The sequence below is a fragment of the Eubalaena glacialis genome, chromosome 8, assembly GCF_028564815.1.
Source record: "Eubalaena glacialis isolate mEubGla1 chromosome 8, mEubGla1.1.hap2.+ XY, whole genome shotgun sequence".
In the NCBI taxonomy this organism is placed as follows: Eukaryota; Metazoa; Chordata; class Mammalia; order Artiodactyla; family Balaenidae; genus Eubalaena; species Eubalaena glacialis.
This window is the reverse complement of record NC_083723.1, coordinates 4,914,325-4,986,413: the sequence shown is the minus strand read 5'-3', so window position 1 is coordinate 4,986,413 and position 72,089 is coordinate 4,914,325. Positions and strand designations below refer to the sequence as shown.

The following is a 72,089-nucleotide window of genomic DNA, read 5'->3' as shown; positions in this document are numbered from 1 at the left end:
CACCATTACTTTGCCACTTTGTCGCAAATCAGGTGACCATATAAAGGCTCAACCTTTTCTGAACACGCTATGTCTGTCTCTGAAGTTAGTTCGCTATTCTTCTGCCAATACCACACTCTTAATTGCTATACTTTTCCAAAAAGTCTTAATATTGAATGGTGTAAATCAAGCTATTTTCTTCCTTTTCAATATTGCTTTGGACATTATTAGACCTTTGTATTTCTATATGAATTTTAGAATGATTTTATGAAATTCTGCTAATATTTTTGGGGGATTTTTGAATAAAATTTTACTGAGTATCTATCTATCTATCTATCTATATGTATTTATATACCAATATAAAGTTCATCATTGTGTACCAGTCCATCAACATGGTGTATCATTTTATTTGTTTAGGCATTTAATTTATTTCAATATTATCTTGTTGATTTTAGTGTAGACATTTATCCTAAGTATATGATTTTTTGGTGCTATTGTAAAAAATATATTTCAGTTTTTTAATTTTCTTTGTCACAGGAAAATGTAAATACATTTGATTTTTAATTGATACTATGTCAAGCTAACTTGCTAAATTCAATTGGTAATTATAATAGCTTTCTGTGTTCCATGTACACAATCATAAAATCTGCCAATAATGAGAAGTTTTATTTCTCCATTTACAACACACATTTTTCTCTATTGTACTGGCTAAATTTCCAGCAGAATATATATCTTTAAATACACTTTTTTTTTTTAATGGGAATTATTTATTTGTTTATTTATGGCTGTGTTGGGTCTTTGTTTCTGTGCGAGGGCTTTCTCTAGTTGTGGCAAGCGGGGGCCACTCTTCATCGCGGTGCGCGGGCCTCTCACTATCGCGGCCTCTCTTGTTGCGGAGCACAGGCTCCAGACGCGCAGGCTCAGTAATTGTGGCTCACGGGCCTAGTTGCTCCGCAGCATGTGGGATCTTCCCAGACCAGGGCTCGAACCCGTGTTCCCTGCATTGGCAGGCAGATTCTCAACCACTGCGCCACCAGGGAAGCCCTAAATACACTTTTTTTTAAAAGTGCAGTTTTAGGTTCACAGAAAAATTGAGTGAAAAGTACAGAGATTTCCCGTGTACCTCCTGTCCACACATGCAAAGCATCCCCCATTATCAACATCCAGCACCAGTTTCATTTTAAAAATCAATGATCTGTCCTGCCCCTAGGTTCAGGAATAAAGATGCAGACGTAGAGAATGGACTTGAGGACATGGGGAGGGGGAAGGGTAAACTGGGACAAAGTGAGAGAGTAGCATTGACATATATACACTACCAAATGTAAAATAGATAGCTAGTGGGAACCAACTGCATCACACGGGGAGATCAGCTCGGTGCTCAGTGACCACCTAGAGGGGTGGGATAGGGAGGGTGGGAGGGAGATGCAAGAGGGAGGAGATATGGGGATATATGTATGCGTATAGCTAATTCACTTTGTTATACAGCAGAAACTAACACAGCATTGTAAAGCAATTATACTCCAATAAAGATGTTAAACAAAATTGAATAGAACAAAACATTAAAAAAAAAGAGATTACTGGGATACTAAGGGTGCCATGAGCAAAGAAAAAACAAAATCAATGAATCTACATCATTATCACACAAAGTCAATAGTTTACATTAAGGTTCACTCATGGTATTACATAGTCTATCGGTTTTAACAATGTATAATAACATAATATCCATCCAGAATAGTTTCATTGCCCTAAACATTCTCTGTCGTCTACCTATTCATCCCCCCCTCATCCTTAACACCTGCCAACCACTGATCTTTTCACCGTCTCCATAGTGTTGCCTTTTTGAAAAGGCCCATACAGTTAGAATCATACAGTATATAACCTTTTTTAGATTGGCTTATTTCACTTACTAATATGCACTTAAGTTTCCTCCTGTCTTTTCATGGCTTGATAGCTAATTTCTTTTTAGTGCTCAATGATTTCATTCTCTGGATATATTATAGTTCATTTATTCATTTACCTACTGAAGGACGTCTTGGTTGCTTCCAAGTTTTAGCAATTACAAATAAAGTTGTAATTGTAATTGTAAACCTCCATGTGCAGGTTTTTGTGTGGACATAAGTTTTCGACTCCTCTGGGTAAATACCAAGGAGTGTGAATGATGGACTCTATGGTGATAGTCTGATTAGTTTTGTCTTTCAAAGTGGCTGTAGCATTTTGCATTTCCACCAGCAATGTGTAAGGGTACCTCTCAAACCATATCCTTGCCAGCATTTAGTGTTGTAAGCTTTTTGGATTCTGGTCATTCTAATAGGTATGCAGTGATATATCATAGTTATTTCAATTTGAAATTCCCTAATGACACATGATGTTGGGCATCTCTTCATATGCTTACTATCTGTATATGTTCTTTAGTGAGTTATCGTTCAGATATTTTTTCTTTTGTTTAATTAGTTTCATTTTTCTTATAGTTGTGGTCTAAGAGATCTTTCTATACTTCTGCGAGTAGTCCTTTACCAGATACGTCTTTTCCAAGTATTTCTCCAGTCTATTCCTTGCCTTCTCATTCTCTTGAAAGTATTTTTGCAAAAGAGAAGTTCTTCATTTTAATGAAGTCAAGCTTAATAATTATTTCTTTCATGAATTGTGCCTTTGGTCTTGAATTTAAAAAGTCATTGCCAAGCTTAAGGTCATTTAGATTTTCTTCTTTGTTACTTTCTAGGAGTTTTATAGTTTTGCACTTTTCATTTAGGTCTGTGATCCTTTTTGAGATAATTTTTGTGAAGGCTGTAAGGTCTGTGCCTAGACTGATTGACATTTTGCATGTGGATGTACAGTTGTTCTAGCACAATTTGTTGAAAAGGCTATATTTTTTTTATTGCATTACCTTTGCTCCTTTCTTAAATTTCATTTCACTATATTTATGGGGATCTATTTCTGGGCTCTCTATTTTGTTCCACTGTTCTATTTGTATATTCTTTCACCAATACCAGTCTGTTTTGATTACTATAGCTTTATAATGGCTTGTAGTTGAGTAATGTCAGTCCTCTGACTTTTTTTTTTCAATATGTTGTTGGCTATTCTGGGTCTTTTGCTTCTCCTATAAACATTAGAATCAGTTTTGTTTTGTTTTGTTTTAATATCCATTAAAGAACTTGCTGGGATTTTGACTGGGTTTGCATTGAATCTACAGATCAAGTTGAGAAGAACTGACATCTTGACAATATTGAGTCTTTCTATCCATGAATGAGGAATATCTCTCTACTTACTTAGTTCTTTATATTCATTCACGAGAGTTTTTATAATTTTCCTCATACAGATCTCATATATTTGATATATTTTTAACAAATTATTTTATATTGAGGGTGCTAATGTAAATGGTATTGTGATTTTTATTTTAAATTCCTCTTGTTCATTGCTGAATTGCTGGTATATATGAAAGTTATTGACTTTTGTATATTAACCTTGTATCCTGCAGTCTTGCTGAAATCACTTATTAGGGTTGTTTTTGTTTGTTTTTTTTTTTCTGATTCTTTGGGATTTTCTACATAGACAATCAATCATGTCATCTATGAACAAAGACTGCTATTTCATCATTCCCAATCAGTATACTTTTAATTTCCTTTTCTTGTCTTATTGTATCAGCTTGGGCTTCCCATAAGATTATTATTAAAAGGAGGGATGAGAGGGGACACTCTTGCCTTTTACTGATTTTAGGAGAAAAACTTCTAGTTTCTCACAATTATATATGATATTAGCTGTAGGGTTTTGGTAAAAAAAATTTTTTTTGTATCATCTCCAGAAGTTCTCATCTATTCCTGGTTTGCTGAGAGAGCAGAATAATTTTTGAAATGGGTGCAGTGTTAGCCTTGTCTCCTTCTTATTTTCAAGGGAAAATTTGAATTTGATGTGAGTAGTAGGTTTGTAATAGATGCCTTTTATCGGATTTGGGTAATTCCTTTCTATGGCTGGCCTACTAGGAGATTTTTGTTTGTTTTTTTGTTCATTTATCACTCAAAGATGTTGAATTTTAAATACAATACATTTCTTCATCTATTGGGATTCTCCTAAGGAGTTTTTCCTCTTTTTTGTTAGCAAGGTAAATTATGTTTATTGATTTTAGAATATTAAACAAACTTTGAATTTCTGAAATAGCCTCCCTTGGTTCTGATGCATTATCCTTTTTATATATTGCTGGATTTATTTTGAGACTATTTTATTGAGGCATTTTTGTATCTATGTTCATCGATTTTGCATGCTTGTTCATTTATTGTAATATCTTCATCAGATTTTGGTATCTGATATATGTTGGCTTCATTCAAAGAGTTAAAAATGTTCCTCTTTCTCCATTCTCTAGAAATGTTTGTGTAAAATTGATGTAAATTGTCTCCATAAATTTTTTGAAGAATTCATTAATCAATCACTTTTCTCTTTAAGAAGACATCAAAGTCCAAATGTTTAACTTTTTTTTTCTCATCTGTGGTAAGTCACATTTTTGAACAAATTGCTTAATTTCATCCAAGTGGTCAAATAATTTGTGTAAATTCATTCATAATATACTTTTAATATATTTCGATGTATTGAATTTTCAATGATGTAGTCTTTTTCTTTCCTGGTACTAGTTTCACTAGCTACCCACTCCTTTTTTTTTTTTTTTTTTCTTATTTCTCTCTTGGAGGTTATAAAAAAAAAAGTGTAAGTGTATTTCATGGTATATCTGCTGATATCTTAGGCATTTGATTTTGGATCCATTTTTAAAAATTGTGGTGAACTTACTTCTTAGAATTTTACTGACCATTCACTAGTTTGTAAATCATTAAGCATCAGTTGTGTTTAATCTACTACCAGTCTGACTTTTCCCCTTATAAGAGAATGTAGTTTCTTTTTTTTATGTTTGAATAAAAATTTATCTTCAAATTCTAGTTCCTAACCAGGATATGCATCACCTTTTGATAAGTAAATTATATCTTTTTTTCATGGAAAATGTCCTGTATTTTTAAATCTAAATACTTTTTCACTTTTATTTTTAATATTCCCTTTTCAGTGTCACCAGTTTACCATTCACTATGTCATCCCTGTCTTTCCTAAACTCCATCATTTTTTCCTCATATGTTTTAACCTCTTGTTTTTTCCCTGTGCCACAAAAGAACCAAATGACAGCCAGTAATTCAACGGAAATGTACGTTCATCTTGAAGCGATTGAAACTTTTCAGAAAATATTTGGTCAGAATCTTCTAAAAGGACTAGAAACTTCACTCACAGAGGGATCTGGCATTCTTTCTATCCAGAAAGTCAGCAAGATCCTTCAAAAATGTGTTTGTAAGGTGACCTAACAGAGGCATTTGGCAGAGGAAACATTCTCAGCATAAGGAAAAAGCTAATAGAGCCTTAGTTTTCATATCTTTCCAGGATCTAGAAGCCAGCAATTTCATGAAGAAGAAATTGACTAAAATGTGATCTAGCATTAGTTTACATGAGAAAGATAAATGAATTTCACATTTGTATTAGGAATTTTCCCTAAGGAATATTGTTACATTTTCTCTGAATTGGGGAAAAGATAATGTGCAGGAGCTATTAATGATAGTTGTGCAAAAAATAAACAAAATGTACTTTAAAGGTGTGTAATATTTCAGAGATAAGATTATACTCTCTAATTTTTCCAAAGAAATAACATAATGTGGTTGAATCAACTGAATATGAACTCTCTATTCTATCTACCTGCTATGACTTTGTACCATATCATCTGTGCAACCCAAAGTCATTGTGAATATCCATGGGGTAGAAATGCTCATCAGAGGTTAGCTTTGCTCTCATGATCACCATCTGGGGGTGGGTGGAAAGTAGGTAAAGGATATGTTTACCTTTTAGGATTATCATATTTGATACTCAGCTCACTTCTTCTCACTGTCTCCTTGAGAATAAGCCAGGCAATAAATCTTAGGACTCAGAAACAGCCAATTTATACTCCAAGATGGGCATTAACAGCGCATGATTTCACAACTCATATTCATCTTCAAAAGGAATGCCCAGATTATAATATGCCTCTACCTTCTACCTGGTAAATGAGGTGAGAAAACATCAATGCTGTTTACAATTTTTATGTTTTTCCCCGCAACGATAACAACAAAGAGATGTCTTCCCCTTTAAGTGCCTGGTACTGGGAAGAATTGAAGGGGATTATTTAAATTTCTAGCCAAGGATATCATTCAAAACATTCCATCACTCATCCCATATCTGCCACTCTCCATCAATGCCTCAAATGCAATCTCTTTTATTTCCTTCCATAAAGACTCTCTAATCCTCAACAACTTTTAGTCAATGAATTTCAGTTAATATTTATAGACTGCCATTATGCCAGTATCCAGAAATCTCCAACCATATTCCTGACTTAACTAATATGGTTCTCTCTTATAACACTCTTCCATGAATTATATACCATTAGACATCTGCCTTTTACTTCTTTTTTTTTTTTAACATCTTTATGGGAGTATAATTGCTTTGCAATGTTGTGTTAGTTTCTGCTTTATAACAAAGTGAATCAGCTATACATATACATATACCCCTATATCCCCTCCCCCTTGCATCTCCCTCCCACCTTCCTTATCCCACCCCTCTAGGTGGTCACAAAGCACCAAACTGATCTCCCTGTGCTATGCGGCTGCTTCCCACTAGCTATCTATTTTACATTTGGTAGTATATATAAGTCCATGCCACTCTCTCACTTCGTCTCAACTTACCCTTCCCCCTCCCCATGTCCTCAAGTCCATTCTCTACATCTGCGTCTTTATTCCTGTCCAGCCCCTAGGTCCTTCATAACTTTTTTTTTTTTTATTTTAGATTCCATATATATGTGTTAGCATACGGTATTTGTATTTTTCTTTCTGATTTACTTCACTCTGTATGACAGACTCTAGGTCCATCCACCTCACTACAAATAACTCAACTTTGTTTCTTTTTATGGCTGAGTAATATTCCATTGTATATATGTGCCACATCTTCTTTATCCATTCATCTGTCGATGGACACTTAGGTTGCTTCCATGTCCTGGCTATTGTAAATAGAGCTGCAGTGAACATTGTGGTACATGACTCTTTTTGAATTATGGTTTTCTCAGGATATATGCCCAGGAGTGGGATTGCTGGGTCGTATGGTAGTTCTACTTTTAGTTTTTTAAGGAACCTCCATACTGTTCTCCATAGTGGGTGTATCAATTTACATTCCTACCAACAGTGCAAGAGTGTTCCCTTTTCTCCACACCCTCTCCAGCATTTATTGTTTGTAGATTTTTTGATAATGCCCATTCTGACAGGTGTGAGGTGATACCTCATTGTAGTTTTGATTTGCATTTTCTCTAATGATTAGTGATGTTGAGTATCCTTTCATGTGTTTGTTGGCAATCTGTATATCTTCATTGGAGAAATGTCTATTTAGGTCTTCTGCCCGTTTTTGGATTGGGATGTTTGTTTTTTGATATTGAGCTGCATGTGATGCTTGTATATTTTGGAGATTAATCCTTTGTCAGTTGCTGCATTTGCAAATATTTTCTCCCATTCTGAGGGTTGTCTTTTCATCTTGTTTATGGTTTCCTTTGCTGTGCAAAAGATTTGAAGTTTCATTAGGTCCCATTTGTTTATTTGTGTTTTTATTTCCATTTCTCTAGGAGGTGGTTTCAAAAGGATCTTGCTGTGACTTATGTCATAGAGTGTTCTGCCTATGTTTTCCTCCAACAGTTTTATAATGTCGGACCTTACATTTAGGTCTTTAATCCATTTTGAGTTTATTTTTGTGTATGGTGTTAGGGAGCGTTCTAATTTCATTCTTTTACATGTAGCTGTCCAGTTTTCCCAGCACCACTTATTGAAGAGGCTGTCTTTTCTCCATTGTATATTCTTGCCTCCTTTATCAAAAATAAGGTGACCATATGTGTGTGGGTTTATCTCTGGGCTTTCTATCCTGTTCCATTGATCTATATTTCTGTTTTTGGGCCAGTACAATACTATCTTGATTACTGTAGCTTTGTAGTATGGTCTGAAGTCAGGGAGCCTGATTCCTCCAGCTCCGTTTCTCTTTCTCAAGATTGCTTTGGCTGTTTGGGGTCTTTTGTGTTTCCATACAAATTGTGAAATATTTTGTTCTAATTCTGTGAAAAATGCCATTGGTATTTTGATAGGGATTGCATTGAATCTGTAGATTGCTTTGGGTAGTATAGTCTTTTCCCCAATGTTGATTCTTCCAATCTAAGAACATGGTATATCTCTCCATCTGTTTGTATCATCTTTAATTTCTTTCATCAGTGTCTTATAAAGGCATCAAAACTATAAGACACTGATGCCTTTTAGTTCTAATTGCTACTTTTATATTATTATTTTTCTTTCACTCAAATAGCCTCATCCATTTGTAGACACCTATGTAATCTTTTAATTTTGCTGCCAATATCTCTGGACATGAATTTGGAAATTTTACTTTTGCTTTCTTAATAATTTATTCCCTCTTTAACATGTGTAAAAGATTAGTTGAGTTCGCTAACAGATATATATACAGAGAGTAGCAGCACTGATAAAGAAATAGTTGGGTTTTTTTAAAATATGGCTATAAAACTGTGCCAGGAGCTTCCCTGGTGGCGCAGTGGTTGAGAATCTGCCTGCCGATGCAGGGGACACGGGTTCGAGCCCTGGTCTGGGAAGATCCCACATGCCGCGGAGCAACTGGGCCCGTGAGCCACAACTACTGAGCCTGCGCGTCTGGAGCCTGTGCTCCGCAACAAGAGAGGCCGCGATAGTGAGAGGCCCGCGCACCGCGATGAAGAGTGGCCCCCGCTTGCCGCAAAGACAGAAAGCCCTCGCACAGAAACGAAGACCCAACACAGCCAAAAAAAAAAAAAAAATATATATATATATATATAAATAAAACTGTGCCAGAAATATATCTAATCCAAAAATGTACTATACAAGGCCCAAATACTTGATGCAAAATAACTAGCATTTTAGTTATAAGCTTTCTAGAACAAATATTAGCATCTTTATCTTAAAGAATATTTTTAGTTTACAGTTTAGTGAATTCTACACATTAAGGGCAAGGTTAAATGGAACAAATACAGTTACTTAGATATCAGTTGAAGAATTACAAAATCAACTGTCAACACTCCCCAAAATTTGAATTATTTGATATGGTTTAAAAATATGTAAAAAGTGATATTTTCCACTATAAATTATTTAAAAGAATTATTTAAAAGCTATATATATATATATATATAGCTGATTCACTTTGTTGTAAAGCAGAAACTAACACACCATTGTAAAGCAATTATACTCCAATAGAGATGTTAAAAATAAATAAATAAAAACAAAAGAATGCATAACTTTCTAAAGAAATAGGTAATGATTTTAACATTATAAAACTGGGATGTTTATATTTGCACACTATTCTTGTAGGTACAAGAGAAGAGAAGTATATTATGTTAGAAGAATGCTGCAGAAATACAAAATAACACAATTTTGTTATGAACCAAAAGCCAAGATCATTAATCATGTGAAATGAAATAATCATACCGACTAGTACAGTATTTTTTGTCACCAAAGATATTTTGTTATTCTAAGCTATAGCAATTATAATTATTAATGAATCTAATGTTAATGGGAACTATCCATCTACATATGAAAAACATCACATTATACTAAAAGTAAAATGTACAATTAGTACCTTAAAACCTGATTATAGCAAGTGAATTACTCTGGTTTCTTATTTAATGAATAAAATGACATTTCTCTTTATATTCCATTACTAAGACAGTTAAAAATAACATGCTAAGCAGAATACTATATGATGGTCAATATTGCAATACCTTTTTTAACTTTCATAAAACAAGCAAGTCTCATTATTTTCATTTGAAGTACTCAACTTTTCAAATGACTTATTGAAAAAGTGATACACAACTTAGAAATACAATAGCTTTCTTGTATTTCTTAGAAATATTAGGAAAATTTTTTTGAAATTAAAATTGAACAGAAGTAGTGAACACAGAAACAGTACAAACTGCCCCAATGGTTAACATTTTCTTTTTTAATGCAGCCAATTAGAGCTCTCACTGGAGCACTGTCTATGCTGGCATTTCATGCTGCCCTGCTTATTCCTTCCCCGAGAGCCGCAAAGAATAATGAACTCAGCCAGCAAGAAATAAACTTTGACTTTTGCTGTTGGCCCCGCTAGACCACATTTATATTTCCACAATGTGAGACAAGAGGTCACATGGGGTAAGAGCACACAGAACACAACTTTGGGAGAAAAAATAAAGCATTGTTCAGCCAGTGTTATGGTCTCATTACAACTCTGATCAATACCTGAAAGACCATAAAAACTTGGGGAAAAATAATGCATTCTAGGCAACCAGGCTGCTTTTATCTGGGGAGAATTAACACCTTCACAGATAATGCTTGGCACCTTGTAATGCTCTGTAGGATCTTTCCCCAGCTCTGGGATGCATCTGAGATACATGAACCCTTACTGCAGACTGCTTGTCACATAGATGCAAAAGTGCTATACATTTAAAACATTACAATATTTTTAAATTAATCAAATGCTTTTTCTCAACAGATAATGCAAACCTTGCTTTGACTTCTCCAAGTATTTCCCATTATCTGTGTCTTGATTTCAAAACCAAAAATAGTGACTATATTAAGCTTTGGAAAAATATGTTATTTTGCACAGGAACCCTGTCCTGGCTCAAACATAGCTTGCTTATCAAATGAGGGAAGAAAGCACCAAATACTGAGGATTATAGAGCAAAGCCAGAGAGAATTCACACTGTCCACAGACTTCAGTTATCTGACCTTGCTTACTTCTCTCCCTGCCTCCCTTATACTCCAGGCCCCCAAATTGCTGAATCTATTGTAGTCCTCTGCTGCACCCCATAAAACTGGGTTTTAATAATGGTATCGTTTTGCTAATTTCAATGCAGCTTTTAACCTGGCTGAGGCTTTCAGTACTGCTGGAATCAGCCTAGGTAGGCACCGGCTTCACTGTGCCTCCCCACCCCCGGCTCAACTCCAGCCAGTTTAGAGTTCTCGCTGTGGGTTCAAATTCAGGCAACCCAGGCATATGAACCTATCCCTGGACCCCAGATGTGTCAGGCATGGAGCCCTCCAGACCTGTGCTAGGAGAGAGGGCTTTTCTGAGCATAGCTAGGTCTAGGTTGGTACCCACGGCTAAATGAGCAGGATGTCAGGATGCAGTCACCAAAATGTAGGCCAGGATATGCTGGGGTAGCCCAGGATCTGGCGGGGATTCCCAATCAAAATAATAGGGATGACTTAATAATCACCATGATATCCACCATTTAGAGGGAATGCATTCACAGTATTCCAGTTTTGGTAAAGAAGCAACACGGGTTGTCCTTACCTGATAGAGGTTTTTATTGAGCATGAAGGACGTAAAGAGCATATATGGCGACAGAGAGCAAAGTCCTCTCACTTCAAAGCCTAAGCATTGCACTTGCTTCCTCCTATTCCACATGGTTCTTCTCAAAGATCGCCACCGTCAGAAACGCGGGAGTATATCTGATTAAATCCATTTAGTGAGACATGTCCATCATCTCTTTTCCCTAAGGAAGGACAGACTCTAAAGAACCCTTCTTTTTGTTTGGTTGATTGGTTGTTACTTCTCATTACCTTATGGAGCTGACTTTTTGTTTGTTTGTTGGCTTCACTTGCTCATCTGAAGTTCACACTAGGATTAGAGAACAGGTAGAAGGTTGGGTTTATTTTTCCCATAATCTTGCTTCTATTAATAATAGTAGAAGAGGGCTTCCCTGGCGGTGCAGTGGTTAGAAGTCTGCCTGCCAATACAGGGGACACGGTTCGAGCCCTGGTCCGGGAAGATCCCACATGCCGTGGAGCAGCTAAGCCCGTGTGCCACACTGCTGAGCCTGCACTCTGGAGCCTGGGAGCCACAACTCCTGAAGCCCGCGCGCCTAGAGCCCGTGCTCCACAACAAGAGAGGCCACCGCGGTGAGAGGCCCGCGCATCGCAAAGGAGAGTGGCCCCCGCTCGCCGCAACTGGGGAGGGCCCGCGTGCAGCAACGAGAACCCAACGCAGCCAAAATTAAAATAAATAAATAAATAAATTTTAAAAATAAAAAATAAAAAAATAATAGTAGAAGAATATTAGAAGTGAATAGTTTTAGCCTATTTTGCCTTCTTATTCTCTATTCCCCGTAAAATTGGACAGTGTAGTCATTAAGGCAGGTTATAGTTAGATAACTTATTTTCAATAATCTGTCAACATGCCCAGTGTCTGATGGAAACCTAAGCTTGTGTTTTGTTCAGAACTGTGTTTCTTCCCTTGAGGTTAAGAGAAAGTGTAAAGTCTGCTTGTACTTTCACCTGAAGACTGTATTCCCTCTCCTCCTCTCTCTTTTCCTTGGTTTCTTAATCAAATTTAAGTTGGATGACACAGACTAACACCCAGGAGTGGCTTTAATCAAAAGAAGGAAATATTTTAAAGTACTGGGTACATTTGAAGCCGCCCAGAGAAAGCTTAGATCTGGGATCTGGAGAGTGGGAAGTAATACAGCTGCTCCTTCAGCTGGGTTCTCTCTGTTTATGTGAACCATTCTCAATTACACTCATCAACATATATGGTCCCAAAAGCCTCCAAATCACAAGAGCCTCAGCCCACGAATTCAAACTTACTTACTCAGCCAGTGTTTACAGCTGCGTACCTATCTTCTGTTTCTCAGTGGAAATTTTTGACAGAAAAATTTTGGCTTATAAAGGAATTGACCCTCTCCAAGTCATGTGTCCAATTCTGAATTCATCATCTTTATCTGGTCAGGAGCTTGGGTTGCTGAACAACTATGGTTCAGGGAATCATTCTTTGACTATGTTGTGTCTGACACCAAATTCATAGGTTGAACCCCCAACCCCCTATGGGGTTAAATTTGGAGGTATTAAGCTTAAATGGAATCATACGAGTGGACCCTAATACAATAGGACTGGTGTCCTTATAAGAAGAGGAAGAGACATCAGGGATGCACTTACAGAGGAAAGGCCACATGAGGACATGGTGAGAGGGTGATCATCCATAAGCCAAGGAGAGAGGCTTCAGGAGAAACCAACCCCATGGACACATTGATCTTGGACTTCCAGCCTCCAAGACTGTGAGACTCTGAGAGAATATTTCTGTTGTTTAAGCCACCAAATCTGTAACATTTTGTTATGGTGGCCCAGCAGACTAATTATACAGATACTATTATTATTATTACTTATTTATTTACTTTTGTAGAAGGCGTCCTCAGAGAAGGTAGTATGGCAAGCAGCAGAATCATTTTATAAGTGGCTAGTTAAAAGAGCATCTAAATTTGTTTTTCAACAAGACGTTATCATTTCTTCATTTGTTACTTCTTTCTGCACTCTGTCTTCCCCCTTTGTCTATTCCTCTCTTTTATGGAAAACGATGTCTACAGGTGTCTTTAATCCTAAAATCTACACATTTGCAGCAAGACTTTTAACATTCATGCCAGGTATATCCCCCAAACTCAAATACATTTTATCTAAAACTAAAGCATTTCACATTCTAAACCAAGCTTTCCCCTCCTTCAACCCTGCTCCTACCACTGCAGAACATGGGAATACGGGTAGAGACATTTTTGAGCCTTTGTTCTCTCCTTTCTTGCTACTTTCTCTGCCCCATCTCCTTGGCCTGAACAATCAAACACTAAGCAGTCTTGCTTATTCTTTCTTCTAAATTAGCCTTCCCTTTCAAATTCTTACATGATAGCTATCCTTACTGAATAATGAAGAACCAAGTATTATTGTTAAGTAACACCACTTAATAATAGGTGAGTGGACTTTTTATACACATTTGCAGGGACTGACAAAAATAGCTTTGCAGTTACCGCTTCGTATATTTATTACAGAAATATTAAAGAGTTCCTAGGTAACATTGACAAGCACCTCCCAGCTCAATTCTACTGAGTAGCTAGGAGTTCTAAGGAAGGCTTTATTTATGGTCACTAAGAAGAATCAAATAAAAATAAACAAAAAAATGTTTAAAAATCAACAAGAATATAGCAACTACATATACATTGCTTCTGTTTGTCTCCATTTTGTTTCTTGGGTTCTCCTGTAAGATGGAAATTAAAATATCATTAAACATTTGACATAAACTCATAGGGTGGAAAGTGGCTGTAAAAGCATATGGCTGTAAGTTGAGGACTTGGGGAAATATATGATGCGAGCCATGGATTCCCTCTGTATTAAATCCACCCTCTGTACTGTTTCCAAAGTGTCTTTATAAACCTGATTAGGTAATTCTCCACTTTTAAATGCTTCACTGGTTTCCTGTAGCTTCCAGGGTAAAATTCCAAATCCATAGTTTGGCTCATAAACCTTTTCATGAACTGGCACCTACCCTCTTGGATGGCTTCAATCCCACACTACTCTTACCACAATGCTTTCTTCTACTGTCCTGAGCTGTTTATAAATTGGTGACCATGTTATGATATTTAGACATCTGTGCCTTTGCACATGGGTCCCCAGCCAAGATGTCTATGGCCATCCTTTTGCCCTAAGTTGCTTTTGTGTTTATGTAACTCCCACACAGGCTTTACAGCTCAGCTCAACCACTCCCCACTACTGAAGTCTTCTGATTTAGAGATTCCTTAAGTGCTTTTATGGGCTTTCTTTTGCAAATGTCTCTCACAGGATTTTGAATTCTATCAGTGCATTTTTGATCAACCTTCTTGACATTTTTGGAGGAGAAAGGACATAAACTCTCTGGCTTTGGATTCCCAATGGTTTGCACAATAGCTGTCACATTGTAGGTACAGAAATGCCTGTGGATGGATACACAAATACTGCATTTAGAGGTGGATTTTCATATCTTCAAATTTTAAAAAATCTCTACTTCTGAAAGCAGCTCTTTTGCCCCTTTCCTGTTTGCCCATTTCTGTTCCCCTCTAACCTTAAAAGAAACTAATTATAAGAATGAGATCACTAGGCAACTTTTAACCTAACTCCTGACTTATGCTCTGCTGAAAGCACACCGTGCCTTGCCTAACCTGTTGATTCTTTTCCTAGATAAAAAGAAGTAAGAATGAAGAATTAAGTAGTTAAAGAATGACTAGCTCTCCATCCCCAGCAGCCCCCTTAGCAACCCTGCAGGCAGACTTGTCAGATGAGATAACATCTGAAGAGCGATTGAGGAGTCAGCCAGCCTGCATGGAATGGAAAGTGACGCAGAGCTTAACCTCCTGCCTTGATGATTCACTGAGGTTCTTTCCCCTTTTCCCTTTAAAAATTCCCATGGCTGAGCAGAATCTTTGGAGTTGGTTTTTGGGGACATGAGTCCACTATCTCCCTACATTGCCTGTTTCCTGATTAAAGCAACTTTCCTTTCTACTAACATTTGCCTCTCAAGTATTGGCTTTTGAGCAGCAAGCAGCCAAACCTGAGTTCAGTAACACTTCTTCCATTCTCCATACCTCAGATACTTGAAAATATTGAATTTGCTTCTAAGGCTGTTGTGTTATGATGTTGAAAATAATAATGCCAGTGAAAGCATTTCATGAACAATTAATTTGTAAAGCTTCTTATGAAGAACATTTTATGACTATTTTGTAACATTTCCTAGTCACATATTAAATGGAAATTGACAATTATACTCTAACTTGTGTTATCCTGTTGTTGCAGTGTTCATTCTTAAACTTGAATCAAGTTTCCACTTAAAGTACTTTTTATACAGGTCAGATCTTCACCAGTTTGTTGGAGGAAGGAAAGATAAATGGAGCAAAGGATTTGTCAAGACCCTAACAATCTTGTGATTGTATTTACTATTAGCATTAAAATAAGGCAGAACACAAATAAACACTTCCTTTTACATTTTCTCTGATCATTTAGATGTGAAAGTCTTTCTGGCCTAATCTCTCTACACTCACTGAACATCATCCATGCTCTGCCTGGAAATTACATATTCAGAACACTTGTAGGTCTTATCACTGATCAGTACAATGAAATGAAGCTTTAGTCCCCATAAAAAATACAATAAAACAATGTTCCTGCAGTGCAGGATGAGAGCTGATTTAAATTACAATAAGGCACAAATAAAAGGAAGAAAACGAAAACATTTCATTTTATGAGTTTTGTTGACTCCAGAAGCTTAAATCAAAGACGACTTCATCATCAATCATAACATCAACCCAGCAGCATCAAAGGGCAGCTTTCAGTCACAGTAAATACCGGAGCTGAGTGTATTTCACACTCAATTAAAGAGAATTGAATCACACAATGTTAGAACTGAAAGGAATATTTCAAGTTCCTGAAACAATCACCTTACTTTGTGTATAAGAAACTGGACTCACAAACTACCTGTCTCTTGAATCCTTCAGCCGTGCCCCGTGGGTCCATAATAAACACGTTCCCCTGCCCTTTGTACTTGTCTCTAGTGCTACATAGCACATCATCGCATCTTAGTGACTTGAGAAAATGACTCATTTGTTATCTCATAGAGGTTCTGTGAGCACAGCTTACCTGGATGTACTCACCAGATTGCAGTTGGGATGTTGGCTGGGGCTGCAGTCACTGGGCTTGACAAGGGTGGCTTGTTCATGGGGTCGGTGTTGTCTTTGGAAGGAGGCATCAGTCTTCCCTACATGGACCTCTCCCAGGGCTCATGATATAGCAGCTGCCTTCTTTGAGAGTAAGTGATCCTCTGAGGGAACAAGGCAGAAGCCACAATTTTTAGGCCATGCCTCAGATCCCACACATATTAGTTTTCCTAATATTTTATTGGCGACACTGGTCAGCCCTGTTCATTCTGGGGAGGGATGACCCAAAGGCATGAATATCCACAAGCAAGAATCATGGGGGCTATTTTGAATCTGGTAACTGCAATTCTAATCCTCTTTTCCAAGGGTCTCTTTTACCTCTCTATCGTATCTCATTTCTCCACTGTCATCACTTCCATTGGGACCTTCTCAAGTGATGGCAGGTCATCCGCCCCCATTTTTAATTCCTATTCCAAAACTTCTACCAATTACAGAGCTGATTAATGGGTTGAAGTCCTTTGTGTTCTCCATTTCCGCTTTCAAACAATTCCTCCTCCATGCCCTAGTAAAAAGAATAAAGCTATTCTAGTTCTTGTCATCAACTAACACATCATCAACCAACATGTCAGTCACTCTCCACCTTTCCTAAGATTTCTGTCATCTGCAATGCAACGTTTCACTCCACCAGATGAATCTTTTGGCTTCTCAGTTCTTTAACCCTCTTGTCACCAAATAAACTAGATCATTTCCCTGAAACAATACATTCACATGACCTCAACATAGAACTCCAAAATCAGGCCCTATCACCCAGACAATTGTCTTCTACCCTATATACTCAATTTAAAAATTTATTTTTTTTCATTTTTGGGATAATTTTAGATTTATGAAAATATGGTAAGATGTTACAGGAAGTTCCCATATATACTTCACTCCATTTCAGTTTTACCTAATGTCATCATCTTAGGTTCTTGTGGTAACTTGTCAAAACTGAGAGAGACATCATGGCATATTATTTTTAATAAGACTGCAGAGTTTATGCATATCTCACCCACTTTTTCATTAATGTTGTAGGATCCAATCCAGTTACCACACTGCATTTAGTCATCATGTCTACTTAGTTTCCCTGGGTCTGTGACAGCTTCTCAGTCTTTCCCTGTTATTCATGACTTTAGCAGTTTTAAAAATACTGGGCAGGTATTTTGTAGAATGTCCCAGAATTTGGAATTGATTAACAGTTTTCTCATAATTAGACATTGTTTATGGAATTACAGAAAGACTATTACACACATGAAGTGTTCTCATCACATCATACCAGGTGGTATATAACACCCACATGCCAACAGTGGTGAAGTTAACTGTCATCTTGGATACGGTAGCAGTTGCCAGGTTTCTGTACTGTAAGTTATTTTTATTCCTTTTCCATATTGTATTCTATGGAAGCAAGTAATTCAACTCCCCTAAGGGTCTAAGGATTAAGCTCCATCTCTGGTAAGGTGAAGTGTCTCTGCATATTATCTAAATTTTTCTGTAAGGAAGAGTTGTCTATTCTCTACCACGTATGTATGTATGCATTCATTTATATATTTATTTCATTATGGACTCGTGATTTTTTTATACTTAGGGTTATAATATTGTTAGCTCATTTTTTCAACTATTCCAACTATCACCATTCTTAATATGAAGGCCCTTTCCAATGCACTGAATTTTTTACTTTTCCGTCCACTCTCCCTTTTCTGGCTTAGATACTGTGGTCCATTATTTCACTACGTTATTACAAACATCTCAAAATTCTTCTTCCTGTATTTCCTTTCTGGGGCATTCATCTGTTAAATCCACAGGCCTGAATGATTTCTACCTGCTTTCATTGTGCTGAACATCAGAACAAACCTTGTGTATTAAAAAATACACAAGGGACTGGCTGAAAATATGACAAACTAATTCTTACCAAACAAAAATGGACTTCAAAATTTCTGAAAAATCCTGCTAAGTTTCTCTAATTCATTTTTCCATTTATCTTAGCAATGGCTTCTAAAAAAACTTCATTTTTAAGGCAATCTTACCAAAAAATTTTATAGAAAGTATAGGGACTTTCTCCATATTCCATCTCCACGTCCTCCCACAGTTTTTCCTAATATTAACATCTTCCACTGGTGTTGCACATTTGTTACAATTGATGAACCAACAGTAATTCATTATTATTAATTAAAGTCTATAGTTTGCATTGTGTTGTACAGTTCTATGGGCTTTGGCAAATGCACAATATTATGTATTCACCATGATAGTATAATATGAAACAGTTTCACTGTCTTAAAACTTTCCTGTGCTTTACCTATTAATCCCTTTCCTCCTCACAACAACAAACAGCAAACCTGAAACTAAGAAAGCAATTACAGCAAGGTCACAGAATGCAATGTTAATTTACAAAATTAGGGTTTTTTTTTTTTTTTTTTTTTTAATAGCAGTTAGCCAACACTAACTCACACAGTCTTGTTTTGTTTTTGTTTTGTTTTTAATTCCTGTTCACATATTCTGGATGCTAGACTTTTTCCGCTTACGTGTGAGAAATATTCTCTCTCCATGTTAAACAGTCTTTACCATTCCTTTCAAAATTTTGTTCTAGTTCTATGAAAAATGCCATTGGTAATTTCATAAGGATTGCATTGAATGTGTAGATTGAGATTATCATACTGAGTAAAGTACACCAGAGAGAGAAAGACTAACATCATATGATATTGCTTATACGTGGAATCTAAAAAAAAAAAAAAAAAATGATACAAATGAACTTATATACAAAACAGAAACAGACCCACACACTTAGAAAAAAAACTTATGGTTACCAAAGACAAAAGTTGGGGGAGGGAAAAATTAGGAGTTTGGGATTAACATATACACACTACTATTCATAAAAATACATAACCAACAAGGACCTACTGTATAGCACAGGGAACTATACTCAATATTTTGTAATAACCTATAAGGGAAAAGAATCTGAAAAATAATATATATATACATATATATATATATAAAAAATTAAATCACTTTGCTGTACACCTGAAACTAACACAACATTGTAAATCAACTATACTTCAATAAAAATAAATTTAAAAGAAATAAAGGGGTTCATGTTTGACAGTCTTCTTCTTCTTGGTTTGACCTATTTGCATCTTGTTTAGAAATCTATAGCCACCCTCAGATCAGGAAATATATTCTTATTTTCTTCTAAATATTGTAAAGTTTTGCCTTTCATGTTTAAATCTTTAATCCCCCTGGAATTGAATTTTGTGTTTTAAGTGAAAAAGGATCTAAATTTATTTATTTTTCCAAATGGTTAATAAAAAGTCTGAGTACCATTAATTCAGCAGTACATTTTCCAGCATCGATCTCAATGATTCATCTATAAAATATCAAATTTCATATATATAAGACTTTTTCTGAAGTGTCTTTTCTGTTACATTAATTTCCTACATACTTATAAAACATTTGTTTACTATAACTATATATCAATTGAATATTTGTTATAGAAAATATCTTTTTAGAATTTTTCTTTAAGAGTGTAACTTAACTACACTTCATGTCTTGTCTTTCCATATAAGTTCCTAATTGGGATATTAATTGCAATTACATTTTAGAGTTTATAATGATTTGAAGAAAACTAATAACACTAAGATCTTGAAATTTTATCATTGAACTCATGAAAACATTTTATTGTTAGAATTTTTTTTAAGATGTGCAACAAAGTTTTAAAATTTTCTCCACAGCTTGTGTTTAGTTATCCTTAAGTATCTTATAGTTTGATATTATCAATGCTATTTTCCTCTCAGTACTTAAAAAAAAAAAAAAAGACAATTACATTGTCTTTGTTGTTAGTATATAGAAATGCAATGCTTTAAATTTTTTTACTATTTATCTCATTTCCAGAAAACTTATAAAACTCTATTTGTGGATTGTTTTGGGTTTCCTTGTGGAAAACAATAAAATCAGCTTGAAATGAAAATTTGTAGCTGATTTTAGTAGATCCTCCAGGACAACATCGAAGAAGAGAAAAATTGGTAGGTTTACTACCTTGCTCTTGTTTAATACAGAATGCTTGCTTTGGATTTGGGTAGATGCTCTTTATCTGTAAAGGAAGTTTCTTTCGGTATCATGCACTGGTACTGAACTGTATCAATATTTTCTCCACCGATAGATATGAAGATATTATATATGTGTGTGTGTATATATATATGTTACATATATTTATATATATGAATGTATTATACAGTATATAAACTTTTAACCTATTAATAAGGTGAATTATATTAGTAGAGTTTCTAACGATATACCAACATTAATCATAAAAAAATACTTCTTATATATTGTAATGTTTGGTTTATCAAAATTCGTTAATATTTATACCCATATTTATGGGAGAGACAGACCTATAACTAATCTGTTTCATTCATAATACTTTCAATAGATGCCTTTTCTCTCTTCTGTTATTATTAGCAGAGGTTTACTTACTTTTAGTCTTTTAAAACTACCAATTTTAAAAATTTTCCTATTATTTTTTTCTATTTCTTTACAGTTTTAGTTCTTTATCATATCCTACTGTATGTCAATTTATTCTTTTGTTAGTTTTCTAACTTTTATGTCTGAGGCTTAGCTCATTGATTTTTACTATTTTTATTTTTCAATACAATTTTAAGGTATAATTCTCCATCTAACACTAGCTGAATGTAGTTTTGAAATTCTTTATTTTCATATTTGAGTTCTAGGGGGTTTTTTAGATTTTTATTACGATTTATGTTTTCATCTTAAAAGTACTTAGAAATGTGTATTTCTCTTTTTAATACATAAAGATTTGTTTTTATTGTTGCCATCAATCCTAATTTCATTGTGATTAGTGAATGTGGTTTCTTTTACACCAATTTTTGACATATGCTGAAATTTACTTTTTGGGAAAAACATAATCAATTTTTTTAATGTTTCATAGTCGCTTGAGAAGAATGTATAGTAAGTATTGGGTATAAGAATAATGCCAATTATATTAAGCTTGTAAATTTTGTTATTCACATATTCTTTATCTTTTACACTATCTATCACTTATAGAAAAGCTTGACAATCAAACTAACTCAATGTCCTCACTAAAGTATATGTTTTTTTAATAAATTTATTTATTTATTTATTTATTTATTTTTGGCTGCACTGGGTCTTCATTGCTGCGCCTGGGCTTTCTCTAGTTGCGGTGAGCAGGGACTACTCTTCGTTGCGGTGCACGGGGTTTTCCCTGCAGTGGCCTCTCCTGTTGCAGAGCACGGGCTCCAGGCACGCGGACTTAAGCAGTTGTGGCTCACGGGCTCTAGAGCGCAGGCTCAGCAGTTGTGGTGCACAGGCTTAGTTGCTCCGCGGCATGTGGGATCCTCCCGGACCAGGGCTCGAACCCGAGTCCCCTGCATTGGTAGGCGGATTCTTAACCACTGTGCCACCAGGGAAGTCCGGTATATGTTTAAAGTATGACCAAAATATTTTTTCTCCAAAAATACCACTGATTTAATTTAGTCATGCCTTCAAATTTACAGTCAAGTGAAATGTAACATCATATGAAGGTGTTACCGAGAGATGACCCTGGTTGAAGAAGTGATTGAGAAACATGGCTCTCTAGAAACACTCCAGGCACACCCTACTCTCCACACTCCTGACGGAGAGCTTCCAACATCTCCTGACTCCACGGCAGCACCTACTCCAAGCTCCTACCCGCTCTTCTTTGAGAGATATATTGTGACCACGGTTTTCCAAGCTAATGCCTCTCTGTAATTCTAAAGAACTGAATTTTGATTTTCTCAATATTCTGAAATCTTTGTCAAGTTAACCCTTTTGTGCTTAAGTAAGTTTTTTTAAACCAGGATTAATAATAGCATCCGGCTTCGCGGGATTCTTGTGAAGGTTAAAGGGGATAATATAAGCAAAGCACTAGGAAGAATATATGGAACATAGCGAAGGTAATAATTCTTAGTTATTATAAGTGATCACCCTTTACTATTGTCATCCCTGAATAGTTTGTGTTTTCATTGCTTCCTATAGACATTGTGATTTCTCAGTAAGATAAAACACTGGAAGACAGAAATTATGGCACATTTTATTTTTAAACGAGGTAAGCATGGTAGGACATTGCAAGTTCTGTCCCATCTAGTTTAGGGACTAGAAATAGTCTACTGCCTTTGACCTACTTGTGAATATGCCCAAGTATTGAGCTGCAGATTTCCTTCTTATTGACACCAAGTATGCAACTATTATACCTAAAGGCACATGGATTCATCATTTATTTCCCTATTGGAGTTTTACAGCTCTTTTGAAAAGGACTAACACCCTTGACTAGTTTCTTCCAGCAACTGTGTCTTACTCCTTGCAGAATAGACTCTGTGTCTTACAAGATGAATAACTATGGTTTCTTAATTTCATTTGCATGTTTTTGTAATGATCCTGCAGTTCTCTTCTGTCAGGACAGAGTGATTTAGAATTGCATGTTGCTTCTGGACTTCTGTTTCCCATCCTAACAACACTGGTTCTCTCTGCACAGAAGCTAACACACAGGATGGCACTACGGAGATAAGAGCATTCCACTGGGGCAGAGTTTAAAGGAAACTGGAATTGCTTTTCTAGGAGGAAAAGAAACTGAGGCAGCAGAAACACCCAGAGGAGCCCGAGCATAAAGGAACTGTGGTGACAGCCAGTGTTTTACCTGGGCACCTCCCATAAGGACCTAATTCCTCTCCACCAGCCGACTTCGCTTCACAGCGCACACCAAACAGTGCAGTTAGGCAGACACGTGCCCAATCATTAGCCATCTCTCTGCCTCCCTCTGGGCATTCTTTGTCAGAGTGGCCAGCACCAGAGTCCCCAAACCCTGGACACTTTTTTCAGGAAGGGAGCAGAGATCAATTTATTTCATTGGCAGCTGTCAGGCCCAAGGATGTATGTGGAGTTATCTCTTTGTCTGGGACAGCATTCCAGATCCCTGGTGTAACATTTCTCTTCAGGCCCCTTCTGAGTCCAGTCACCAGGGTCACAATACAATCATTTGCCTTCATCTGTTTAACTGGTATGATTTACAACCTTTTTTTGAAGTGGGAAGAAGAATTATATTTTCTTTTTAAAAATGGCGAGATGGATTTTGCAAAGGTCTTTACATGTGAATGAATTAGTTACTGTATTTTTAAAGAAGAAGTAAAACATCTGAGAAGGAAGTTTTATCACTTAAACATATGGCATTTCCCTAATGGGGAAAAACTATTTTCCAATGAAACAACAGAAAACATCCAATGTATATAAGATTAGAAAAAATAGAAATCCAATATTTTGAAATCGAGTGAAACAAGAGACTTGCGCTATTTAAAACAATGAAACACAGCTATAGTCTTTATATGCTAAGAAGTACATATTGGCAGAGAACAGAAATATAGAATTGTTGCTGAAAAGAGTTGCTCTGTCACTTTGAGACACACTACTATGCTTCGACCATCTCTAGTGAGTATTTACAGGAAACAGTCATCCCTTTGGCTTAGTCATTGGTATTCACTGGTGACAGAGACCTTGAACAGAGGATGCTGACTGAGGAAAACATCACCTTGATCATGAAGTAATTAGATAATAATAGACTAGAGGGTTGCTTCTTAGGGAAGTCAAGAACAAAATGAACTGAGAATAAAACCAAATGAACCACATCGAAAACAGGCAAATGCAGGCCAGTTCTAGTCAGACACACAGGCATTGGGGTGACAGCATGAGCCGGGGGCGTCCCCAGGGTACCAGGAGAGCATCCAGTCAGCAAGAGAAACAGCATTTTCCATTCTGTGCTGCTTCCAGGGCGCAGCCAGCCCTGGTGAATGGAAGCTGCAATGTCATTCATTTAGTCGTGCCCAGTTCAAGACAGAAGGTCACCATCTTTCTCTTAAAGATGAGTAACCATTTCTCCTTCTGCTATGAACTGCCCACTGCACAATCACCTCTCAAATGATTGGTCACAGGCCAGGGGACCATTTCTGAGAATCTCATCTCACCTACCTCCAGTGAATGCATCAGCTGTCTGAATGTCTGGTGCTTGCTTTGTTATAGGAGCCTTCAGATTTACAGACCAAGATGATTAGTATTCGTCCTCTGATTGTAAAGAATGGGAGAACATCCATTTTCCCCAGAGTTCAGCCAAGAACCTGCCCAGACTCAACTAAATCAAGATAATGAGAGGAATCTTGGATAAAGAAAAAAGGAGCAGAAGAATGAGGGAGATAGAAAAGAGGTGTTGAAAACCCGTCGAAGGTGAACCTGGGAAAGAAATCTCTGACCATCCAACAGCCTTCTCAGAACTTAGACATCTGTCATGCAGAGGAGGGATTATCCTTGCTTTGGAGCCCAAGCTCAAGTTATAAACAGTGGGTAAATATTCATGGATAGTTGCCACTCATGGTAGGAAATAATTTTATGTAATTAGAGCTACTTAAAAAACTGGAATGGATTTTTGGATGAGTAGGATACTCCTTAGTACTAGCAGTATTCAAAAATAACCTAGAAACTACTCTGGAATTTTCTGACAATTTTGTGAGTTCCAGAATTTTTCTACTGACTGAGAAAATAAATGTTTCCAGAGATCTTCACCAGTGGTGTTGTTAGTGCTGTTGAATGGGTACTTGGCCCCAGGAACAAGGCATCCAACTGCCTGAGGTCTTCTAGGGGAATTTCTGCACAAGAAACAATGCAAAAGGAACAAATGCCACTTAAAGTTTCACTGAGGCATCGGCCCCAACCTATAAAATGAGAAGACTGGAATTCAGAGAGCACAGAAGATACCCCAAATGGTTGAGACTGAAGACCTTCCCCCACGGCAGGCTTTGGAGGCACGTCCTGCCTGTGTCCTAATCCTCTGATTTCTGACCCAAACTTCGGGGATGGGGTGGGTAGTGGTCTTTGTCTTTTTAGTTGCAAGGAATGAAGAACCAGTAAAAAGTGAGAGTGATGGCTAGAACAATAGGAAAGGGAAAATGCTGATGGCTCAGCTGCAAGAAGGAAGAGAGAGAAAAGAATCAGCTCCGAGGGCTGATCTTTTCTGTTTTTATCATCTTAACTTTGAACTAGTTATACGCTTAGGAAAAAAATCTGACAGTAAAGACATATTAAGGCAAAAATTTCAATCCACCTGCTTCCCAGGTACAGACATTCCACGGGTAACTGCTTCCACATCGTTTTCATGTTTTTGTTTTTGATTTTGTTTTTGTCTGCAGATGTGTATTTGTTTGTGTATAGGGTTTAGGCTCTGCTCTTTTTCCTTTTAATGGGACCAAAGTGTATGTATTTTCATGCATTTAAAAAAATTACCACTATGTTTCAGAGGGCTTTCCATGAGTGAATCCATATAGGTGCACTAAGATCTTAATAATGGACATGTATTTTCTTCTGAACATTTTCTTTCAAATAATTTAAAGAATTATCTTTCAGAATCAACACTTTAATCCACTTGAAATTGATTTTTGAGTTTCCTGTGAAATGGAGATCCAACTTAATTTTTTTCTACTCAGAAATCATTTCTCCCATCACCATTTATTGAGCAGAATATCAGTCAGCATTGATCTGCAATGCCTCCTCTGGCACGTATCATGTTTCCACGTGCATGGATCTATTTGTGGACTCTATTTTCTATTCCATTTTGCAGAATCAATTATTTATTACAAAATTATATTAAGATAATACCTGGTACAGGTATTATACTATACTCTTGTTATTCTTTTTTATGAATGACTTTGGCCTGTATGGGAACATTGTTCTTCTTTATTGAGGGTCAGCAAACATTATCTGTAAAGGGCCAGATAGCAAATATTTAGACTTTGCAAACCATATTGTCTCTATTACAACTACTCAGCTTTTCCATTGTAGTGCAAAAGTAGCCGAGGGCACTCTCTAAACAGATGGCCATGGTTGTGTTCCAGTACAAGTCCACTTACAAAACAGGGCAGTGGATTGGATTTGACTCAAGAGCTGTAGTTTCCTGACCCATGTGCTATAGAAATGCCTTGTTGGGATTTTGAATGAAATTTAATTGAATTCAGATATCAACTTGTAGAAAACTGTTAACACTGAAGTATTGTCTTTCTGTTTATGAACATGATATAACATTCCATAGTCTTTTTAAAAAGGATATGCACTAAAATTTTAAATGCACACCATATAGAACTTTGGCCATGTTTATTCCTAGATATCCTGTAGTTTTCTGTGACTCCTTTCAGGTCTATAGGTAGATAATCTTACTAACTAAACTTATTATATCTTACTTCTCCCCTCCCTCCCAGATTTACAGTCTGACATTTGAATTTACCTTATTACACTGAATAGAATGGCCCCTTCAGTGTCCCATGGCTGTGCTGACATTTAACATGCTGTTTTGCTGGTTTCCTGTACTGTTTCAACACTAAGTATAATATTTGCTTTAAGTTCTGGCAGGATTATTTTAACATATTAAATTTTCTTTCTAGTTTGATTATATGTATACTCAAATCTGGAATGGGTACTGAATTTCATCAAATGCTTTTCAATATCTATGATAAAGATAATACCTTCATTTTTTTTCTTTTTTAGTCTGTTAATGAAGCAATTCAACTTGAAAGCTTTAAATAAGTCCTAGTTTACCATAAACCATCATTCTTTTCCAAGCACCTATTAAATATTATTTTAGTTTTATGTATCTAGATTGCTAGGTGTGATTATTCTATAAATTTCCTTGTTTCTCCTTGTCTGATTTTGATATGAGGTTAATGCATAGCTCATTTGGAAGTTTAAGAATAATTCTATTTTCTGTTGTGCCTGGGGGAAAGTTAAACTAATATTATCAATATCAATAATGTATATTATTAAAGTAACTTCTGTTTGTTGTAAACCAGGCATAACTATACCACAAAATGACCAACCCATAGCAATTGCTCTCTTATGGCAGAAACGAAGAATGGAGTTAAGATCAAATCATTTATTCATTCATTCATTCATTCATTCATTCAATTTTATTGTGGAGGAAGTAGATACTGAATAAGATAGGTAAGTAAAGTATGTAATATGTTAGATGGCTACTAAATGATAAGGAAGCAATAAAGCAGGAAATGAAAATAAGAAGGGGAGGACATTTTTGATATGGTGGTCAGAGAGTATCTCAAAGAGCAGTAACATGTGTGCAGAAGTTTGAAGGGGTTCAAAGATGAAGCCATGTTAATATCTAATAAGAAACAGTGAGCAAGAAGACACTGGGTTTAGAGAAAATCTGGCAAAGGAGACTGGGAGAGAGGAAGAGGATGAAGCCAGGGAAGAAGAGGGAGAGAGAATCCTGAAGAGAGTCTGTATTCCTGCTGCCATGTTATCCCACTTACCCCTGTGGCCACATAGTTTTACTTTCATGACCAGGAATGGATCCCTTATGTCCCTTTCAAGTACTCTACTTGAGTTTTCCTTCTCATCCTCTTTCTCTTATTCAAGGACATTACACTAGAAATCCTCTCCTCTCTCTCCTATATTATCCTTCAATGTGAGTTAATTTTCACCAGCAAACATGTTACAATTTCTTCTATCTTGAAAAAAAATCTACATTTTCCACCTACCTCCAACTATTATTCTATCTCTTTGTTAATTTTAGAGTAAATGTCTATGAAATTATTATCTATCTTCAGGGTCTCGAATGATTCACCCCCACTTAGAGTTAATCCATTACACTTAGGCTCTACCCCAACATTACACAAAGTTCATGTATGTCAGATTCACCAGTTGTTTCCACACTGATAAATCCAAGGGTCACTTTCCAGTTCTCACCTTGCTGACCTATCAATGATGTTTCCCATGGCTCATGATGTAGAAGACTTTTTTCACCCAATCCCGCCCTTCCTGTGTGTCCTTACTTTACTCTCTGCTCCTCTCAGCTCTATCTTGCTTGTCTTTTACCACCTCATTGAACTTTAAGACCAAAAAGTCTCAAACCCAGTTCCTAGACTTCTATTCTTTATCTACAGCCACCCCCTTGGAGATTCCCTCCACGGTGTGGAATAACACACATATTTGCTGAAGACCGCTAGAATTTTAGTCCAGCTCAGACTTCATCTGAGTTTGAAATCATGTCAACAACAGCATCCTTGCCATCTCCATCAGAATGCCTTGTAGGCATCTGAAACTTTACAAGTCCTTACCAAAGTCCTGATCTTTCCACCAAGAAATGGAAGCTCTCTCTGGTTGCCTAAGCCAAAGAAACCTTGTGTTTATTCTTGATGACTCTTCATACTCCATACCCAACCCATCACCAAATCCTATAAGTTACAATTTCCAAATCTACCCAGAATCTGGCTAACTCTTCCCATCCCCTCCCTCAACACCACTGTGTCCACGTAAGCTGTGACAGTCACTGCCAGCCTGCACGGCTGTCCCCTCCTCCTTCTGGCCCTCTTGTTCCCAACTCACCTCCACCACCTTACTTACATCAGAGTAACTGAAGTAAAGCTTGAGAAACACAGCATCCCTTTGCCTAAAATTGTTCAGCTACGTCAGTCTCACTCACAACTGCCTTCCTCAAATCCTTCAGGTCTCTGTATAAATTACACTTTCTCATGAGATCTTTCTAGACGTTATTTAAAGTTAGCGACTTGCACACCACTCACACCCTCCTTCTACCTTGACACTTTGTATCTTTCTAGTTATGTGATTTTTTCCTTCATTGTCCTTATCACAAACTGGCAGCATATATTTTATTTATTTGCTTGCGTATTGCTTGTCAACCTCAACTCAATGATAAGCTCCATGGACAGAGACTTTTCTTTATTTTGTTTGCAATGTAGCCACACCCAATAGTTACCTCTTCCCTCCTACTCAAAGACACTGTTCTCCTACCTGCTATGCCATAAAATATGTGTGCTCGTCTTTCAAACCTTACAAAAATAAGGACTCATGTAAAATATGTATACTTTGAAGTCTGGCTTCTTTCACTCAAAATTATTTTGTGAAATTTGTTCTTGTTGTTGTAGATAATTGTAGTTGTTTATTTTCAATTCTGTATGTTGTTCCATTGTAAATAAACCCCATTTTATTTATCCTTTTTTCTACTGGTGGCATTTAGTTGTCTCAGCATTTTGGTTACGTCAATTAATGATTCTAGAAGAGTGATACAGGCAATGGCTTGATTTAATAAAGAGACACAGATAGTTGACCTCTGCAATTGGTACTGAAAGAAAAGATAACAGGACTCAAAGGAAAAGAAGGTTTCCTCCTAACTGGGGTGAATATCCACAAACTTGTTTGAATCCATTTCCACATTGATAGGGAAACTAGAATTGAATTTTTTCAGAATATATTGAGCTTGGTCAGTGCTGCTGGTGTGGCATAGTGCTTGGGAACAGGAGGTGGAGAGAAGGGATAGATAAACAAGTCAGGTCCTAATATCCTGGGAGTTAGAGAACAGAATGTCAGACTTAAAGGGGAAAAGGCTGTCACCTATTCTGATCAATTCTCTCAAACCCTTTGCCCCAGTGCTTTTTGGATGTTGAGATGAGGTAATAATGCAAATTATGAAATGGATGTCACTCTGAGGCTCTGTACCTGGCTATGGAGAGTTTCTTAAGACAACCTGGGTCTGCCTTTGGGAGGGGATGAAGGAGAGAATGAAGTTACCATGAAGTTAATTGAAGAAAGTTATGGGGGGGAGTTAATATGGAAATAATTGTATAGGTGGACTTTCATAAAAAGGAGTAAACTATAGAAGATACTTTTTTTTTTATCAGAACCCCTTAACAATCCAAAATTCTATTCAACTCAGTAGATGGGAGGGTGATTCTTTGCATTCCAGAAGGCAAAAAAAAAAAAATCCCACAAATATTTACTTTCCTTGAAACCTGTCGCTGAGAGCAGCAGAGGCACATAACTGAAGGTGGACCAAATGAAACCTCTAGGCAGAACTTCCTGTCAGAGACATAAATGCATAGAAGCTGGGATTGTTTTGGAATTCCTCATGGTGTTGAAGGTGGTGAGCATCCATCGGAGGTGCAATAGGCTACAATGGAGGAGCCAAGCGTACAGTAGCTGCCTCCTGCCCAGGTTGTTTCTTTCACTGGAGCTGGAGCACCTTCATTCCTGACCATTTTTCAAGCCCGGTTCTCAATCCATCCCATTAATAATTTTAGCTTAACCACAATTTCTAATAATTCCTGTTTTTGTTTGTTACCAAAGATTACTGTTTTCAGACAAATTTCACTGCTCAAATACTGAGACTATGAAAGTATTTGCTCTTGGGAGGATGAAAATCAAAGGCAGGTCTTAGAAGTTGTCTCTGGGATGATTCTAAGACATTTGCCAATGTGGTTCCACCAAGTTGGGTTGTCATGGAGATCACAGGCTCTCAGAGTTCTGATCTCCATGTCATGGAGTGGTATGGTCCTAGAGTTGTTAATATATGTTAACTTTTTGATGCATCACGTTGAATATTGTTAATCACTTTGTTTTATTGAAAATTCTCACTCTTAAAAACATTTACGTAAGAATCAGACATCAGATTGGTCAAGCCCAGAAACATTAAGCAGAAATCTTGCCAAAGAATATCTCAATTTGTGAGTTTAGAGTTTGGGGTTAATTTTTGTCTAATACACATGACCTATGTTTTCACTTCAGACAGTTTTTATAATACAGCAGCATAGGACAAAAATAAACAAGTCACAAAGCATCATCACAGTGTGTGTCCCAAGATAATTTTATTCCATTACAAAATAATGGAAGGATTTGTGATGGGACATCCAATTATGATTTTAGAAATAACACTGTGTGATAAATGAAAAGGACAAGACATAAAGCAGGGAGATTGTTTTGAAAACAATTTCAATAATTCAAGAAACTAATTGTACTTGCCAAACTAAAGTTGTGGTAATGGAAATAAAGAGAAATGAAATAAAAAAGAGAACATTTAAAGTAAAACAAATATTGATAGTGGATTTTCCATGAAAGATTAAGTCCTAATGTCTTGAAGCACTCATGGTATATAATTAATTGATTTATGTCCTATGCATCTAGAATGGCATAGTTATGTTCTGTCCTTGAGATAAAGGAGAAAATATTTTCCTATATTCTGTAATCAGATGAGGACCCTGGTTGAGAAAAACTAGACTTATTTGAAGGTCTGATATTGGGTGACTTGTTGGATGATAGATGATTTATTAAGCCTGAGACTGTAGGAATAGAACAAGTTTGGATAAATAAAGATGGCAAATTTTGTACTGAAGTTGAAATTGCTAATTCATGAGACAATATTCAATAGCCAAACTCTATGGATTTGGAAAGCAATAAGAAGTGTGAACTGCAGACCTAGATTTAGAGATTATCACTGAGTATGATTATCAAAGTCAGGGTTCAGGAATGAGATCTCAGAGGGAGAGTGAGAAGAAATAATGACCTACAGTCCAAAGTTGAGGGGTGGATGGAACAAAACAGTCGTGTTAAGGCACTAGGAGAGATCTGAGATGCTGACACATCCAATGCAAAGAAAGTTTTTCACGATGGCAAATATTTACAGTCTATACCATATGAGGAATGATTGGAAGAGCTTGAGAGAAAACGACCGTGGCGTGACTGTTACAATTGTTAGAAGGGCCGACAGTTTGAAGAGACTAACTCTACATAAGGTGCTTAATTCATCCGGCCAGAATCAAACGAAGACAGTCACAGAACTGAAGGACAGAGTTTTACTCAATAAGATAAAAGCTCAAGACACTTTAGTTGCAAAGATAGAACCCCAAATAGAACCAGTTTAAATAAAAAGGAAGTATACAGAGCCCCCATCGTGTAGCCTGGGAAAGCCAAAGTAACCCGCAGGAAACTATTTTTGAGACTCTGCATACACACCACATTGTCTCTAGATCCAGAGTAACCCAGGGGAGGGGAACGTGGTAACCTTCCCTATCATGCGTCATATGGTATTGCTGGGTCCCGTGCACACTCTCTGAACTCGCGACTCAAGCTCTGAGAGGCAAGGACCAGCATTTTCTGCCTCCATTAGAAATAAATGATTGAAATTAAAAAAAGAACAATTCCTCAGAGGAAAGAGAAGCAAACAGAGCTGGACAGACAAACCAGCACTGTTCACTAAGCATGGTCTCAGCTCCCCACCATCCCATGGGCTTCTGTGTGTGTGGTTCACTGCCCATCTCTAGATGCACCAAGCAGAAAGTATTTGCATGGTTCACTGGTTAACTTTCAAAATAACAAAGGTCAGAAATAAAAGAAATGAAGGATGAAAAGAAAGGGAACATGGACTGGTTAGTTAGGCTTTGCCAGTCACTTTGCTTTGAAGTTTCACAGATACCATCCTCATTACTGTGTTATTAACATGTTTAGTCACATGTTTATGTGTATTCCAGCCTTCAGAACACATTGTTATCCCATATCATTCCCAGGATTTTTATTTCTCCCTCTACTGGATCTGTTTGACTCTAATACACTTTTGTGTCTCCTGAGTTGTTTTTGAATCTCTGGATTTCCTCTCAACAGCTTTGACCATTTCTGGCTCCAAGCCAAGACAGACATAGAACTTAGTTCCTTTTTGAACCTCGCACACCCAGATCCACACATATGTCACAGATATTAAATTCACTAATGTAAAGCATTTGTGGGCTCACATCCCAGAAAGCTAAAAAGTTAAAGTCGAATTTATACATAAAATATCACTCCTCCAATAATAATGCTTTAACTAGAATAAAAAGATCGAAGGCTACCTGTCTTCCTCCTCTCCTGAGCTTCTGTTCTTTTTATTCCTCAAACTCCCAGCTATTTATTTTGAATGCAGAGTCATATATATATATATATTTCCCCCCTTATCTTTCTCTATTACTTGCTTCCTAGTCTTCTGCAAAGGTTTATTAAGACGTTTTGCCTATTCATAGAGACAGAAAGTAGATTAGAGTGACTGGGGGCTGAGGGGGAGGGGGCGGGGAGATGCAGCTGGTCCTCCGTATCCACATGTTCTGCGTCTGCCAGGGGGATAAAGAGGGGAGGGCTGAGTGTCCTACTTATACAAGAGACTTATATAACCATCAGCAAAATTTGGTATCTGTAAGGGTTCCTGGAACCAACCTGGCCCCTGACCCATAACTGTATCAATTACTGTGTACAGAGTTTCTGTCTGGGATGATGAAAAAGTTTTTGAAATAGATGGGGGGATGGTTGCACAACAATGGGAATGTAATTAATGGCATTTTTTTAAAAAACATTGAATTATAGCTTTACTGTTAATTAATTATTTATCTATCTATCTATTTATTTATTTATTTTGGCCGGCACCCCCGCAGCTTGTGCAGATCTTAGTTACCCTACCAGGGGTCAAACCCATGCCCCCCTGCCGTGGAAGGGCAGAGTCCTAACCACTAGACTGCCAGGGAATTCCCTAATTAGTGGCACTGACTTGTACCCATAAGAAGTGTTAACAGAACAAAATTTCCCTTGTATATATTTTACCACAATACAAAAATTAATTTTAAAAAAATAAAAAAAGGAAGCTGTGTATGGGGCAGGAAGGGACTGAGTGAGGCTCGTGGGGACATTTCCTCAGGACTGGTCTCCTGGAACCCCCGGCTGCAGCCAGGCCGTGTCCCCTGCCCCCAGCGTGTATCATCCTCCCTCCCACCTCCCAGCCTGGCTCACACGGGTCAGCCCCGCCTGCCCACAGAGGTCCCCTGACACTCATCCCTGAAGAACCAGGGCCCTCCTGGCAGCATCCTCCAGGGAGCCATACCCCCAACACACGCAAGAGGGGAAGAAAGATGTTCTGCTTTACCGAGTTAGTTTATCCATCACCCAAGAAGAAACTGGATAGCACACATTTAAATAACACTTTATCTATAAATGCTATATATTGGTTAAAAAAAAAAAAAATGAGGAGCAGAAAAGTAGTGTGTTCGCCTAGACCTTCACTCACCCACAGTCCCGGGATGAGAATTGCGTCTACTCCAGAGCTTACAGGTAGATTTTCAACACTTCGAAATGGTTTTCTCTATTCACACCCAGGAATAACTGCTGGTGTCTTTTAAAATAACAAAATGTAAACTTACTTCAAGCATTTGGTTGGTACCTTTCTTCATACTAAATTGTAATTTCGATAAGGAATATTTTTAAATAGGAAAAGTCTTGAGAATGGAATAACACAATTTTAGTATTTCATATGGAACTATTCTGATGCACAATTTTTAAAAAATATCCATTGAAAATAGATTTTAAAATATGTGCATCGTTATTGTCTTCTTTAAAGAGTTTTCACTGAAGAATTTACATTTTTATTCACTGTGGTAAAATCTGTGAGGGCAGATCCTGTCAAAACCAAAACCAAACAAAGCAAAACCAGAAAACTACAACAAAAAAGATGATTTTAAAAAGACATATTTAACATTTAACCGTAAAAGACATTTGGCATTTTCAAGAAGCTCTCTTAGGAACAATGTATCAAATACTTTGGGTCACATAATGGTATTTAAATGGAAGTCACTTTCAGTAATATTAAAGTTTGCCATTTAGGAAAAATAAAGTTAAAGTAGTAGAATCACAAATAATAGCTCTTTCTAGAATCAGAGGAAGATCTACAAACTCATTCCATTTCCTAATCAGTACGTGGGGAGCTTGACTAGCAAATGATTCCATTTAATCTATTTCAAGTTACCAAGAAGGAGGTTCACCTCCAATGCTTTCCTGGAGGCACGGATCAAAGTCCAAAAGTGTGGAAGAAATCACTAAATTGGAAATTTGACATACGCAGTCTTCACAAAGAAATGATTTAGACAAGGTAAGACTGAGAACCAAGAATTTTCCCTTGAACTCCTCAACACCAATTATTGATCACCATAATTTCTAACCTTTACAGCATTCTTTTAACATAGATATTATATACTGGAGTTATTATATTACATAAAGGAAAAATAAAACCTTCCAAGATATTAGGTGAAATGAACTTGCCCAAAGACACACAAATTATAAAGGACACACACAGGTACACACAAGGAATCAGAACTGAGCATGCAGTAACCCAAAGTGAGTCCGACAAATGTCGTAAATCAACTATGGCAGGAGAACTTCCTAATTCTGTATCCTGTTGCCAGAATTGAAGTTTCTGAACTTTAATTCCTTCTTTTGATTTCAGACACAAATACTGCATAGCTGTCAAGGTTGTTGTTAGTCCTATGCCCCCTGTGCCCAGGTGCAGAATGAATCTTCATAAAAGCTGCTGCCCCTCACTTCATTTAATCTGGGTCCTCTCCTCGGTCCCCACGTCTCATTATGACTAGAAGCCTGCCACTCCAACGCTTTCTCCCCAGAGGTAAAATGTGAACCTTCACAGGGATTCTCATCCTAGTGATTTCCTTGTTACCAGTACATACATATCTACCTGGTAGTTATTTATACCAATTCTCTTAAATAATTTTCTCATACCCATGTCACTGTGCCCCTCAGCAAGGTCCCTCGTCACCTGTTCAGTTCCTGCTCAAGTTTCTTTTCATTACCTAACTCAAAAAAACCCACTTGAATTTCCTTCCATCTCCATAGATAATTAAAATTCATTTCCTCTTCACTTCACTCTCATATTTTTCAACTTTTTACCATTGCTCACCTCCATTAAATATAAAATGGATGAATTAATGCCACTCCTAAACCATCAATCATTTTCTTAATGTTTCTGTCGCTCGAAATGGAATCCATGCATTCCTCCATTAAAGCTGCCTTCAGATCATCCTGGTGGCCGTAAGCTCCACCCAAGGAACAGTTATTTAATCATTTTATGGGCTCAGTATAAATATACAAAAATGACCTGAAACTCATAAAAGCATATGAAGCCATAAAATCAAACATGGTTATGTTTGAACATATAACAATCACACACATTCTTATAGCAAAAACAGTTTAAAAGTGTGTAAAAATTCTTGCAGTGCTTGACAATCTGAAACTTATTTCCCTTATAATAAATGAGTTCTTTGACATCAGGCAGAGACGAAAGCATTCCCGCACCCCCAGACATAGCGTTCACTGTGACCTTCGTCTCCATCTCTTCTCTGTCTGTGGGAATCCTCCACTGGTCTGTCCTCTTCCCATGAAGGGCACAGGGCTGCCTGGATCCCTCTGTACATTTAAATCCTGAGAGGGGTGCTGGATTTCCGCTGTGTCCAACAGAGGTAGTTGCTTCCCATCCATGGACACCTGGGTCAAAACATGGGTAGATGTCAGTTACCCTTTAGGTAGACTCCATCCGGGCGTTTAGTCAACATCAGAAGTAACCGCAGACTGTGTTGTGATCCTCATTCCCTTCATGGAGCTCCTCACAGCCACGGCACGCTCTGCATCCACGCTTCAACAGGGACTGATTTTGGCATTCGGTAGCTTTTAGGAAGTCTCTTGGAACTCACATTAGGTACACCTTGTTATGTCTTTCCTTATTACCCTGTATTCCTCTATTCACGTTATCTATCACACAGCGTTTCTCCCTCCATTCTCTGTGTTTTCTCTGCTCCCCGTGAGGCTTCTCCAGGCCACCTGCTTCTTAGTGCTTGTTTTCTTTGTTCTTCTCTCCTAAGTCCATAAAATTCCCAAAGGCAATACTTTCTAGAGAAAGATCACCTTTTGCATTTTAAAAATTCGTAAATAAATAACTTAAGGCTATCAACCAGGAAGTCACTGCTGATTATTTCAGGGTAAAATACAGCTGCTAGAAAACACACTGCTGGTTCAAGCAACCCTAATAAACAAGTAACCCTAATAAAAATAACATTCCTCATAGTTGAACACACAGACCGGGAGACCCTGGAGGCTCAGACACCAATGACAGAGGCATTGGATCATGGGATATGGCTTTGTTTATAAGTGCTGGTCCAGAAAAATACTGGTTCTGAGACATTACCATGGGTTCCAGTTAGCTTAGGTTTTGCCTTTTTTAAATTAATAACCTTTATTTGGGGAGCAGTTTTATATGTACAAAAAAACTGAGTGAAAATTGTAGAGAGTTCCCATGTACCTTTTCTCCCCTCCCCCGCTCTATGTTCCCCTATTATTGAGACCTTACATTAGTGCAGTACATTTTCACAATTCATGTTTTGGGGTTTTCTTACAGCTGGGTTTTGACACAGCATGTGAGAGAGCAGAGCTGTTGGGGGGTGTGGAGGGGGGCTCAAGTGATGAGTGGTTTCCTTTGAAATGATGCCTATGTGGAAATTCACCTCTGGCTTTAAGCAAAATTATCTCAAATTATCAAAGGGCACATCCAAAGCTGATCACCCTCTATTTATACCCTCCCCTTTCCTCTCCTGGAATCTCCCTCATTTCCACTGCCTTTTGCTTTATTGGGTCAGTGCCTTTCTCTACACTTTACCACCTCTACTAACCGACCTCTCATCCTCGTGGAATGCTCCTTCCTCAAATGCAACTTCCTTCACTTTCTGAGCCCGTAGGTCCTCACTGCATGACCAGCCTAGGCGTTAACAGTTGACGTTGGAGTTTGAAGTCAACTTCAGTCATCAGTGGAAACATTGTTTGGGGACAGAGCCTCAATCAAGGAGTCCATGTGTTTCCTTGCTCGCTTTTAAATCAAATCATATCATTGGCTATCCCAATGCCTATGTGTTAGACGTATTTAGGTTTGTAATTGTTTATTTATTTTTGGCTGCACCGGGTGCATGTGAAATCTTATCTCCTTATCCAGGGATCAAACCCATGCCCCCTGCAGTGGAAGTATGCAGCCCTAACCACTGGACCACCAGGGGATTCCTAGGTTTGTATTTATATATATAAAACAACAACAAAACAAAACTAAGAAATATTGAAATACTACGTTCTTTAACTGAAAAAGCTTAACTTCCTCAAATCAGGCAATTTTTGATAGAGATGAAAATACCAAGAAAGGAGGTTTCTTCTAGCCTCCCAGAGGCAGTTTCACCAAGTCTTACACAAACATACTGGCTGCTGGACCTAGGTACCAGACAAGGTAGTGACATAAACGGCACTTTACATGGGAGAAATAAACTTACCAAACCTTTGTACGTTCTTGCTTCTTGTTTTCATAGTTTTGTAGAAACTCCTGGCTTTAAAGTCTACATTTCTGACCAGAGGCGATGGTTTAAATTTTAGGCATTGCAGCTGAAAAAGATCTTAAAGTTCTTGCTCAAGTCAAACGGCATTTGCTGCTGGAAATGATATCATAAAAGTAGGGAAAGAAAGGCTCGGGGGTTCAAATGGGCAGAACCGTGTTTACTAGAGCACAGAATTATTCTTTGGAATCACGCAATAATCAGAACTGAGATTCAGGACAAACACACTCAAACTTCAGAAATGGAGACTAATGAAATGGCACTTTGAATTAGTTAAATATCTGAATTACATGAATGGAAAGAAGTTCAATTTTAGAATTCTTAGATTTTTAAATAGAGGCTACCTCTAAGATCACACCCATTTGTAAATGCACATCTGAAGAAGTTTCTCCTAGTAGAGGTATTTAGAAAACCTGACTCAATTAATAGATATGAATCATATAAATAATAAACTGCCTTTCACAAGAAATATACAGTAACTTATCTATTATAAATTTCTGATTTTTGGATAGCTTTGACCACCGTGTTTGAAAAGATATTACAGCACACGAAATAGACTATGACATATAAAGTTGCCAAGAAAAATTATATTGACAAATGGGATCCATCACATTTAAATTAAACTAAAAGCAGAAAAGAAAAGAAAATTAAAAAGCCATAGTTACAGACATGAAACAAATACTTTATTTTGTCATCACTTACAATGCATATATTTATTTGAAATAGTAAAAACTAGAGCATCTCTGCCTCTCTGTTTCTGTCTCTCCCTGTCTATAGACACACATGCACACACACACATATAAATGCATATGTGTGTATATATATATACATGCATACAGTACACATATACATGTGTATACGTTTATCTTATATTTACATACTTTGTCTATGCAAACGTACATATATTTTTACAAAATTTTGGTTATAGTGCTAGAGACTGGAATATGGCAAAATCACTAATCAACAGGATTTCAAGTTAGAGGTAGAAGATAGTAAATATATTTATATGATATGATATTGTATTATATTATAAAGTCTATGTGTATGTTTGTATCTTTTGATTTTTCTTAACCTCTCAAATTTTTCCTCCAGCCTGATCTACTGTAGTGCCATCTGCTTAGGAGTGAATGATGTTTGACCACTGAAATTGAGATTTTCACAAATGGAAGAAGATTCTGCAGAGCTTCAGCCCATTACGATTGGCACCATCACATCTGCCCCTATTGCACAGAATAGCCACTGCAGCATTCATCATCTGTTGGATCAGGCATTCACTATTTACTACTACAGAGTAAATCTTGTTAAGATTATCATCACAGTGTGATTTTTAAAAAAAATAATCACATGTAAATCCTTTTAGGAGGATTTGGTTCAGGATAAGATGGAGAGTTCACTCTCTGCCCTGTCCCTTTCATTGAATATTGCTATTGAAACTGGACAGAAAGATGGAAAAGCTATTTGAGGGCTCTGAAGAGCACACAGGAGCAGATAGAAGGTCTCAGAAAAGAAATAGAATAAAAGAACTAAGTGGAAATATTTAGAACTAAAATCAACAGAAACAAACATTGGCATTTGCTGTGGCTGTTGTGATGACTTAAAACAAATCGCGTGGCTTAACTCAACAGAAATTTATTATCTCACAGTTCTGGAAGCCAGAAGTCTGAAATCAAGGTGTCAGCAGGGCCTGCTTTACCAAGAAGCTCTAGGGGAGATTCTGTTCCTTGCTTCTTCCAAGGTCTGGTGGCTGTAGCCATTACATAAAGCATGAAAGATCTAGGGCTTACAGCTTAGAAAGAAAGAAGGAAAACTGTTAACTCTTCACAGATCACATGATCTTGTAGAAAATCCACAGGAATATACAGAAATACCTCCTAGAACTAACAAATGAGCTGATCAAGGTTGCATGTTGCAAGATCAACACAAAAAATTAGTTTTCTATTTTTAGGTAGCAGCCAAAGAAGTTGAAAAGTAAATTAAAATAATATGACTACAATTTACAATAGTTTCAAAAAATGAAATAGGTATAAATCAATCGAAATATAGACATGATCTGCATGCTGAAAACTAGAAAATGCTAATAAAAGCAACAGAAAGGATCTGACTAAATTGAAAAACATTGATTTTATGGACTGGAACACTCAATATAATACAGGTGTCAAACAACCCCAAATTATACTACAGATTTCATCACAATTCTAAACAAGATCCCAGGATGAATTTTTATAGTCGCAGATAAACTGATTTTAAAATTTATATGAAAGCCAAAGGAACAAGTACACCCCAAACAAATCTGATAAAGAAGGATGCTAGCAGACTCACTTCCCCGGGCTTTAAGACTTACGCCATAGCTGCGGTAAACAGGACAGTAAGGATGGTGAACGGTGGACATGATGATCAAGGCAGCAGAATGGAATGCTGATGAACAGACACATACAAATAAGGCCCAACTGATTTTTGACCAAAGTGCAAAGACAATTCAACGAAGAAAAGTGTTCTCTTTAACAAATTGTGTTGGAACACTTGGACGATAATCCACACATAAAAAAAAATAGATTTTACCCAAACCTCACAAATTATCCAAAAACTAACTCAAAATGGACCATGTATTTAAACGTAAAATAGAAACTATCAAACTTTTAGAAGGAGATGAGAATATCTCCCTGCCTGGGGTAAAGAGTATGAGACAGGACCTCAAAAGCAGAACTCATTAAAAACAATAACAAAAAATAGATTTTTTCAAAGCTAAAACTGCTTGTTCTGTGAAATGTTTCTTGAGAGAATGAAAAAATCTATAGATGAAAACATTTTGAAATTACATATTTGGCACACTTCTTATGTCCAGAATAAATACATTTTAAAAACTCTCAAAATTCAACAGTAAGTGAAGAGTAACATATTTTTTAAATGAGCTAAAGTGTTTATGAATAGATTCTTTGCCAACGAGGATATGTAAATGATAAATAACCACATGAAAAAATGTTCAGCCTCACTAGCAATGTAAATTCAAGACCACAGTATCACAAATCGCTATACAGCCAGTAGAATGGCATATATATAAAATATATACCGAAAATGCCACTGATGGGGCTGTGGAGCATCTCACACAATACCGTTGGGAGTGAGAAATAGTACAAATATTCTGAAAAACAGTTTATAGTGTTAAACACATACTTATGTAACACAGTCAGCTAACTCCAAGGTATTTATCCTGGATAAATAAAAACGTACATTCACACAAAACTATGTTCATGAATGTTTATGCAACTCTATTCATAATTATCCGAAACTTGAAACAACCCCAGTGTCTTTCAACAGGAGAAGAAGTGAGCAGATGTGGTAAATCCATACAATGGAATACTATACAACAATGAAAAGGAATAAACTGTCGATATGCTAAGCAACTGAAATGGATCTCCAAGGCATTATTCTAAGTGACAGAAGCTCATAGGCAAAGGCTAATGCATACTTATATATTTCCCTGGAGAACAGGTGCATGGGCGCCAGGGGTTAGGGATAGAGTTTGACTGCAGAGAGATCCATGGGGCACGGAGGCAGTTCTTGCAGTGATGGAGCTGGTTTGTATCTTGCTTGTAGTGTTCATTATGTGAGTCTGTACATGTATAATGTATACAGCTGTACACATAGAAAGTCAATTTTACTGTGTTAATTGAAACAATTCAATTTTAAAACTTCTCTTAACAATCATTTTACTACTATCACCTTAAGACTTCTGCACAACAATGTCTGTTGCATTTAGAATGGTGTTTGTAAGTAAATGACTAATGAACGTCTTTATGTTTGTGGAAAAATACAATAAGAATTTCATATCAAATGATACAGGAGACTATAATAGCTACAGTCCTTGAACAGAGGTCACTCATTCTGAATGAGCGGGGTCTGAAATAATGAGATATCGCTCAGCTCAATGCAACTCCTTGTGCAGGCTGGAATTTTATTTTTTTCTAATCCTCTAATATCAACATTGAATTCTAACTCAGGCACCAGGCTTCTCATCTTTAGATCAGATAACTCTGCTAATTGGCTAGGCTCCCCCCTCCACCATCTGCCAGGACTTTAACTCCCAGAATCACACGAGAGCCCCAGAGATGATGGTGAGAGTCCTGCCCACAGAGCATCCTCAGAATCATAGGAGAGGCTTCACTCTCTGTCCTTGGACCACCCCGGCTCCTGTTCTCCTGTCATCAGGCACAGCCCTCACACTGCCCTCCTGCCGCCTCACTTTCCCCACACCCCACCCTCCTGCTGCTTCCTCCCCGGCCCCCTCCCCTGGCTTGTAGTGCATTAATTCCCCAGTGGTGGTGTCAGGTTCTGAGGATGGACATGGGGAGGGCCTGATGGGGAAGCAAAGAGCAGAAGTCAAGTGCACGGAATTCTGAGAGTGAAGAGGTGGAGAGCAAGGGACCCATATGTGGCATGCAATTTATTTTAAAAGGCAAATAGGGACAAGTTAGGAGTTTGGGATTAACATATACACGTTACTATGTATAAAATAGATAACCAACAAGGACCTACTGTATAGCACAGGGAACTACACTCAATATTTTGTAATAACCTATAAGGGAAAAGAATCTGAAAAAGAATATATATCTATATATCTATATATCTGAATCACTTTGCTGTCTACCTGAAACTAACACCACATTGTAAATCAACTATACTTCAATAAAAAAAAGACAAATAGAACTTTCCCACTTCTGTTAATACTCTGCTAGCAAAGTATTAATTCTTATTAAACAATCAAACAAAGCAAAGCAAATCCTCTTTTTCTGAAATGAATTGTATCAAAAAAGTCTATTTTCTATGTTTTTTTTGCCTCTGAAAGTGACTTGCTTCATTAAAAGATCAGGGAAGGGTGTGATGGATGATAAAATGTATCCCCTCACCTTCCCTTGAAGCTAGCAGAGCCTAAACTTGAGGTGAAGAAACCTGATCAAGGGATAATGAAAAGGACAGGATAAATAAGGGCAGTATTTGGTGGCAGTTATGTCTGTGCTGACTCAAAAATGGCAGCATGTGTGGTATTGTCAACTACATCTGTGACCTACTTGTCATCCATAACAGTATTCCTTTAATATTAATAATATTTAGAAGGATGCCATTAAAATTAAACCCTATAGTGACATGTGGCATCAGAGTTTTTCTTCATCGTGGAAAACATCAGCTGAGCATTGACTGACATCCAGCACGTGCTATTTGGCATAAATGATATAGTTCCGAGTTTAGGTAAAAATAAATTTAAAGCTACCCTCAGTTATCTCCAAGTACCCAGACTGCCTTACTTTTTTCCTTTCTGTAATCTACCTCTTTTTTACCTTCTGCCACATTTTTTTCATTTTACCCACCCAGTTTGTCTCTTTGTCCACATCTGTCTTCTCTCTCTTCTGCTAATTTTGTGGTTCTCCATCGGGGTACCCCACCTCCTTGGGGGATTTGAAAACTAGAGCGGGTGTCTTAGTTTGTCTCAGTGGTTGCCATGGAGGAGAGCTACTGGCATCATATGTCCACAACGGAGACTTTCCACAGAGTGAGGTATTGCTTGCAGCCCATGTAGAAGTTGTTGTCTAGCCAAAGAATAATACAGGTGACAGTGTCTTTATAATTATCCTCATAGAGAAGCAAGCTCTGTTTCCATATAAGCACAAAGCATCTTGTACCAATTTCATCAACTGACTATTCCACAAATACAAATACCATGAAATTTGAGGAAGTTTGTACTTTGTTTTATTGCAAAATTGTAACAAGTATTGGTTATCATTTCAGAATAAAATCACACCACGGGCAGAAACACCTTAAAAAAACATTGAGCTGTGGTCCATACGTGTGTGTACTGACCTGTGGTGGCAGCCACCCCACTGGCCTGGCTCTGGGTGAGTGGAGACCACACTGCCCTGTGTTAAATGCATCCTGTCTCCTCCTCATCCCTGTTATCCAACCTGGTACCCCAGCCTCCCATAAGTGGCGGTGGGGTGGTGGTGTGAGCATTTCTCACCAATGTGTGCCCCTCTGGGCCGAGGAGTTATAAACCACGTGTGCCTTCTCAGTGTCTTCGCCCTGTTCTCTCCTGGCCAGTGGCAGAGGCCGCAGTGGAGAACACTGGGTCCGGGGGGTGCGAAGCCACGAGGTGCAGGAGGCCTGCGGGTGTAACGGGTGGAACCGACCCGAGAGACACCTGCATCCTGTTACTCTCCTGTGAGTTTTAGAATGATTATTTCAGCAACTGGGGTTATTAACCCTGATTTTTGTAAGGTGTACATATCAGAGTAATTCAGTCTGTCTTCTAGGGTAGCAAGGCTTTGGAATTTGCATGTAAAATAATGCATTTTATTATAATTTACTTTGACATTATTTTGGCTTCATATTACAGTTAAGTAATTTACATATTTTTGGAAATTTGCTTCTGCATAGTTTGTGTTATCTGTAAGTTCATTTCAAAAAAAAAAATGGGGTGCTATACAGTATGTTATGAAAGCAGTGTGGGGAAACCAGGATCCCAAACAGACCCTTGGTTCCTCCTGCAGTGATTTCATGCTTCTGTGGGTGGTTATGTAATTTAGATGGGCCACTGATCTGGTTAGTGAAGAAGTTCCCGGAAGACATATCCTCATTGTGAAATGCAAATATCAAAAACTCCATTTACCCTCTTGAGGAAGTAGAACACAAGTATCTACCACTTAAGTGTGGGCTGTGCCTGTGACTGTCTCCCAAAGAGGTTAATAAGGAAAAAGGCAAAGGAAAGAGTAACTTTGCAATGGATAAACCTGACAGACACTCCCTCAGCCACAGGATGAAGGTCAGTGTCAGCTGTGGTAAGTCATGCTGATAGCTTATACCCTTGAGATGTGATAAGAATGGTATTCGACCTGTGTGGTGTCCCTCCTAAAAACCCTAACCCCAGTGGATTCATGAGAAAAAGAGTAAGACAAATCCCGGTGGGAGGACTTTCTACAAAACCCTTGGTGCTTATTCCTTAAAAGTCAAGGCCATTGAGCCTTGATTCTAGAGGAGCCTCAGGAGACATGGGGACTAAATGTAATGTGGCATCCTGGATGGAATTCTGGAACAGAAAAAGAACATCTGGTAAAAACTAAGGAAATCTGAATAAAGCATGGACTTTATCTAATAATAAAGGATCAATTTCAGTTCATTACTTGTGACACATGAACCACACTAGTGTACGTTTTTAACAAGAGGAGAAGCTGAATGTGGGGTCATACAACGACTCTCTGCACTATCTTTGCAACTTTTATGTAAATCTAAAATCATTTGAAAATAAAAAGTTTATTAAAAATTGTTTACCAAAATGTTTCTCCATTTTGGGTCCCTCTACTCTGTTCCTCTCTATCTGTTAATAGTTAAGTCTCCACCCATTAAACAAAAAACTCTGGGGTAAACTGCAAAACTTATTTCACCCTTGTCACTCTATCCCATTGCCTGAAATTCCTATCAATTCTACAACCACAATTGTTGTTTTACATGCCTTTCATCCTCTATGTTAATGGTCATTTCCATAACTAAGAGAGTGATTTCTTTTTGTTCTGGTTATAGCAATGTTCTCTTACCCCCTGCTTTAATCATTAATCACAGCAGATTAATTTCACTAAATATTGACATATATTTTTCTTCTCCCCTTTGGGGAAACCTTTTTTTTTTTTTTTTTTAAACGTACTTTGAATTTTATTTATTTATTTATTTTTTGCTGTGTTGGGTCTTCGTTTCCGTGCGAGGGCTTTCTCTAGTTGCGGCAAGTGGGGGCCACTCCTCACTGCGGTGCGCGGGCCTCTCACTGTCGTGGCCTCTCTTGTTGCGGAGCACGGGCTCTAGGAGCGCAGGCTTCAGTAGTTGTGGCTCACGGGCCCAGTTGCTCCGCGGCATGTGGGATCTTCCCAGACCAGGGCTCGAACCCGCGTCCCCTGCATTGGCAGGCAGACTCTCAACCACTGTGCCACCAGGGAAGCCCTGGGGAAACCTTAATGTCTAAATGATTTGAGGCCTTTTATGGTCTCCACCTGACTTTTTTCCCACTGGTGCACCGCTCAATCTGACCCAGTTACAATGTCCTGCTAGACCTATGCTTTCTCACCTTGAGATTACAATTATGATAATCTTTCTCTCTGGATCTCTACTCCTTCTAATCCCATAAATTATACTTCCAAAACGTTCCTCTCCATAAAAAACATTTCCAATGTTTCTAGTTCAATACAGTATAATTATTTTCTTTTCTTATGCTTTATATTTTTATCACTCAATATAGCAAAATCCATGTCTTCGTGGTAAACTGTTTCTTGAGGTCAGGTTGCCTCTTAAAATTTCCCCAGCACACCATGCACATAATTGGTGTCTAATAAATATTTATTGAAAAAAATTTATGCTTGTGCTTGTTGGTTTACACTCCTCTATATTTTAGCATATTTTCTAAGATTCTAAGATGAGCATTTATTAATTTAAAATTAGAATTAAACAATAAATTTCTTGCAGACTCCATTTTATACAGTATAATGCACATGTCTTTACTTTAGGACTAGTTTCTATGATGGTGGTTGTGTTGCAGGGAAGAAAGGTGGGGTACGAGAGGATGGTCACATCCCAGGTCTCAGGCGAGTCACTGGGATGGCCACTGAGTGTTGGTTCTTGGCTTCACACTGAAAGGAATTCAAGAGTGTGCCATAGTAAATGAAAGTTTTATTCAGGGAGATATACACTCCATAGACAGAGTGTGGGCCATCTCAGAAGGCGAGAGCCCCCAAAATATGAGATGGTTAGTTTTTATAGGCTGGATAATTGTATAGGCTAATGAGTGGGAGGATTATTCCAACTATTTTGGGAAAAGAGCAGAGATTTCCAAGAATTGGGTCACCGCCCACTTTTTGGCCTTTTATGGTCAGTCTCAGAATGGTCATGGCACCTGTGGGTGTATCATTTAGATGCTGATGTATTACAATGAACGTATAATGAGGCTCAAGGTCTACTGGAAGTCGAATCATCAGCCATCTTGAACTTAGTTGGTTCTAACCAGTTTATGTTGTGTCCTCAACAGCTATGTCACTCTTTTAAAGGTTGTGCCCTGCCCCCTTCCTGCCTCAGTTGAAGGGAAGTGAACATGGGAAGGAAATGCAGAGTGAAGTGTGGTCGGAAACTGGGTGAAAGAACCATAAAACAGCCTCAAAATGTTACCAGTGCATTGATACCTGAGATTCCTTCAATATTAGTCTTACTGAGTTACATTTATATGAACTCTCCTGAAGATGACAGATTGGGCAGAATACACTAGAACCCAACTCTTGTCCATCTCTATCAATTCTTTTCATATTACAATGAAATTATAATGTATAGTATCTGATTCAAATTCTTTCTATAAATAACCATTTATTAAACTCTTTGGAAAATTGGGTTTTAAGGACATAGTCAATCTCAACATGTAGAATTATATCCTGTGAGACTGAAAATGACTTTTTTGTTTAAGACAACATTGTATTGTGTGTTTTTCCAACTCAAGCAACAATTTTAAATGGATGCAAATGTTTTGTAGTCAGTTCGCTTGCTGGCAGAATTCTCAGAAAATGTCAATGCTGATGAATTATTATGAAAAATAACAATTATGGTACTTTTGCATTAATAGTTTTTAGGAATAGTATTAAGTCAACTGGAAATCCTTTGTTCATGAAAACAGAAATTTCTCTTGATGGACCAGCATTTGGCCTGCAAATCTCTGTTGGCCCCAGCAAGAGATGTGATGTGTTAAAAGTTCCCTGATGTATGTAGTGTCAAGAAACAAGTTATTTTGCTTCTTTGATTTCAGAATACAATGACAATTACTTATCTGATCTCCTGTGAATTATTGCACATAACATTTTTGCATTGTACTGGCTTCGGGAGTTTCTGTTAATATGGATGTCAAAAAGCTGGCACAGTCAAGGTAACCCCACTGGAGAAGCTCTGCTGCCCAGAAAGAAAGGGGAAAATAAAAGAGGCTTGATTTCCTTTAAAATAAAAAGCCAGGTGCATGACAACAAATGAATTGCATCCTTTTGTCTTTCTTCCAAGGATGCATATGTGAAAATCCTGCTGATTTCCAATAATTTTAGCACACAAAGCTGCCTCAAAACTTCCAGAGAGCACAGGCAAGTTCTGAAGGCAGGTGAGGCAATAATCATGATTCTTCTTCAGGGAACTGATTCTTCCTCTGTGCTACCTACACCTCACCAAAATCTTATTTGGAAATTACAGTTGAGTTCACGCTGAGTTTCTGGCATTAAGTGAACCTTACATCACAAACAACCCTCCTTTTTTTAAGAATCACATCGGCTACCAAAAGAGAAGTTGGGAAATTTTGAGGGTAGGGGACTGGATACTGAATAAAAGAATATGGATCCTGCTGCTGTAAGAAAATTGCTATGATTTATTTTCTTTTCTTACCCAGATGCTCAGGGAGAGAGAGTCCTATTTGCTTCCCCTTTATATAATCTGAAGGCAGAGATGGGTTACTTTACTTTGATGTGTGCCCTATGATCAAAGGTAGAAGTTAATGATGAAGAGTCTCAGAATCTCAATCTCAGAAGAATTGCAGAAAAAGCATACCTGTGGGGCAGACAGGTGTAAACTTGCCCATCCTGGACACATGGCAGGAACAGAGGAGGGTGGGCATAGGCACTAGATGCAGGGTTGATGTGCAAATACTTAAGGTCCCTTCTCCCTCCCAAGGTGGTGGCTTGATTTAAAATCATGTAAGGACTTTTTACTCCCAGTGTCTTGCACAATATCTCTCAATTTCTTCTTGAAAGATCAGCCCTTCTTCCCGTCTCTCTCTCTCTCCCTTTAACAGCTATCTCATGGATATTTCACTAGGAAATCTCCCTCCATCTAATTTACAATGTTGGTACTATCTGGTGAATGAAAGCACCATTAGTACTTCTGTTTTTCAAGGCAAAATGTTATTTAGATACACGTTAGCCTTATATTTTTAACTTTTTACTTCATATTGGAGTATAGTTGATTAACAATGTTGTGTTAGTTTCAGGTGTACAGCAAAGTGATTCAGTTATACATATACATGTACCTATTCTTTTTCAAATTATTTTCCTATTTAGGTTGTTATGTAATATTGAGCAGAGTTCCCTGTGCTATACAGTAGGTCCTTGTTGGTTATCCATACTTCTCTTTTCATCTTTGAGCAGGAATCAGGTTCACTGTATTAAAAATCCAGTGATCGTAACCTCTCAGACAAGCTTTATGCTACTGCAGAGGACAATTTTGAATATGGTCACAGAAGTCTCTGGTGGGGAGATGGAGCCACAGAAGTGGGGGGTCCCAGGGCTGCCAGCCAGCTTCCCAGAGCCTGGAGTGTGAGGAGGAAGAGCACAGAGGCAGAGGAGGTGGCCAAGGCAGAAGATGGCCAAGAAAATGTGCCTTAAATAGTTTTTGCAGTACAGTGTAGAAGAAAGGAGAGAGAAATGGCATTGACAAATGTAAGTCTTTCCTACCTGTGCCATGCTGAAGTATCACTAACACTTGTAAACTGCTGAAGAATAACCAGGACAACAATAGAATGTTGGTTTTAGTCTTGGAAAATGAAAAATACAAAGTGAGAGAAGCACAAGGTATCCAGTTACAGATGAGAAAATAATGTCACCACCTCACCTGTTATCTATGTGCGTTAAAAGTAAAACTTACTTCACAGCAGACAGAGTAAACTGCTCGGACCTGGAACATAGTGAATCCCTCTGGAAAGGACTCCAGCATAGATAACATCTCCAGGGATGTATTGTGAAGGATTTGCTAGTTCCTCTTCAGGAAGCTGGTCTTCCAGAACAAGAAGAATTATTCCAAATAGAAAAGCAAATATCTGTTATTTATCAAGAAAGATTTGAATTTGATTTTGCATCTTCTAGTTAAGGTGAAGGTAAGTCTACTAATAATGTCCTCGCTAGAACTGGATTGGTCCACTTCACTTTAAAGAAAGGTTTTATCAACCTCTGTAAGTGTGCTTCATTGGGTGTCTTCAAAATCAATCTTTTGGGAAACTTTTGAATTGGAAAACAAATTATATTTTCAGATCTGCTAGTAAATATACATGCCTGAAAATGTAGGACAAAATATTTGTCAGTGGAACAAGGACCAAAGCTAATGCTTCCAGGAAGCATTGATAAAAGAGGTCAATTTTGAGTCTAAGTCTGAACAAACTAAAATTAGCATAGCGATGCACAAGGAAGAAAAAGAGGAGAGGAAAGCTAACAGAACAAGGAAATTGAAGTCTACTTCAAGGCATTAACAGAGCAAAAGTGAAACTTAAAAAAAAAACCAAAACATTATTTCCAAAAAAATTGGATGGAAGTGTCAGTACAAGCAATGCTCACAATTTCAATTTGACAGTGAAGGTTCATCCTACGCTTTTAAGGCAAAGTAAAATGAGCAAGGGTCCTAAAAGAGGAGAAAGCAAATGAGTCTGAAATGAGCGTCTGTGAATCAAGTAGCCAAGGAGTCTGGGAAGTGATTCTGATGGCCTCTGTTTGCCTTCTAAAATGCCTACTTGCATCACCTGTGTTCAAGCTCACCCTCAAATCAGAGAGGAGCCCAAACACCAGGCCTTGATCTAAACTAGCACTAAGATGTACCCATGAAAAGAGATGCAAGATTCAAAGCCAACATAACTCCTGCAAGCACACCACCCAACACTCACCAGTCACCTCGGCTTAGCCTGAAGGCTCTCACCAATGTCTCCTTATCTCCTGTAGTGAAAATCAGAAAAAAACCCAGAAAACTAGTTTTTCTCCAAAAAAAAAAAGAATAAAGAAAGCTGAGCGGTGTCTTGGTCTAAGAATAAGTATACAGTGTGAACTCTAAGGAAGACACACTAGCATCAAAACAGAGAAGGGTCTAGTCTACAGATCTGTGTTTCTTGAATTCTATTTTCAAGAAGAAGAAAAAGACTGTAAACACAGTTCTAAAAAAAAGAAAAGTAAATACAGTGATACTTTTGTTGTGTGCCATTGAAATACATCCTACATACCCCTCATTTCTCAACGAGAGGTTCTGTAACAAAGCACAAGTGGGTCATACCATCGACACAGAACTGTCTGGGCAGGATGCTTCAGAGCAGAAACATTTCTTCAAAACTATACTTCATATATATTTTTTAAACCTTTAATAAATGTAGGTTTATTTTTCTTTTGAATATAACTTATTGAAATATAACTTATTGAAATACCTTGAACCCTTAATTTGAGTTGAAGTGTGTCTTATATATTATTGTTTTGGAAAGCAACAATGGTTATTAAAATGAAGATGTTTTAATTATAAAGTTTTGGCATGCTTATATTTCCCTTACATGGGGGATATGAGAGTGAATGATCTTTGAAGACAAGTTGAGGATCACTTAAAACTCTTTACCGTAACAGCTGAGTAAAGTAAGTCCTTGACATTCACATCCTCTTAGTTGTGTGTGGACCCCTCAAACCACTGCTACATTTCATTTCTCAGACAAAATGTGTATGAGATTGTATTAGCTGTCTCAGGCTGCCGTAACAAAATATCACAGACTGGGGACCTTAAATGACAGAAATGCATTCATTTTTCACAGTTCTTGAGGCTGGAACCAAAAATCAACTTTCTGGCTGATTTGTTGGGTGACAGTGGCTATCTCTTTGTTCATTCTGGCCTCACAGGCCTTTCCTCGGTGTGTGGGCTAACAGCAGGGGAGGGGGGCACTATCTGGCGTCTCTTCCTAATAGGACACTAATTCCATTGGATCAGGGGTCCACCTTCCTTATACCAAGGCACACTTTCTTATACCAAATACAGACACACTTGGATTCAGGGCTTCAACATATGAATGGGGCGGGGACAAACATCCAGTCCATAACAGAGATCATGCTGTGAATGAAAAATGTCGCTGCCACATCAGTACAAAAAGGATGTTGCAGCCATCAAGCCATCACTTTACAGCCTCCCCAAAGGTGAGCCCTGAGGGAACTCAGGATAGAAACAGGATGCCCGCCATCAAGCCATCAGCCACTGCAGCCACCCCCTGACTTGTACCCTGAGGGGACTCAGGATGAGAAAGCACAGGACACTGGCCCCAGATGGCTGAGGTGTACATCAACGGGGTGATTTCAGTGAGCCCAGATTCTTGCATCTTCCCATACATATAAAAGCACTAAATTTCTTAACTTGAGATGTCTGGTTTTCTTTAATTAACAGTAATCTTTTGATGTTCCAAATACCTGGACTTTGTTGCAAAAACTCCTCTATATCCTGGCTCCCCCCCTTACCACTTTGGAGGAGTCCCTCAGAATTATCTGAGATGCTGTGTCCCGGGCTTAAGTCCTCAGTTTTGTCCCCTGAATAAAACATAATTCTTAACATTTAGGTTGTGCATTTTTTTTCAGTCGACAATAATGAGAGAATGAGCTCAGGTTCAGGAATTAGTAAAAGACTAGCTCTGAACTCCAGGATCTAAGTGTCCATTGTTCAAAGTGACCCCTTAGCAAAAACTACAAATTACTATATCACAGACTTTCAGGATAGGTCCCTTACTTAGTCAAGAATTTCAAATGTTACATGTATGAATGCCAAGGGCTTTTGGATTTGCTTTATATCAAGTTTTCGACCAACCAGTGAGAGGGAATGCATTTAGTTTAGAAAGTTTAAAGCCTTCATTTGTATATATCTTTTAAACTTTAAAGCAACTGTGCTTTATCAATTTTTAAAGTGCAGTACAGTTTTGCAGGAGATAAAGAAGAACCCAGAGGTCATGATCCACTGTGTGAACAAGCTTCCCCCTCCTGCCTGGGGCCCCCATTCTGAGCTCTGGTCCTAGCCCCACTGCCTCACATCTGATTCTGCCTTTTCTTCTGGCTAACCTGGACTTAAACCCCCTCCCTTCGACCTCCTGGTAAGCTTTTGCTGTTGTTCTTAGGTTATGTGATAAATAAATACAGGCTCATCTAAAGAATTAAATAATGTGTTATGTTGGTATAAAAAGCAGAACTTGGGGAGCCCTCTCTGGCTCCATTCGAAATGCGGGGGATGCTTCGGCTGGTGCTATGGAGAATTTATACACATGCTTCATCTTATCTCTTGGGGCTCATTTTGTATGTGTGAGTGTGTGTGGTGTGTAGGTGTGTGTGTATGTGTGAGTGTGTGTAGGTGTGTGTATATGTGTGTGTGGTGTGTAGGTGTATGTGTGTGTGTGGTGTGTGTGTGGTGTGTGTGTGTGTGTGAGTGTGTTTGTGTACACAGAGTGGAAGTGAGAGGCGACAAGAGGAGAAAGGTGGAGAGTTGCAGTACCTTTTTTTGTTGTTATTGCTGTTCAACATCACATCTTGGCAATGTACCCCAGACAATACCTAAAGGTCTGTGTCATCTCATCACAGCTGCATAATATTCCCTGGTGTGTACTCTCTCTATTTTCCTGATCCACCCTGGTGAATAGTTTGTTGCTTATTTATTTCTATTATAAGTAATCTTAGGATACACTTACTTGTAAATAAACAGCTGTGCCCTCCTATGAATTTCTCTAAAATCGATTCATTAATTTTTTTAATAGATCTTTATCAGAGTATAATTGCTTTACAAAAGTGTGTTAGTTTCTGCTGTATAACAAAGTGAATCAGCCATATGCATACATATATCCCCATATCCCCTCCCCCTTGAGCCTCCCTCCCACCCTCCCTATCCCACCCCTCTAGGTGGACACAAAGCACCGAGCTGATCTCCCTGTGCTATGCGGCTGCTTCCCACTAGCTATCTATTTTACATTTGGTAGTGTATATATGTCCATGCCACCCTCTCACTTCATCCCAGCTTACCCTTCCCCCTCCCTGTGTCCTCAAGTCCATTCCCTATGTCTAAGTCTTTATTCCTGCCCTGTCGCTAGGTTCATCAATACCTTTTTTGTTTGTTTAGATTCCATATATGTGCGTTAGCGTACGGTATTTGTTTTTCTCTTTCTGACTTACTTCACTCCAACACTGCTTTCTGATTAAACACGCGCAGGGAGCACTCCTCACCACAGTGGGGGGACACCTCCGTCCAGGCCTCCCAGCACCTCATGTTACCCCCCCCCCACCTTGCCGACCTGCCCATCCAGGCCTCCCAGCACCTCATGTTACCCCCCCCCACCTTGCCGACCTGCCCATCCAGGCCTCCCAGCACCTCATGTTACCCCCCCCCCACCTTGCCGACCTGCCCATCCAGGCCTCCCAGCACCTCATGTTACCCCCCCCCCACCTTGCCGACCTGCCCATCCAGGCCTCCCAGCACCTCATGTTACCCCCCCCCACATTGCCGACCTGCCTATCCAGGCCTCCCAGCACCTCATGTTACCACCCCCCCCACCTTGCCGACCTGCCTATCCAGGCCTCCCAGCACCTCATGTTACCCCCCCCACCTTGCCGACCTGCCCATCCAGGCCTCCCAGCACCTCATGTTACCCCCCCCCCCACCTTGCCGACCTGCCTATCCAGGCCTCCCAGCACCTCATGTTACCCCCCCCCACCTTGCCGACCTGCCTATCCAGGCCTCCCAGCACCTCATGTTACCACCCCTCCCACCTTGCCGACCTGCCTATGAAGCGGGGTCCCCTCTGCACCCATCCTATCTCCCACTCCCCTCTGAGGTGGCACCTTGCATTATTTGGTGGACATGAAGATTCTAGTTATCATCTTGGCTCACTTACTGTTATGTTGCTTCTCTCTTCCCTTGGTTTCTAGAAGGATGTCTCATATCTGACTTGCTTTCCATTTAGTTATGACCCTCTGCTCTACTATTCCACTCACTTATCAAGAGACAAAAACTGGGTCTCGGTTGCTGTCCTTCTCAGCCCCTTCACAGTTGTATAACTAGGGGATGTGCACACACACACACACGTATACAAAGGCGCACACATGTATTTATGATCTCTTAGTATGAAATGAGTCCTAAGAAACAAACGAACATGTATATACATGCCTCATAGGTCCTGCCAAGGGTCCACACCTCTGGAAAGCAGTGAGAGGGAGCTTCTTAAGTTTGGCTTGATTGAATTTCTACCTGAGCATTTGAGTCCAGACATCACGGGCTTGCTTTCTATTCGTAAGAATTTACAAAGCGATTATTCTATTAATAATGGAAAATAATACAGAACAACATAAAATGATTTGCTAAAGTTTGGGTTTGAGAATCAATGGCCAGTTTCATAGTAAGATTTAATAATATTTAATTCATGAAATATTGTGACAATGAATAAAATCATTTACAGAATATTTTGAAGCCAATGAGAGCTAATGAATCTTAGAAATAACAGGCAAAATTATTTTATCAGTGGATATTACAGATTTAATATAATAGAGTTCTCCAAAGCCAAGGAAGTAAATGCCTGAATAACAGCCATACTTAGTCACAGGAGAGGTAAAATGATCTTAGGTGATACGCAAAAATCAAAGATGGATTTGATTAAAAAATACTTTATAATTTTTTGAAAACTAATAAATTATACATAAATCACCAGACAGAAAAAAAAATAATTTCTTTCTTTTGCTACTAGAACTGCATTTAATCAGAACCTAAAAGTCCTATCGTTTCTATTTTAAATAATTTCTGAAGAAGACCAGGAAGTAGAGTTGAATGTGACCCTTTCTTCCTCACAGAGAAATAAAGCAGCAGCTGAAAGGAAGCATATTGAAGAACTCTTTCATGCCCGTGCATAAAAATCTCATACTGGAGCTCTGCGGGTGGGTAGTACTGTGTCTCTGATACAGAGCCCAGAGAGAAAGGAAAACAAGAAAAAGAAGAAAAAGTTCCTAAAAGAACAGATCCTAAACATGAAGGGAATCATTACATTTGAGGAAACAAAAGAATGGTAAAATATTTTAAAACATCCAGGAAATTGGAAGAATTAAAAGAAAATAAAACAGAAATAATGCAAGTTGAAAGAGTTAACACAAAAAATAATGATGAGTCTCTGGACAGTGTAGTGATATCGCAGGCATTCTACATTATTTTATTTAAAAAAAGCTACTTTTAAAAATCTTAAATTTTTCTGTGAAACTTAGTTGCATAAATGCTTCTGTGAATGGCTTTTATTCAACTATGTGGTTGAAAGATATTTTCTCCTGTATGATCAGCATTATTTTTCTGCACGCTTTTCCCTCTTTAGATGTGACTGTCATCTACCTTATGCAAATAGTAAATATTTCTGCCATCTTTGGTTTACACACACACACACACACACACACAAACACACACACACACACTTTGTAATGGAATGATTAGTTCTTCTTTAGTCAACCTATCACTAGAATAGATTTTTTTTTTTTAATTTTTATTTATTTATTTATTTATTTATGGCTGTGTTGGGTCTTCGTTTCTGTGCGAGGGCTTTCTCTAGTTGCGGCAAGTGGGGGCTACTCTTCATCGCGGTGCGCGGGCCTCTCATTATCGCGGCCTCTCTTGTTGCAGAGCACAGGCTCCAGACGCGCAGGCTCAGCAATTGTGGCTCACGGGCCTAGTTGCTCCGCGGCATGTGGGATCCTCCCAGACCAGGGCTCGAACCCGTGTCCCCTGAATTAGCAGGCAGACTCTCAACCACTGCACCACCAGGGAAGCCCTAGAATAGATTTTTAACATTTATGATCGAAGCATTGCATGGGATCACCTTTACAAGATATGTGAGGGTGACTCTAGTGGAAAGCTTCTAACCAAGAAGTTTATACATGGAATGCATTCTTGCTGTTAACTGAGCTAGTGTCTCATTAACCTAAGCATTATCAGTGAAATTAAACAAATGTGCAAATAAAATCAGTTGTCTGTTCACACCTGCTTTCCTTTTATTGCTCCTCACAAAAGATAAGCCTGCATTGTACAATGCAGCTGCAAGTGCCAGAATATCCCCTCTGCCCCCCGCCAATCGCGAGCAGGGTAGTAGCAAGAGTTCCCCAGATGCAGAAGTGGGGAGCCCCAGAGCTGACAAATTCGGAAGCCAGCTGCTCCCCATCTTCCACATCCTAATTTGGGGGTGTCTTCCTCATGGCCACGGAGAGGTATGGCAGATCCTGGCACAAAAAGGGTACCTGGAAAGGACAGGCAACTCTTTTATTAAGGAAGAAAATCGTTCCCAGGGACTTTCCTGTCAGTCCGGTCGTTGGGACTTCGCCTTCCAATGCAGGGGGTGCAGGTTCGATCCCTGGTTGGGGAACTAAGATCTCACATGCCTCGCGGCCAAAAAAAAAAAAAAAAAAAAGCCAAAACATAAAACAGAAGCAATATTGTAACAAATTCAATAAAGACTTTAAAAATGGTCCACATCAAAAAAAAAAAAAAAAAAAAACAAAGAAAATTGTTCCTAGAACCTTCTCAGCAGACCTCTCAAGACTGTGGACCAGGGAGGGTTACCTGCGGGACTGAAGACCTGCAAGGGGAATGTTTATGTCAATCTGGTCATCTCCACATGCCTTTATTACAAGGTAAAGGTGATGGAGTGAGATCAGGGGAGGATGGCATTGTGTAGGCAGCTAGTTCTGTCTGTGACATCAAATACACTTTAAAGTTCTTTTACAAAAGATGATTTATGCTAATATTTTTGAATCCCAGCCTTCTGTTTCTTTCCACTCTGGAATGCAGAACTATCGCTTGCTCATTTGATGAAGGGATATATACCACAAGACCTAGAGATACAAATTGAAATGGGGAGGGAAGAGCCAGGGAAAGCACGTTCTGAAGAAATTCTCAAAAATTCCCATATCAAGGAACATCCTATGCCTAGAGTTGCCACCTGTTACTATCTGACTGACCCTGAAGACTAATTATTACCCAACACAAACACAGAAGCTGGTCACCTACCTCCTGTCCAGTGAGCATCCTTCGTGGATTCAGTGCTTCTCTCCACTCTTAAAAGCAGATGCATCCCCTCTGTGTGGCCCACCCTCCAAGTCCTAGAGAACCATGTCTCTGGTCTCACAGAGGAAGCCCAGGATTCAAGCAGAAGCTCCCAGGTCTCCTGATCTCAAATGCATCCACGTGGATGCTGCAGGATCTCTTGGGGCCTCTGGGCTGCAGCCAGCGCAGGGTGGGTCATTCCCTTTGTCTGCTTCTGTCTTTCCAGCACATCACTGAGGTTCAGAAGGGGTCCAGGCGGGTGGTGGCTGTGTCTACCACTTAGCAGTGCCTATGGCCTGCCACCTGCAGCTCTGCCCACTTATTCTCCTCAGCTGGCATTAAAGGCACCAGGTTAATTATGGGTTTATAGCCATGGTATAGCCCATCACAGTCTCCCTTTCACTGAAGAAATGCCCCTCTTCCTGGACATTGGGTTAAGGGGAAACCACTGCCTACTCTTGACCTGCCTTCCCCTCAGGAAGGGCGTCAGCTGGAGAAACACCCCCCTCACCGCCTACCTCGCAGACTCACTGGGGAAGCCTGTCCTGGTTTGCTCTGTGCTCTGTGGTCAGTTTGTGGTCATATTTTCCTCTTTATTTATTGGAGATGGGGTGGAAGTGGAGGTAAAGTAAATGCATGGATGAAACATCTAATTCTGGTGAAGGGTAAGCCCAAGTCTACAACCATGCTTATTTGCATATACAGATGATTCTTTTTTTTTTTTAACATCTTTATTGAAGTATAATTGCTTTACAATGGTGTGTTAGTTTCTGCTTTATAACAAAGTGAATCAGTTATACATATACATATGTTCCCATGTCTTTTCCCTCTTGCATCTCCCTCCCTCCCACCCTCCCTATCCCACCCCTCTAGGTGGTCACAAAGCACCGAGCTGATCTCCCTGTGCTATGCGGTTGCCTCCCACTAGCTAGCTATTTTACGTTTGGTAGTGTATATATGTTCATGTCACTCTCTCACTTTGTCACAGCTTACCCTTCCCCCTCCCCATATCCTCAAGTCCATTCTCTAGTAGGTCTGTGTCTTTATTCCCGTCTTACCACTAGGTTCTTCATGACCTTTTTTTTTTTCCTTAGATTCCATATATATGTGTTAGCATACTGTATTTGTTTTTCTCTTTCTGACTTACTTCACTCTGTATGACAGACTCTAACTCCATCCACCTCACTACAAACACCTCCATTTCATTTCTTTTTATGGCTGAGTAATATTCCATTGTATATATGTGCCACATCTTCTTTATCCATTCATCCGATGATGGACACTTAGGTTGCTTCCATGTCCTGGTTATTGTAAATAGAGCTGCAATGAATATTTTGGTACATGACTCTTTTTGAATTATGGTTTTCTCAGGGTATATGTCCAGTAGTGGGATTGCTGGGTCATATGGTAGTTCTATTTTTAGTTTTTTAAGGAACCTCCATACTGTTCTCCATAGTGGCTGTATCAATTTACATTCCCACCAACAGTGCAAGAGTGTTCCCTTTTCTCCACACCCTCTCCAGCATTTATTGTTTGCATATTTTCTGATGATGGCCATTCTGACCGGTGTGAGGTGACACCTCAATGTAGTTTTGATTTGCATTTCTCTAATGATTAATGATGTTGAGCATTCTTTCATGTGTTTGTTGGCAATCTGTATATCTTCTTTGGAGAAATGTCTATTTAGGTCTTCTGCCCATTTTTGGATTGGGTTGTTTGTTTTTTTGTTATTGAGCTGCACGAGCTGCTTGTAAATCTTGGAGATTAATCCTTTTGTCAGTTGCTTCATTTGCAAATATTTTCTCCCATTCTGAGGGTTGTCTTTTGGTCTTGTTTATGGTTTCCTTTGCTGTGCAAAAGCTTTTAAGTTTCATTAGGTCCCATTTGTTTATTTTTGTTTTTATTTCCATTTTTCTAGGAGGTGGGTCAAAAAGGATCTTGCTGTGATGTATGTCATAGAGTGTTCTGCCTATGGTGTCCTCTAAGAGTTTGATAGTGTCTGGCCTTACATTTAGGTCTTTAATCCATTTTGAGTTTATTTTTGTGTATGGTGTCAGGGAGTGTTCTAATTTCATTCTTTTACATGTAGCTGTCCAGTTTTCCCAGCACCACTTATTGAAGAGGCTGTCTTTTCTCCACTGTATATCAGATGATTCTTGTTATTCATGATAAGTATGTTCTCTAAAGTCACTGCAAACACTGAATTAGTAGATTCTGGCCATTGCTCCTGGTGGAAATACAGGGTTGGGTTCCTGCAAGCCTCGGGTCACAACTGGTCAACTGATAACCTCATAACCCTGTTTTATGTGGTTTCTGCGTAAGGACACCTAATTTGATAGGTATGGTTGATTCATTGACCTTGACCTGATAGGCAGCATCATAGCTCGTGCCTGAACAAAGCTTCTCTAACGCATATACTTTCTCCCTAAAGCACATCACAACATCCTTGTGCTTAGGAATCCTAAACAGCACTTAGCACTATGCTTGGGGGTGTTTAAACAGCAAAATCACCAACAAAAAGTGAAAAACATGTGAGAGCTGAAACAAGAAGGCAGAAGGCTCTCTTGTTCAGCCGCAGATGGGAACATGCCCACTTGGTGGCTCAAATTTTTACTGCTCTGTGCCTGTGAGTAAATGACCAGGAAAATGTCACAGGTATTGATTCTGAGGTTACAAAGAACTTTCGGCAAGTATGTGAATTTGTACATACACAATGTAAATGGTGAGTATAAACTGTATGCCAATAAATCTATTGCCCACACATCTTCCTCCCTTCGTATCAGAAACAGAAAGGGAAAAGAAGAGAGGGATTTTATTTTTCTGCATTGATTTATTTTGAAAACTTAAGCATTTACAGAAAAGTTAAACAAATACTACAGTGAACACTTTTCACCAACATTAACATGTGTTAACATTTTGTCACGTTGCTGAGGTCCCTCTGCCTACCTCTTTCTCAGGACATTTTATCCCCTAAGTACTCAGCATGCTTTTTCTAAAGGGAGGTATATTCTCCCACAAACTGCAATGCCATGATTGGGTTAAAAAATAACATTTTATTATGTCATCTAATCGATATACAATTCATATTCAAATGTATGCAGTTGTTTTAAAATATATATCACAGTCTCACAAGGGAGGGGGAGATTTCATCCCTAACCCTCTTGAGTTCTTTTGGCTGATCTAATAATTAAATTGACACAAGGAAGATTAACAGGAGAAAAAAAATATATTACTTTATAGGCACAGAGGTCTTATAGAAATGGGAGCCCTCAAAGCGGGCTATTTATGTATGATTTTTAGAAAAAGAATCACTTATTTTTAAAGATTTAATAAATCAAAAGGGTTCATGCTTGGCATAGCAGACTAATGAAGAAATGACAAAGTTTGTTTATACTGATTTCTTTGCTTTGAATTCCCTAAGTCTGGTCATAGGAATGCTTTCTATCTTCCTGAAATAGAAGGATACTTTCACATGGGAGATTTATTTCCAGCTTTTAGGGGGAAAGAGGGGTATCATAGTATTTTTATTATTATTACATCACTTTTTTCCACCAGCTGTTTCTCAATTAACTTTAATTCAAAATAATCAATATGCCATTGAGGCAAATTTGGGGGCACCCTGGGCCCCAACAGTCTTTTAAATAACATGTTTATTCTAGAGCCCGATCAGTGTTTACACACTGGATATGGTTATGTTTCTCAGGTTCTTTTAGTGGAGAACAATCCTTTTACGTTTATTTATTTTGTTAGTTTTAGAAAGTCATATTGTTTTTCATGACACTGTTATGAAAAGTGCAGGCCAGTGCCTTGTAAAATGCCTCACATTCTATATTTTTTGAAGTTTACTTTACATTAAGCCATTTTAGCAAGAATACCATATAGCAGTGTTGAATATTTGTTATTGAATCACATCAAAATGTACATAATGTCAGTTTTTACATTTAAGAAGTTTTTAAGCAGCTAAGCCTAATCATTTGCTTCAGGTGGTGATACCAAAGTAAGAGATAGATTTTCTTATTTCACTTCCTGAAACCCCTGCCTCTTCTGAGACATGTAGCTATCTCTGCTTTTCATTGTCTTTAACACCTTCCTCTTATTTCTTAACCTTCACTTAGCGCGTAAATAGATTTTCTGAACTGTTTTCATGCTTGAAAATACCAACAATAAATTTCACTGACTGTGGCATGCCACCTCATTCATCTCTTTCCTTCCTTTAAAAAAACGTATTTCTTGAAGAGCTAGTCTGCATGGAGTCTTCAATGATTCATCACTAATTCACTCCATAAACTCATGTAATCTGGCTTCTGCTGTCTCCATCCCGCTGACATGCTCCTTGCACTGCCTGAAAGTGTGTGGAATGGAAACCCCTCCGGGTTTATTTCACTCATTTTTTCTGCCTTATTTACACTATTAACCACACCTGCCTTCTTAGCACGCTCTCCCCGTTGCACGATTATCTTTAACTTAATTCTCCTACAGCCTCTCTGATTCTCATTCTCAGTCTTCCTTTGCGATCGTTTTCCTCTGTCTTTCCCTAAAAATTGATTATCCCCAAGTTTCAGTCCCTAATGCTCAGTTATTCTCACTGTATAAATTTTTATTTGTTTCCGTAGCTTCCATGACCATCTGTGTTCTAATGATTTATGCGTCTGCACATTGGTCCTGATTCTCTCCTAAAGGCAAGCTCCAGGTATCCAAACACTACCTAAACAAGCAATTGCCCTACAAATACTTCAATACTAAACTGTATTTTTATATCCTGCTTATATAACTTTGCATTATTTTGTGAGAAACTTGCCTGGGGAATTTTCCCATTCGTTTATTTTGTTTTTTGTTTCAAAATATATTTTGAACTGTATACTGTTTTGAAACGAAATATTCTGTTACGTTTTATTATAGGTAGCATCTACTATGTGTTAGATGATGTGTCTGTCCCTGATGATACAGTGCTTTGTAACAGTCCCTACACAGCAACTCTTGTGACCATGGCTAATGCTGAGTTCTATCAAAGAAGCAGAACTACTACAGATACAGACAGATGGAGATATCTATAGGTCTGACCTATGCAGACGTATAACTATACACTTATACAGTGGTTCTGCTTTTTGGATAAATGCACATTACATATGTTTGCATGTATATATGTATGTGTACATATGTATCTATGTAATTGGGAAGAACAAGTCTCACTCCATATTAGATCTGTTCCTTTTACTTTAACCTTTGTGCTCCGTTGCCTGTGCTTAGTCATGCTGGCTCTGCACCTTTTGTAAAAGAATGTTGCCTATAGCCTGAAATATACAGGAGAGTCCATTCTCAGGGCTCTGGTTTTTAAGAGTCCATTCATATAAAGATAAAAATTTGCAGAACAGAGAATAACATTGGTCTTGTTGGAGGTTTACAGGAATATCATGACCTGACCTACCTGAACAGATGAAAGAACAAAGGATTCCGACACCAAGAAGTCTGCAACAACTAACCACGTCTCTCCCTCACCTTGCCTTTAAAAATGCCTTTCTGAAACCCTTCGGGGAGTTTGGGGTTTTGAGGGCATGAGCCACTCGTTCTCCTTCCTTGACGCTGTGATAAACTTTTCTCTCTCCAAACTCCAACTTTTTGGTTTGTTTGACCTCGCAGTGCATCGGTCACACAAACTCTCATTTGATAATATATGTGTGTGTGTGTGTGTGTATATATATATGCATGTGTACATATATACATTATTTACATGGAGATCCATAGAGATCTGTGAAGGGATCTGGTACGGAGATTTGGCCTTGTGCAGTTGTGGGAGTTGGTTAAGCATCTTGCCTGAGGCCACTGTCTTCACATCTGATGCTGGAGCTTGAAGCCCTTAGGGCAGGCAGTTAGGATGACGAGATGGCTCTGAAGGTGTAAAGTAGGAGAGAAGGAGCTAGCTGGGACTCAGGAAAGTGAAGTGGAGCCCAAGAGGATGAGCTGAAATGTGTGCAAGTTCTTGCCTCCACTGACTTTGGTGGGATGGCTCTTCTGCAGAACCGGAGGTCCTTCTCATGGAGTTAAATTGCACACAATTGTCCAGGAGCTGGAGAAGCTGAGTGAGGACCCCCAAGGGAAGGTGCTATTGCAGGCCTGGGCAATGATCCCTGCAATGAGGGTCACCTGAGGGTCAGTAACTGTATGTGTGAATGACAGAGTAGCTGCTGTTGTGCTTGCACTCTTCAAATCTGGCTTCAAAGTCTGTGTGGCCCATGCTAACCAACAACACACAGAGAAGGGAACAGTGGGAAATGCAGTTCAGCGAATCAAGATCAGCACCTAGTCATGCATTGAGATGCAGCGTGATAAATGCCATGTGACAAATAAGTTTACAGGGAAAGTAAGCTAGTTAAGATGTTAGTTAATCATTTCAGGAAGAAGGAACAATTGTTAAACATTTTTCAAAAACATGAAAGGAAGGACTGGAAAATGTTCCATCATGCCTAGATTTGTAAACTAATCTCCTATCACTGAAAGTTTAAGTGGTAAGTGAAGAACTCTGTTGGTTCAAGGTCTTTCACCATATTTTTTTTTAAAAGAAAGGTAAAGAGTATAGTTTCTAATATATCTGTTCTCTCAGCCAAAATTTGCCTCCACTGCATTTTCTTGAAATGTTGCTCAACTGTTTTTAATTGCAAAATCTAATCCATCTCCTTCGCTCCCTCAAATCTTGACTGTCTTTCTAATTAGTGAAGGAAAACAAGGTTCAGGAATATATGCTACACCCAGGGGAGGGCATAAAATACAATAATAACAAGTTACGTTTGTTGCAAAATCTACTACTCATATTCAACTTTTGGGAAAAAATGGGCCAAATGTTTCAAGGCGAAGTGTGAAAAGTTACTTCAAAGATCATCTACTAACCATCACAACCTCTGAGATTATGTACCATATTACTCTTTAGGGTCACTTATACTTTCTTGTTTGTATTGATTTTCTTTCTTCCTTTTTTTTTAGTTGCTTTTATTACAGTTTCCAATTCTCCATTAATTTATTTGCTCATTTGTTCATTCTTGCAATGTGATTTTTGCAATAAACAAGTATTGCCAACTCAATCTGTGTCAAAACCTGTGTTTTACTAATAAATGAAAAATGTTAACATTATTAACATCAAATATGTCAACATGAACATGTGATCTCAAAATGTATATTAGCATAATAAGTTAGTTATCATATTCAATTTACTTGGATAGTTTAACTTAGAAGGATAATCAGTTATAGAATTAGGATTCAAACATAGGTCTGTTCAATTCCAAAGCACTCTGTGACAGTTAGCTCATAGTCTAATGGAAAGAAAAGAAGCCTGTAAATAAATAATTCCATCTTTAAATGCTCAGTAGATTTAGTTATAAAATACAAGGAGAGGGTGGTCAACTTGCTTTATACTGACAGGAGAAATTTTAGCTTAGCAATATTTTTTTTAAAAGTTGTTTTTTATTGAAGTATAGTTGATTTACAATGTTGTGTTAGTTTCAGGTGTACAGCAAAGAGATTAGGTGGTACATACATATATCTATTGTTCTCAGATTATTTTCCCTTATAGGTTATTACACAATATTGAGTATAGTTCCCTGTGTTATACAGTAGGTCCTTGTTGGTTATCTATTTTATATGTAGTAGTGTGTATATGTTAATCCCAAACTCCTAATTTATCGCCCTAATTTATCCCTGGCTTAGCAATTATTTATTAAGAGAGCAAAGTGAAAAAGACTAGTTCCAGAAGAAAAAGAATAGTTGAAATACAAAGTTATGGGGGAAGAAAACCTTAATCTGAAAATCTGTGAGCAATCCAGTATGTGGAAGAATAGTGTAAATAGAAGGATATGGTAGTAGGTAAGGGTGGGGACTTAGGAAATGGATGTCCTCCAAAATCTGTATTAATCAGGTCAGGCTGTCATAACAAGATACCACAGGTTGGACTATTTAAACAAAATAATTTAATTTTCTCACAGTTCTGGAAGCTAGGAGTCCAAGGTCAGGGTTCCTTTTGAGGCCTCTTCTTCTGAGGCTTTTAGGGGGCCGTTATTTCGTCGTGCTCACATGACCCTTTGTGTACAGGGCACTTTGATTCCTCTTCTTATAAGGACACTAATCCTATTGAATCGAGGCTCCACCCTTATGACGTCATTTAATCTTTATTACCTCCTTATAGGTCTTATCTCTAAATATAGTCACATTGGGTGTTAAGGCTTCAGCATATGAATTTTGGAGGATACCATTCAATCCACAACATTCCCCCATGGTCTCCCAGAATTCACGTCCTTCTCACATGCAAGATACATCCCATCCCAACAGTCCTGAAGACCTTAACTCATCCCAGCACCAACGCTAAAGCCCAACGTCTCATCTAAATAATACCTAAATCAGATTTCAGTGAGACTTCATGTCCCAGAGTACACCAGTAACCCTCCAATGACAGCTTGGGTTGAGTTTTTGACAATGGAAATGGAGAAAAAAGAGCAGACAAGTGTTTGAGGTCCAAAGGAAATGGAGTTAACAAGATTTAGGGAGTAGCTGGATTTGAGGAATTAGAAGAAATGGAAGTCCACTAGATCACCCAGGTCTCCAGCGTAGATGAATTCGTGCCTGGTGTTACCATTAATCAAACACAATGGGAGGAGGATAATTGTGGGAAGATGATGGATTTGGCGAGAAAGCACACACAAATGTTGCCTTCACTTTTTCCTATAAATCTCCAAATCTAATGCATAGATAAGAGAGTACATCAATTTACATCTTGCCTTTTATCAGCCCTTTCTGACCTCAGTCTTTCTAACTGCAGGAACCTTCATTTATTTGGGTTCTTGACAAACTATAGTCTGAGTCACTGAGAAAATAAATGGTGCTATATAGTAAGATCTTGCCTAGAAGATGAAATTTTGGAATTATTCTATTGCCCAAGGCCAGAAATATGCAAGGTCAGCTCCTAAATCTCTTTTCATAAACTAGGCTCTCTCTCCATGTTGTTGGGACCAGAGGAGCTTCATCTCTGTCCTGACTGAAGTCTCAATTCAGCTTGACCTGAGACAGGATTTCCCCATGGCTGAGGAGCAGGGTTAGCAGGGTGACCTGCCCTCTTTCTTTTGAGGAGTTGACACTTGTCCTTCTCCATTTGGCTACAGGCTGGACTTCTGTTTCAACCCAGATGGCCATCCCCATCAACCCCCACATACACACACAGACGGGCAGACACAGACACACACAGGCACACAGACACACACACACACACACACACGTTCTTTCACCAAGATACTGCTGACCTCAGAACAACCACCACTCCATTCTCCTCCTATGAATCCTCTCCTCTTGGCTAAGGACATCAACACATATGAACACAGGTTTCCTTTTCCCAGTTTGACATAATTATTTAAACTGCTTTGGAGCTTTCCTGGGGGACATCTTTGTGGTTCAATCATTACCTATAGTTGAAGGTCCTCTAATTTTCTAAGTCCAAATTAGTCAAGGCCAAGTTTATATTGACAAATTTTATGGAAATTTACTTACATATTCGCTTTAAAGGAATCTTTGTTTCTAAACTGTGAGGGTTCTAAGTTTTAACCCATTGGTGTATTCCTAGTTTGCTGTTTTCCGAGTCACAAGAAAACTTTAAGTTTAGTAAAAAATATGTCAAGTTAATAGATTGTATATGAAAAGAAATTACCATAAAGATAATTCCAAACATTATATGAATAATAAATGGTTAAATGTTTGTTTTTCTCATGCTCTTTTACAACGTGTAGATAGTATATTGTTTAATTTATTCTTATTTGAGCTTAAATTATCATGAATAAAGAACTACCAATTGATAGTCTAGTACAAATCACCTGCAAAATAAATATATTAGGTTAAATATTTCAACACAAATCCTAGTAAATGTACCATTTTGGTTGGTACGCTGCACAGCACTTGCATTTGCATTCTGATTCCTCTGCCTCCTTGACAAAGTTGGAGAAGACACTGAAAGGTAGGACATCGCTAGGAGTGGTATTATCTCATTTCAATGATTGCTTTAAAGCAATTAAAATTTTAATCATTTTTTTCCACTCTTTTGGATTCAGAGATATATCAAATAGGAATATTAATGCATAATGATTTACCCTCTAGAAAAAATTTTCCTTTGGTGTCCAAAAATAATAACTGCATTATCAGTGATAGGTATTTTCAATACAGGTTTTAGAATACGGGTATAATGGATATAACTTTTATTACACATTTTTGTGATCTGGTCAAATATTTTGCCTCACAATTTTTAGGTGCACAATTATATTGTTTAATAAGAATAAATGTGGGGCTGCCCTGGTGGCGCAGTAATTGAGAATCTGCCTGCTAATGCAGGGGACATGGGTTCGAGCCCTGGTCTGGGAAGATCCCACATGCCGCGGAGCAACTAGGCCCGTGAGCCACAACTACTGAGTCTGCGAGTCTGGAGCCTGTGCTCCGCAAAAAGAGAGGCCACGACAGTGAGAGGCCTGCGCACCGCGATGAAGAGTGGCCCCCGCTTGCCGCAACTACAGAAAGCCCTCGCACAGAAACGAAGACCCAACAGAGCCAAAAATAAATAAATAAATTAATAAATTAATTTAAAAAAAAAAGAATAAATGTGTCTAATTATTGTCATAAAATGTTAGTGTAAAACAAATACTAATTCCATTAGTGAAAAGGAAGGCAGAAAAAAGAATCTAAATACAAAGGCTGAACTAACCATAAAATACTGATAAATACTTTGTGAACTATAGAAATGAGAATTTTGTGTTAATCACTTTTCCTTCTGAAGAAATTTATACTAGTAGCAAGTATCATTACGGACATATTAGATTTTGAAATATTTTGTTCATAAAAACTTATAGGGCTGTCCTGACCAATCATGTCTTTCCAGTTAAAGCGAGCCCAAGAGGAAAATTTCTGAGAACATAACTGTTCCAAAGAAATACTTTTAATTTTAACACACTGATCTTTTGTGATCTTTTGTTTGATTGGTGATGTGTATTACACTCAGGAATAAAAGACAGAGGGTTAGGGAGGCAGTGTGCATCCCCTTCTGGTAACAGCATCCAGATCTTCCTGTGAGAAGCCACTTCTTTTCTCTTTTACACAATCCTGTTTTGATTCTTAATCCAGGGCTGGCTCTCTCCTGTCTGGTGGCAGCCAGGACAGCGGGAATCTCTTCTGTTTACATTTAAAACTTGAGAAAAGTGAAATATCATACTCAAAATAGTTGGAACATTTGACTCTAACAATGGTACCCTTAAAAGACTGCACTTCGGGGCTCTCTGGCTTCTGTTCCTTCTGGACCTGGATTGGATTTATCAAGTATCCATTTCCTCCCATACACTGTTCTCTTAAATTAACTAGAATTGGATTCTGTTGCACTGAATGAAAATCATAAGTGATACTCGAGGTACGCATTCATTCCTTCTGAAATGGCTGAGAGTAGATTCAGGTTTCCAGAAATAACTGAAACAGAGTAACAGTATTCTATGAAAAGTAGGTAGGCACACTGTGACAAAAGCAACTCCCAGGGGGCTAGAATTTGCAGGGATACAACCAGAAGTCTGATTTCTACTCAGATCCTTGCTACACAGTTGACCTCCAGAAAGTCATATAAGCACATTGCTCATTTTTCCCTTGAGTAGGGATAACAAAGGCAGGGCCATTCACTGTGAAAGTTTGTATTCAAAATGCCTTATGGGGGCTTCCCTGGTGGCGCAGTGGTTGAGAGTCTGCCTGCCAATGCAAGGGAAACGGGTTCGGGCCCTGGTCTGGGAAGATCCCACATGCCGCGGAGCAACTGGGCCCGTGAGCCACAACTACTGAGCCTGCGCGTCTGGAGCCTGTGCTCCGCAACAAGAGAGGCTGCGATGGTGAGAGGCCCGCGCACCGCGATGAAGAGTGGCCCCGACACATGCGGCAAGATGGCGGAAGAGTAAGACGCGGAGATCACCTTCCTCCCCACAGATACATGAGAAATACATCTACACGTGGAACTGCTCCTACAGAACACCCACTGAACGCTGGCAGAAGACGTCAGACCTCCCAAAAGGCAAGAAAATCCCCACGTACTTGGGTAGGGCAAAAGAAAAAAGAAATAACAGAGACAAAAGAATAGGGACGGGACCTGCACCAGTGGGAGGGAGCCGTGAAGGAGGAAAGGTTTCCACACACTAGGAAGCCCCTTCGCGGGCGGAGACTGCGGGTAGCAGAGGGGGGAAGCTTCGGAGCCACGGAGGAGAGCGCAGCCACATTGGTGCGGAGGGCAAAGCGGAGATTCCCGCACAGAGGAGCGGTGCCGACCAGCACTCACCAGCCCGAGAGGCTTGTCTGCTCAGCCGCCGGGGCGGGCGGGGCCTGGGAGCTGGGGCTCGGGCTTCGGTGCTGGCCGGGAGGGAGTCCGGGAAAAAGACTGCGGCTGCCAAAGAGGCAAGAGAATTTTCCTTGCCTCTTTGTTTCGCGGCGCGCAAGGAGAGGGGATTCAGAGCGCCGCCTAAACGAGCTCCAGAGACGGGCGCGAGCCGCGGCTATCAGCGCGGATCCCACAGCAACAGGGACGCAGAGGGAAAAACGGAGAGATTCCCGCACAGAGGCTCGGCGCCGAGCAGCACTCACCAGCCCGAGAGGCTTGTCTGCTCCCCCGCCGGGGCGGGCGGGGGCTGGGAGCTGAGGCTCGGGCTTCGGTCGGATCCCAGGGGGAGGACTGGGGTTGGCTGCGTGAACACAGCCTGAGGGGTCTGGCGCGCCACGACTAGCCGGGAGGGTGCACGAGAGGAGGTCTGCGGCTGCCGAGGAGGCAGGAGGCTTTTTCTTGCCTCTTTGTTTCGCGGCGTGCGGGGGGAGGGGATTCAGGGCGCCACTTGAACGGACTCCGGGGACGGGCGCGGGCCGCGGCTGTCAGCGCGGACCCCAGAGACGGGCGTGGGACGCTGGGGCTGCTGCTGCCGCCACCAGACGGCCTGTGGGCGAGCGCAGGTCGTTCTCTGCGCCGCCCCTCCCGGGAGCCTGTGCAGCCCGCCACGGCCAGGGTCCCGTAATCCGGGGACAACTTCCCCGGGAGAGCGCACGGCGCGCCTCAGGCTGCTGCAACGTCACGCCGGCTTCTGCCGCCGCAGGCTCGCCCCGCCTCCTCCGTACCGCTCCCTCCCCCCGGCCTGACTGAGCCAGAGCCCCCGAATCAGCTGCTCCTTTAACCCCGTTCTGTCTGGGCGGGGAACAGACGCCCTCAGGGGACCTACATGCAGAGGCGGGTCCAAATCCAAAGCTGAACCCCGGGAGCTGTACGAACAAAGAAGAGAAAGGGAAATCTCTCCCAGCAGCCTCAGAAGCAGCGGATTAAAGCTCCACAAACAACTTGATGTGCCTGCATCTGTGGAATACCTGAATAGACAACGAATCATCCCAAATTTAGGAGATGGACTTTGGGAGCAGGATATATTAACTTTTCCCCTTTTCCTTTTTTTTGTGAGTGTAGATGTGTATGCTTCTGGGTGAGATTTTGTCTGTATAGCTTTGCTCTCACCGTTAGTCCTAGGGTTAGGTCCGTCCGTTTTTTTTTTGTTTTTTGTTTTTTTTTTTTTTTGGCTTAAAAAATTTTTTTTTCCCTAATAAAT

At 38.8% G+C, this 72,089-nt stretch overlaps 1 pseudogene; it reads left to right on the top strand.

The window, feature by feature from the left end:
- The first annotated feature begins 22,114 nt into the window (after positions 1 to 22,114).
- LOC133097051 (shugoshin 1-like) lies at positions 22,115 to 53,434 on the top strand (annotated as a pseudogene).
- Positions 53,435 to 72,089: the final 18,655 nt, after the last annotated feature.